Below are 72,089 nucleotides of genomic sequence, written 5' to 3' on the forward strand. Positions count from 1 at the left end.
CACCATCTGACCAAGATGTTAAATTACAGAGCTCTTTAGTCTTGATTTTGTTTTCTAGATAGAAATCAGGATGCTGTACAAACTTTTCTAATGGAATAGTCAAAATATTTAAGGAAGAAATCTCTACAGTTTAACAAATCTGTACATTTGGCAGGGCGTAGTGGGCCTGTAATCTCAGCACTTTGCGAGGTCGAGGTGGTCGGATCACTTGAGACTAGGAGTCCGAGACCAGCCTGGCCAACACGCGAAACCCCGTCTCTACTAAAAAGTTTAAAAAATTAGCCGGGGGTTGGTCGCTTGCGCCTGTAATCCCAGCTACACTGGAACCTAGGCTGGAGAACCACTTGAGTCTGGGAAACGGAAGTTGCAGCGAGTTGAGATTGTGCTACTGCACTCCAGCCTGGATGGTAGAGTGAGACCCTGTCTCAAAACAAACGAACAAAAAATTGCTAAGGTCTGTGAGGTTCTTATTATGAGCCATGAATTGCTTGAAGTCCTTCACATATGTAAACTCATGCAACCCTGGCATACACACAAAAAAGCAGATATGGCAGGTACTATCATTATCTCCATTTTTAGACGAGGAAACCGAAGGCCAGAAAACTTGAAGTAGCTTTCCCCAAGTTGTAGCCTGTAACTCCTAGAGCCGAGCTCTTGTTTATATATAAAAGGTTTCAGGAAACAAATGCACTCGGAACCACTTCGTGTTTCGGTCCTCTCATCGAGAAAGGGCTACCCGAAGGTCCAGGTTCGCAGTTTGTGAGACGGAGCTGCCAGCTTTCGTTCTAGGGTGAGCCACCTGGAGGTCTGGCCACTCCCTCGTCCATCGCTCTGCCCCAGACACCCACGCTCGCTTCCCTCTTCTCCCTCCACCTCGGCCTACTTCCCTTCTTCCTATCTTCGCTCCTTTCGCATCGCCACCGTGCACCGTCGCTCGGTGCCCACCGCCCCGCTTTACTTCCCTTGGCTCTGCCTAGCCACGCTAAATACGCGACCCCAGCGCTGTCCGCCGTCGCGCCTCCATGACGTCACGCGCGCCGCCAACTTCGGGCTAGGGGGGCGGGGCCGCGGGGGCTGGCCAGCGGGGGCGGGGCCGGGCCGGGGCAGGGGGCGGGGCCGGGCCAGGGCCGAGCTCGCGGCCTCTGCGGCCATAGCTGCCTGCGCCGTCCCTTCCCCTCACCCGCTCCCCGCCCTCCTGGGCCGAGTGGAGTTGGGTGGCGTCGGCGGCGTCTCCCTGAGGGGCACCGCGGCTTCAGGAGCTGGGCGTCCAGTGCGGCGCGATGTCAGGTGCAGTGACGGCTGTGTGAGTCCGAGGCCGCGGCCGTGGCGCTGGTCGGCTACGGGGCCTGGCCCGGGTCCGCTCATGGTGCCGCCACGACGCCATCGCAGGGCAGGAAGGCCAGGTAGGCAGGCAGGGAAGGGCCCCGACATCACTGGAGCCCAAACCGGGTCGGAGTGCCTACCAGCAGCACCGCCTCCAGCCCTGGGTGGCAGCCGGAACGTCTTGACCGGAACCTTGAAGGTCTCCAGGGGCGGAGGGAGCGGGAGCTGACAGGGGAGCTGCGGTCCTGCGCCCACCCTGGCAAGCCGGGAAGCCGAGCTTGCGCCCTGGCCTCGGCTTCCCTGGGAGGCGTCGCTGCCTTAAGTTTCTTCCCCCGTCCAAAAAAGGAGGCGGCTTCCTTTTTCCAGCTGTTTCTTCTAAAATGATTGGATGTATTGACCGGAGTGGGTGGGGGAGCTTGGTGAATCCTTTTCTGTTAGTTACCACGTGAGGAGATTGGAAAGGTGCCTTCAAGACTCTCAAGAAATCACTTACTCTCCGATAACGAAATTCCACTCCAGGAGGTCAGGGCAGAAAAGACACTTTTAGAAACAGTGTCTAGACGCCGTCCCTAGGGGTGGACTCCTCTGGAGGGAGAGGTGAATGCAGTTCTGTAGTTATGAAACTCGGAGAAGCTATTTTCCATTAGTTAACTATTCTTAAATCTGCCATATGTTGAATATTGTTTTTTCCCCCTTATCGTGTCTTTCTCTAAGTAAAATCTGAAGCGTACAGTGGATACCATGAAAGTATAGAGAAAGGTGGCAAGTATGTTTAACACATTTTGGTCCTTCATTTGCTTTCAGTTTGAAGGTGAAGAGTGAAAAACGATGTGATGAATCTTACCTTGAAGTTGTTGACATTTTCATAGCATCATTTTCGTGGTTGTTTTTAGGGGCGCTGAGTTCTTCACCTCCTTTTAGACTGAGATTTGCCAAGTTTTGTGGCATTGCTCTTGAAGATCTCAGAAAGGCTCTTAAGACAAGGTAAATTCCACATGTTTATCCACTATGTAACTTTCACACTGAACTTTAGCTAACAAATGTCAGATGTTTTTGTTATACTAATTTTCTCATTTTTAATGGATATTTTTCTAAAATCGTCTCTAATGTGATTTGTATTTTTTTAAAAAACAGACTGCAAATGGTGTGTGTGTTTATCATGAACCGAATGAATTCCCAGAACAGTGGCTTCACTCAGCGCAGGCGAATGGCTCTTGGGATTGTTATTCTCCTGCTTGTTGATGTCATATGGGTGGCTTCCTCTGAACTTACTTCGGTATGTATCTTTGGTCCAGGAATGTTACATTACCGCCACAGTGTTACTGTTAACTTGTAGTAACTGTAGCCATTACAATCCCCTGCTTTCTAAAAGCAGTATCTTAAATGCTATTGAATTTTTTTTAATAGTGAATTATTACCACTTCAAGTTAAAACTGAAAGGATGATCTTTTTTTATTGTTTCATATAATTTTCTTGTGTCTTTAAGGAGGGTTACTTAGAGAGATTGTATGCATATTTTCTAATATTTGAAAGTGTTTCTCTTGGCTTTTTTTCTCAACTTAAATTCTTTCTGTAAATACTTTCTAGTGAAATAATTATCAGGATGCAAAACAATGTCAACATTTAGTAGAATGGTAGTCAAGTGGTAGTTAGGTGTAAAGTCTTGATTTAGGTTTAGTTTTTAGGAAAGAATACTTTGGGGTACTGAGTACTTCTTATTCCAGCCTGATATACATAATGACTTCAAGTCTCATTTTAGGCGATGCCAGTTTAAGTACTGTAAAGTTCCTCATCAACTTTTAGGTAATAATTGAGTATCCACATGTTTAAGTTGTCCAGATAGAGTATTACATTAGGATTTGCAAAATGGAGATTTTTTTGAGTTCTTTTGTATTTATTTTTACATTTATTAGCTGGAATTCTTTTAAGTCTTTTTAATATGACCATATTAATCTTTTTTTTTTTTTGAGATGGAGTTTCACTCTTGTTACCCAGGCTGGAGTGCAATGGCGAGATTTCGGCTTACTGCAACCTCGATCTCCTGGGTTCAATCAATTCTCCTGCCTCAGCCTCCTCAGCAGCTGGGATTATATGTGCCTGCTACCACACCCAGCTAATTTTTGTATTTTTAGTAGAGACTGGGTTTCACCACGTTGGTCAGGTTGGTCTCAGACTTGACCTCTAGTGATCCACCCACCTTGGCTTTCCAAAGTGCTGGGATTACAGGCATGAGCCACTGTGCCCGGCATCTTATTAATCTTTAACACTTTCTTTCCACCACAAGATGCCCTGGGCTCATCTTGTACATTTTCTGCTCCTTACATGGATTTGGCCATTTTTTTGTAGGAGCCATTGTTTATTTTTTGGTTCTTTTTTGGAGAGGCAGGGGACAGAGTCTCACTCTGTTGCCCAGGCTGGAATGGTGCAGTGGTGCCCTCTTGGCTCACTGTAACCTCTGCCTCCTGGGTTCCAACAATTCTCCTGCTGCAGCCTCCTGAGTACCTGGGATGAAAGGCGCATGCCCTTATGTGCCGCAAAGTTTTGTATTTTTTGTAGAGACAGGGTTTCGCCATGTTGGCCAGGCTGGTCTTGAATTCCTGACCTCAAGTGATCTACCCACTTTGGCCTCCCAAAGTGCTGGGATTACAGTTGTGAGCCACTGCACCTGGCCTGGAGCCTTCGTTTCTTTTAGTGTTAAAATGGTGCTGACCACCATACATCCTAGAGGTGCATGTTCCTCCTGGGTTGTCATATTTTTTCTACACCTTTTTAGTGCATGTAACTAGGAATTTTCTTTTCTTAGGGTATAAAAAATTGTGAGTTTATATTCACGATATACTAAAAACAAACAAAAAAATAGTCTACCTGAAGAAACTTCCATTACCTTGAAATTTGTCAGTTTTCTTTTGGTGGTCTTATGGCATCCTGAACCCTGCTCTTGGTACCTGGCACATTATGCTGTATTCTCTTCATATACATGTCTCCTCTATTAGATGTTAAGTTCTCCAAGGGCAGGGTAACTTTCCTTATTTCTCTTTTCTTTTTTTCTTTATGAGGTAGGGTCTTGCTCTGTCGTCCTGGCTGGAGTGCAGTGACTTGATCATGGCTCACTGCAGCCTCAACTTTTGTGGGTTCAAGGGATCCTCCTGCTTCAGCCTCCCAAGTAGCTGGGACTATGGGGTGCATGCCACTACACCTGGCTAATTTTTCTATTTTTCCGTAGAGACAGAGTTTTACCATGTTGCCCAGGCTGGTGTTGAAATTCTGTGCTCAAGCAATCCACCCACCTTGGCCTCCCCAAGTGCTGGGATTATTGGTGTGAGCTACCATGCCTGGCCCTGTCTTGTTTTTCTTTAGCTCCTGACATATTTACTGTTTCATAGTAGGTTTCAATGAATGTTGAAACAAACTTATTTTTGGAGGGTGTTGCTGCTTTGTTTGGTGATATCCTTTTGTATGCAAGATAAATATAGTATTCAGAAATGAATCTAAAATATTTGTGTTATCCCTTTGACTTTTCCTTTCCAAGGGAACTTCTAAAGAGTTAAAATCATGTAGTGACTTTATCTTGGAGACGAGTAATAAGGTTTAAGGTCATCTCATAGTTGTCTGTGTAACTTTTTCTTCTGCAGTATGTTTTTACCCAGTACAACAAACCATTCTTCAGCACCTTTGCAAAAACTTCTATGTTTGTTTTGTACCTTTTGGGCTTTATTATTTGGAAGCCATGGAGACAACAGTGTACAAGAGGACTTCGAGGGAAGCATGCTGCTTTTGTAAGTTTTTAATTTTAAGTGTCTGTTGGGAAGGGGAGTTTAAAGATGTATTCGTTTCTTTAAGGACAGTCAGATTTTAAGTTGTTAAGTGAGTGAAGATACAAGAAAACCTACTTTTGCTCCAAATTTTAAATTTGTTCTTCTGATCAACTTAGTGTCAATATTTTGTGAGAACTCTTACCCCAGGACATTTTCTGAGTTGTTTAACATTGTTGAATTAGCCCAAATCAATTAATGCGGAGATGAGGAGGAAAGTAAGGAATAAGACAAATGTCAAGAGTCTATCATTTGCAGATTGGATAAGAACCCTCTAATTGTTAGGTGGATTCTGGAAATAAATTCAAAGTTTTATATATTAAAATGAAAATATATTTCTGGGCGTACTTTAGATGTTTGGCTAATCAAATTATATTCTTTGATGTAATATAACATGCTCATTCACAGTGTTGAAAGAAATGTGAGTTTATATAATGATAAGTCTTCCTCAGAAGTAGAAATTTTGAATTATTGAGAATGAAGGATTATAAAACTTTTTTATATTAATCCTTTTAAAAATTCTTATTTAAATATATATTTAATGTGAAACATACCATTTTAACTATTTTTAAATGTTTACTAGTAGTATTAAGTACATTTTGCTGTACAACCATCAGCTCCAGAATTTTTCATCATCCTACATAGTCTGTACATAGACTTAAAAATAATCCCTATTTGGTCTTTACTCCAAACCCTAGTAACCACTGTATTATTTTCTGCTTCTATTAATCTTTTTCTTTTGTGTGTATTTTTTTTTTTTTTTTTTTTGCGTGTGGGTTAAAATAGTATTGTTTCTTGTCTTATCTAATAAGTACATTCTTTTTAAAATTATTTATTTATTTTTAGAGACAGGGTCTCACTTTGTTGCCCAGGCTGGAGTGTAGTGGTTTAATCATAGTTTGCTATAATCTTGAACTCCTGGGCTCAAGCAATCCGCCTGCCTCAGTCTCTTAAGTAGCTGAGCACATAGCCACATACTACCATGCCCACTAATTTTTGTATTTTTTGTAGAGACAGTGTCTCACTATATTGCTCAGCCTGGTCTCAAAGTCTGGCCTCAGGCAGTCCTCCCATCTTGGCCTCCAAAAGTGCTGGGGTTACAGGCATGAGTCACTGCACCCAACAATCAGGGGCTTTTCAATAATTGCTTTCTGAAGTTGGACTTGGTGGCTCTAGCCTTTAATCCCAGCACATTGGGAGGCCAGGGTGGGCAGATTTCTTCAGCTTCATGAGTTCAAGACTTGCCTGGGCAACATAGTGAAACCCTGTCTCTTAAAAGAAAAATAAATAGGTCGGGCATGGTGGCTCACACCTGTAATCCCAGCACTTTGGGAGGCCAAGGCAGGCAGATCATGGGTCAGGAGATTGAGACCATCCTGGCCAACATAGTGAAACCCCATCTCTACTACAAATACAAAAATTACCTGAGTGTGGTGGTACAAACCTGTAGTCCCAGCTACTTGGGAGGCTGAGGCAGGAGAACTGCTTGAACCCAAGAGGTGGAGGTTACAGTAAGCCAAGATTGTGCCACTATACTCCAGCCTGGTGATAGAGCGAGATGCCATCTCAAAAAAAAAAGAAAGAAAGAAAGAAAGAAAAATAAATAAAAAACAAAAATATTTTTTATTAGTTGAAGCCTGAAATGTGTACTCATGTACACACACAAATTTAACTTACCAAAATATGAGTATATGTTTTTTACTTTGCGCAAGTAATACATATACATTGTAGAAATTACATATACATCGTATCACATGTGGGAATAAATTGTATGTGTATTAGCATAGGTATATTGTTGAAAATTTAGAAAATACAGAAGAACAAAAAGGAAAATAAATTGTACCATTCAAGGAAGAACCACTGATGATATTTTGACGTATATCCTGCCATTCTTTTCATGTGTGTATTTTTTATTTTTTACAAAAATGTAATTGGGCCTGGTGGAGTGGCTCATGCCTATTATTTCAGCACTTTAGGAAGCTGAGGTGACTGGATCACTTGAGGCCAGGAGTTCTGGACCAGCCTGGCTAACATGGTAAAACCCCGTCTCTACTAAAAATAAAATATTAGCCAGTCATGGTGGTGCACTACTGTAATCTCAGCTACTTGGGAGGCTGAGGCATGAGAATTTCTTGAACCTGAGAGGCGAAGGTTGCAGACAGCTGAGATTGAGCCATTGCACTCCAGTCTGGGTGACAGAGTTAGACTGTCTCAAAAAAATAAAATAAAAACAAAAATGGAATTGTTTGTTTTTAGGGTTTATCCATGTAGTAGTAGATCTGTACTTCATTCATTTTGTTGTTGTTGTTGAGACAGAGTCTCACTCTCTTGCTCAGGTTGGAGTGCAGTGGTGCAATCTTAGCTCACTGCAGCCTCTGCCTCTCGGATTCAAGTGAATCTGCCTCAGCCTCCTGAGTAGCTTGGATTACAGGCATCCACCACCATGCCTGAGTCATTTTTGTATTTTTAGTAGATACAGGGTTTCACCATGTTGGTCAGGCTGGTTTTGAACTCCTGACCTCAAGCAATCCACCTGCTTTGGCCTCCCAAAGTACTGGGATTAAAGGCATGAGCCACCGCACACAGCCAAGTAATGTCTTTTTTAGAGCTTTTAATTCTTATTGCTAAATTACAGTCTGTAATGGTTGCATTAATTCTCATCTTTGTTAGCAGTGTATAATTAAACATGTATTAAACACTCATTAAGTCTCATGATTGAACCTTTACCAAAATCCCAACATTTGCCAACTTGACAGGTAAACGGTGGTATCTTGTTTAATGTACCTGTTTGTGTTTACTTTTGTATATTTTTTTTTTTTGGAAAGTAGAGCTCCTGTGTGTTGTCTATGTCTTATTTTTCTATATTGACTGCCTTTTTGTTATTGATTTGTTGGGGTTCTTTTATAGCATGGGCTCTAGTGTTTGAATCTTGTTCTATCGCTTGCCAAGTTTTGACCTTGGGCAAGTTATTTAACCTCTTCAGACTTTCAGCAGAGATAATGATAGACTAGCTGTGGATATGAAATGAAATCCTGCTTATCTAGCATTAGTGCAGTGATTCTCAAAGTATGGTCCAGGCCTTGAAATCATTCAGGCTTTTTTTTTTTTTTTTTTTTTTTGAGATGGAATCTCGCTCTGTGGCCCAGGCTGGAGTACAGTGGCATGATCTGTGCTCACTGCAACCTCTGCCTCCTGGTTCAAGTGATTCTCCTGCCTCAGCTTACCAAGTAGCTGAGATTTCAGGTGCATGCCACCATGCCTAGCTGATTTTTGTGTGTTTTAGTAGAGATGGGGTTTCACCATGTTGGCCAGGCTGCTCTCAAACTCCTGACCTCAAGTGATCTGGCTACGTCAGCCTCCCAAAGTGCTGGGATTACAGGCATGAGCCACTGTGCTCGGTCTCATTCAGGGGTTTTTGAGATCAAAACTAATTTCATAATAATACTAAGATGTTACTTCACCCCACCCCACCCCACCCCTTTTTTTTTTTTTTTTTTTTTGAGGTGGAGTCTAACTCTGTCGCTCAGGCTGGAGTACAGTGGCACGATCTTGGCTCCCTGCAATCTCCACCTTTAGAGTTCAAGTGATTCTCCTGTTTCAGCCTCCCAAGTAGCTGAGATTACAGGTGCTTGCCAACATGCTCAGCTAATTTTTTTGTATTTTTAGTAGAGACAGAGTTTCAGCATGTTGGTCAGGCTAGTCTTGAACTCCTGATCTCAAATGATCAACCAGCTTTCGCCTGTTACGTTACTTTTTAACTAACCCATCCCTCCTTTCCCTACTTATCTGAAATGTTATAATCATGTTGTGAAAAGTGCATGCTTTGATGTTAGACTAACTTTTTAATCCTATCAGGATTAAAAATCTCTCACCCTCAAATTCTTAATAAAATGAGAATAATACCTTCGTAGCAATGGTGAATATGTGGCATTAGCTGCTATTATTAATAGTAACAGTTATCCTCTTATAGGCTGATTCTGGATTTTTGCTTCTATTTCTTTGAGTCATGTCTGACTAGTTGTACAATATAATGTAAGTTTAACTGAATTTTATATCTTGTTGTCTGTGTTTAGTTTGCAGATGCTGAAGGTTACTTTGCTGCTTGCACGACAGATACAACTATGAATAGTTCTTTGGTACGTGTTTCTTTTCTTATCAGGAATGGAGAGGTGGAGTTGAGCAATGGTAGGAAGAACTGAAACAGTTCTGGTGGCAGCAAAGCTATATTACAACATAGATATAGCTCAGTATTGAGTGCCTGTCATGTGGACTGTAATTTGGTACTTTTTTTCTCCTTAGGGATATCTGGGGCCTAGAGGTAAACAATTTAGCTACCTCTGAAGAGAGAGGGGAAGGGGAAACTGGTTAAGGAGTGAAAACAGTAAAAGACAATCCTTTGTTACTAATCAGCTTTTTCACTTCATGCATGATTATTATAATTTAGAAACAAATATTTTTGACACTGAGAGTATATAGGCAAATTATTCATTTGTTTATGCCACAAAATTTTTATAGTGACAAATATGTGTTAAATAGTTGTTCTAGGCTCTGAAAATACAGCTTTGTTCTAGTCTGTGAGTGTGTGCATATTTGCAAGGGGACAGGTAATAAATCAAATAATGACATAATCACTTATTTTAAGTGTTTATCATCTAGTTGGAGAGGTAGTATATAAAAATCTGGTTTTTTAAGATGATAACTCAGGCATCTCTTATTTTATTTTTTATTTTTAGATTTCTTTTTAGAGACAGGATATTGCTCTATTGTCTGGAGTTGAGTACAGTGGCACAGTTATGGCTCATTGTAACTATAATTTACTGAGCTTAAGTGATCCTCTTGCCTCAGCGTCCTGAATACAAGCATACTCCACCACTAATTTTTTATTATTTTTTTAGATACATAGTCTTGCTATGTGCTCAGGCTAGCATCTCTTTAAAATATGTTTTTAATGATACTTGCTTTCTTTCCAAACATGGCATTTTATCTAAGGAAAGTTTTAGTGACTCTAAAATTAATACCAATTTGTGAAGCACTGGCTTCGTGACCTTATTCACAGTAGAGTTTTTTTGTTTGTCTCGCTGTTTTTTAGAACTGCAATGACATGCAGAGTAGGTTACTAGGTACTATGAAGAATTTTTTTCCCCCAGTATCTTAAGCATCAGTAAAATAATACTTGTCTCTATCATTACAGAAGGCACAGTTGAGATGGCAGCATGTTCTTCTGACTACTCTTATACTAATTCTTGCTATTATCTGTAAGATGGATATGTCAAATTGCTCTAGGCCAGATGCTATAATGAAAAGTTCAGTATAACAAAGAGATTATGTCTCTTTCCAGACCTACTGTCCCTTCATTTACTGAATATATATATATATATTTTTATTGACAGAGTTCTATACCACAAGTTAAAAGATAAAGACATTAAAAAAGTTCTGTTAATTTTGAAGAATTAGCCTACTTGGAGATTTGTACCTTAAATACAGATCATCTGAAGGACATTTGCAAAAACAGTTGAGGAATTTATAACTACTTGGAGTAGCCTAGACAAACCTGGCTTTAATTCTTTTGTCTATACTTCGTTACTTTATTTCTCAGCTTGATTCTATAAAATTATTATTTTGAGATGGAGTCTTGCTCTGTCGCCCAGGCTAGAGTGCAGTGGCACAATCTCAGCTCACTGCAATCTCTGTCTTCTAGATTCAAGCAATTTTCCTGCCTCAGCCTTCTGAGTAGCTGGGATTACAGGCACCCACCACTACACTCAGCTAATTTTTGTATTTTAGTAGAGATGGGGTTTCACCATGTTGGCCAGGCTGGTCTTGAACTCCTGACCTCAAGTGATGTGCCCATCTCAGCCTTCCAGAGTGCTGGGATGACAGGCATGAACCACTGTATTGGCCCTATTCTATAAAATTTTTGTGAGGGCTAATGAGAAATATATGTTTAACTGCTCTAGACTTGGTACTCAATACATAGTAAGAATTGATAAGTAGTAGCTATTTTGTGTAAAGGTCTTCAAGAATTTTAGTTTTTTATTGAATTTTATATAATAAGAGGAGATAATTTGGTAAATATAAATACATATATGTACCCGATTATCAGTTTGTTGTCTGTCTTCCCCATTAGACTGCATGATCACTGAGGAAGAAACTGCTTTTATTCACTCTTACATTCCAAGGACTTAGAACAGTTTCTGATATAGTAGGAGCTCAGTGTTTGTTAAATGAATGAAAAGGAATGAGTGATAATCTGTTAGCTGAGATAGTATCTGTTAGCTAAGAGAGAGAGAATGTTTTAATGACATTTAAATATGAAATGTCATAATATACCAATACTGTTATATTACATTTCCAAACTGTAAACTGATTCTTTTCTGTCATTGTACCTGTTTAGATCTGTTGAGTTTCCTTTCTTAAGTCTTGAAAATGAATTTTGGAAAAGTTATGCTCTCTAAGCATAGTGGTGAACAACCACGTTTTAGATGGTATTTGTGTCTATATATCATCCGTTTAAATTTTAACCAGTCTTTTAGCTTTTATATTTGTTGCTTACATTTTTTCTATTACATTCCAGAGTGAACCTCTGTATGTTCCTGTGAAATTTCATGATCTTCCAAGTGAAAAACCTGAGAGCACAAACATTGATACTGAAAAAAGTAAGCAAACCTTAGAATTCCATAACTTGGAAATGGGTAGAAAGTTTAGCTTTATTCAAGCCACCTCAAAACTTAGTGATGATATGGGTTAAACGAAGTCATCCTGTAGTTCTTCTGCTCCATATGGTGTTGGCTCAGCCTGCAAGTCTTCTGAAAGTTTGACTGGATTGTGAATCTAATATAATACAATCATTTTTGTATTAGTTCAACTGGAAATTTTGTATTATTTCAACCGGTATACCTTTGATTTACTTTGTCTTACTCTGATCATAGGTGAACTTATACATTTATCAGTAAATTAAAACTTGTGACTTTTGTTGGAGAGGAATCATTTAATTATTTTGTTTTATGCCTTTTCTTTTAAATATGAGAACTCTGGTTTGATTATATATATGTACACGTGTGTATATATATATGCATGTGTGTGTGTGTGTGTGTGTGTGTGTGTGTGTGTGTACTTTTTTAAAAAAACAAATAATAGCCTCTTATTTATGCCCTCAGTGATCCTAGTAGCAAATTATAAGAGTTTTGCTGGTTCTGTGAATTTAGTAAAGAATGCCACCTTTAACATAATGTGCAGTATTTATCCATAATTTCCCTTGCAAGGAATGGACCTATAGAGAATTGTTCTGCATGTTTGCTCAGGAAACTAATTCTCATAAATTAGATATGCATGAGGAAAAATCCAAATAAAATTTTACTAGAAATACTAAAATAATAATCATACTAAAATCCTGAAATAGGCAGTTGTGTATATACAGTACATAATTGCAGAAACCTTGTTTAAATAGCAGTCTCATTTTAAACTTCTTACAACATTTTTGTAGATGAAAACGTTTTTTCTGTTAACTCTCTTAAGTGAAAAAGCTGCCTCAGGTAATGATATACCTCTGGTTTACTTTGACTGATCTTACTCTGATCATAGATGAACTTATGCATTTATCAGTAAATTAAAACTTGGAACTTTTGTTGGAGAGGAGTCAATTAATTATTTTGTATTACGCTTTTCCTTTTAAGCTCCCAAAAAGTCTCGTGTGAGGTTCAGTAATATCATGGAGATTCGACAGCTTCCATCAAGCCATGCATTGGAAGCAAAGTTGTCTCGCATGTCATATCCTGTGAAAGAACAAGAATCCATACTGAAAACTGTGGGGAAACTTACTGCAACTCAAGTAGCGAAAATTAGCTTTTTTTTTTGCTTTGTGGTAGGTCTTTTTATGATATGTTTGCATATGATGTTTGAAACTTGAATTTTAAGAAGGTATACATATCAACAATATAGGATTGAAATGTGAGACAATTAGATTGTTTAATCATAACTTTTAACTCTGCTACTCAATACCAGTAGGAAGTTAGGGTATCAAATTAGTAAATGCTTGATACAACTCAAGAGTTAGAATTCAGTAAGTCCTATAACACTTCAGCTATTTTTATATATATACACAAAATTATGAACATACACAATTTGGTAAGTTCTTCAGAATTTAGCATTGCCTTATGGTCAAGATTATGAATTGAGTTATTTTACACTGATATACATATATATATATATATATATATGCATATATATATATATATATATATACACACACACACACACACACATACACACACACACAAAGGCTAGTAAATATCCAAATAATAGTTTACTGTGCATTGATTTTTTTTTCAAATAAGTGTTTTGCAGTTTTATATTCATATAAATGAAGTTAAGTATTGTATTATCAAGTACTCAGTATATTTCTATAGAATTTCTGGTTCTATTATTTATATAGAAACTGAAAAACATGCTTAAGATTTCACACAGAATAATGATAAAGTATTGTTATTTTGGGCTAAGTTAAGATTAGAGACTTATCAGAGTTAGTGAGAACTCTAACATGCAGAATTTAAAAAATGAACTTCCGTGCTATTTTATGTATACATCAGGTGTCCCCAAACTACGGCCCGCGGGCCACATGCGGCCCCCTGAGGCCATTTATCCGGCCCCCTGCTGCGCTTCAGGAAGGGGTACCTCTTTCATTGATGGTCAGTGAGAGGAGCACAGTATGTGGCGGCCCTCCAGCGGTCTGAGGGACAGTGAACTGGCCCCCCGTGTAAAAAGTTTGGGGACACCTGGTATACATCATTTGAAGTAGCCTAATGCAACGTTTTTAAATATGAGCCTTTAAGATTCAAATGTATATTGGGCATCTTATAACACTAAATAGTGCAATACTAATGTCAATGTTGTTAGCCTGATTATAAAATTTTTTTGACTTTTATGATTTTGCCTTTCATACTCATTGAATAGCTCGTTTTTCTCCATTCCCTGGCTCTACTAATAACACTATTCTTTATAGCAGATTTAAAGATATGTGCAGATAATAGCCTTTTTAAGAATTCTTTTTTGAAACTATAATAAAATGTATGTAAAATATACCATTTTGACCTTTTTTTTTTTTCCAAGACAGAGTTTTGCTCTTGTTGCCCAGGCTGGAATGCAATGGCATGATCTTGGCTTACCACAACCTCCACCTCCCAGCAGGCAATTCTCCTGCCTCAACCTCCTGAGTAGCTGGGATTACAGGGATGCACCATCACACCCGGCTTATTTTGTATTTTTAGTAGAGACAAGGTTTCTTCATGTTGGTCGGGCTGGTATTGAACTCACAACCTCAGATGATCCCCCTGCCTCAGCCTTCTAAAGTGTTGGAATTACAGGCATAAGTCACTACACCTGGCCTTGATCATTTTTAAGTGTACAGTTAGTGGCATAAAGTACATTCACATTGTTGCACAACCATCACCCCATCCATCCACAGAATTTTTTCATCTTGTAAAACTGAAACTATTCATTACACTGTAACTCCTCATTCCCGCCTCCCCCAACCCCTGGCACCACTATTCTATTTCTGTTAAGATGGATTTGAGTACTCATAAGTACCTCATGTCGAATGGAATCATACAGCATTTGTCATTTTGAGACTGATTTATTTCACTTAGCATAATGTCCTCTGGGTTCATCTGGGTTGTAACATGTGTAAGAATTTCCTTTCTTTTGAAAGCAGAATGATATTTCATTGTACAAGTAGACCATCTTTTGTTTATTCATTCTGGTGTCAATAGACACTTGGGTCACTTTGACCATAAATTGTCTTTAAAAAATAGCAACTTAAAATACATTGTGAAAGCAGAGAGCTAACAGATAGTTTCAGTTTTATAAGATGAAAAAATACTGTGGATGGATGGGGTGATGGTTGTACAACAATGTGAATGTACCTTATGCCACTAACTGTACACTTAAAAATGATGAAAATGGCATATTTTATGTATGTTTTATTATAATTTCAAAAAATAATTCTTAAAAAGGCTATTATCTGCATCTATTTTTAAATCTGCTAGAAAGACTAGTGTTATTATAAAACAGTTTACATAATGTATTTCTCTCAGAGTTTTAAGTTAGGAAAAAGTTTGCTTTTTCCAAGAAAGGGGGATAATTCCTTTTAATAGACAATAAGCTGTGTTAACTTAGGTTTTCCTTATTGCCTTCCTGCCTTTTTGCCTACAGATGAGCTGTGTGCTCACCCAAAGTAGCTTTCTTCCTTTAAACTGAAGTTTCTGATAAAATCATCATGTTCCATAGCCAGCTCCAACTCCATTACCTATTTAATCTGGCCCTTTTTTTTCTTTTTCCTTTTTTTGAGACGGAGTCTCACCCTATCGCCCAGGCTGGAGTGCGATGGAGCAATCTCACCTCAATGCATCCTCTGCCTTCCGGGTTCAAGCGATTATCTTGCCTCAGCCTCCCAAGGAGCTGGGATTACAAGCGCGTGCCACCACGCCTGGCTAATGTTTTATATCTTTAGTAGAGACGGGGTTTTACCATGTTGGCCAGGCTGGTCTCAAACTCCTGCCCTCATTATCTGCCCACCTGAGCCTCCTAAAGTGCTGGGATTACAGATGTGAGCCACTGCGCCCAGCCTAATCTGGCTCTTATCTTTTTACTCTTGTTTTAATATTTACTATATATAGTTGGTCCTTGAACAACATGTGTCCATATTGTGCAGGAATGCTCGCACACAGATTTTCATCTATCTCTGCCACCCCTGAAACAGCAAGACCAATCCTTTCTCTTCCTCAGCCTACTTACTCAACATGAAGTTGACGAGGATGAAGACCTTTATATGATGATTCATTTCCACATAGTGAATATATTCTTTCTTATGATTTCCTTAATAGCATTTCTTTTCTCTAGCTTACTTTGTTATAAGCGTACAGTATAATATACATATAACATACAAAATATATGTTAATCATTACTTATGTTATTGATAGAGTTTCCAGTCAACATTAGGCTATTTGTAGTTATATTTTGAGGGAGTCAAAGTTAGAGCAGATTTTTTACTGCATGAAGGTTGGTCCTCTAATCCTATGTTGTTCAAGTGTCAACTGTGGATGCTTTTATTACACATTTCCTTTGTGTAAACTGGGTAGCATATAATTAATACATTTTAGTCCTGCCTTACACTCATTTAAAACAAGCAAACAGAGATCCCACGTAATAAAATAACATGAAGGGGGGCCGGGCGTGGTGGCTCATGCCTGTAATACCAGCACTTTGGGAGGCTAAGGTGGGTGGATCACAAGGTCAAGAGATCGAGACCATCCTGGTCAACATGGTGAAACCCTGTCTCTACTAAAAATACAAAAAATTAGCTGGGCATGGTGGCGCGTGCCTGTAATCCTAGCTACTCAGGAGGCTGAGGCAGGAGAATTGCCTGAACCCAGGAGGTGGAGGTTGCGGTGAGCCGAGATCGCGCCATTGCACTCCAGCCTGGGTAACAAGAGCGAAACTTCGTCTCAAAAAATAAATAAATAAATAAAATAACATGAATATTTGAGACTTTAAACTATTTTTATCACATATATAATTATCATATTACAAATCCTAAAGATTTTCTTGCTGTTTACCTAGCAGAATATATTAATCAAGTCATCATTAAAGTAAAGGCATTCCTTTGGGAAGTCAGAGGAATATGGTCCAGATATACAGTTGGCCCTCCAAATCCTTGAGTTCTGCCTCCTTGGATCCAAAGAACTGCAGATCAAAAATAATGAAGGTGAAAAAATAGAACAGCAATACAATGATAAAAATAATAGAGATTAAAAAACAATAGCATAACAACTATTTACGTTGTCTTAGGTTCAAGTAATCTAGAGGTGTTTAAAGTATACGAAAGGATGTGTATAGGTTGTATGCAAATGCTATGCCATTTTATATAAGGGACTTAAGCATCTTTGGAGTTTGATACCTTTGGGGTTGGGGTCCTGGTCCCAATTCCCTGCAGATACTGAGAGAAAATTAGGTTTTTGGAAACGTAGCTTAATAGAATGATAAGCTTTAGATAAGGTTAAGAGCAGTGCTGTTCAGTAGACACATAACATAAGCCTCAAATGCAGGCCGCAAACATAGTTTTAAATTATCTAGGAGAAGCATTTAAAAAAGGAAGAAGAAACAGATGATATGAATTTCAATATTATAGTTGTATTTAACCCACTATATGTAAAAATATTTCAACATGTTGATATAAAAATTATTGATGAATAATTCTTATTCATCAATAAATTTTGTAATAATGTGAATGTACTTTATGCCACTAACTGTACACTTGATCAAAATGGTATACTTTATGTATGTTTTATTATAATTTCAAAAAATCTTGAGAAGGCTATTTATATGTATCTTTAAATCTGCTATAAAGACTGGTATTATTATATAACAATTTACATAATACATTTCTCCTTTAAATTTTTTTTTGTACTGAAATCTTCTAAATCCAGTATGTGTTATACTTAAAAGACATTTCAATTCAGACCAGCCAATTTCAATTGCTCAGTAGACATGTGTGGCTAGTGTCTAATATATCGGACACTGTAGATCAAAAGGAGTTAATAATTACTGTATTTGCCAGTCTTCTCTGAATATCTTAAGTCTTATTAGGTTTATTTTTTTTCTGTAAAATATAATTTAGGTGATACTGGCTTTCTCAAGAATATCTCCTGCTATATATCCAAAGTAAATGAAATCAGTATCTCAAAGAGATGTCTGGACCTCCATGTTTATTTTATAGTATTCACAATAGACAAGATATGGGGACAACATGAGTGTTTATCAATGGATGAATATATAGAGTACATTTTCATGGTGGAATATAATGTAATATTCAGCTGTAAAAAGAAGGAAATCCTGCCATTTGCAACAACATGAATAAACCTGGAAGACATTATGCTAAATGAAATAAAGCAGGCATAGAAAGACAAATACTTAGAAATATGATCTCACTTATATATGTAGAATCTAAAATAGGAGTAAAGAGTAGAATGGTGGTTGCCAGAGGGTAAAATGCTAGGGAAATGGGGAAGTGTTAGTCTAAGAGTACGTAGTTCAAATTATGAGATGAATAAGTTCTGGGGACTAATACATATGGAGATTTCACATAACAGTACTATATTCTTTACATTTAATAAGAGCAGATTTTTAAATGTGTTCATCACATACACACAAAAAATGGTAACTGGGTGATGATGGATGTGCTAATTAATTTGACTATGGTAATCAACAGACAATGTTATATGTATATTAAATCATGTTATATACCTTGAACATAGATAATTTTTGTCAAATATTAACCTTTTATGACAACTTAAAATGTATTACTATTGAAATTATATAATATGTTAATTATTTGCTATAATTATTCATAAATGGTTGTCTTCAACTCTGAAATAATGAAGGGAGATGTATGGATAATTTTTATTGGAGGATGGTTGAGATGGGTCCTCTTTTGTGATGAGGGTGCTATGGAAACAAGAGCCAGAGAATGGTGTTCAGGGAGAGGTAAAGAATGGGAAGGTCATTCTCAAAAGAGTTCACAGCTAATGAAGAATTCTTATGATCTTTGCTTCTTATCCAAGTGATCTGTTTTTATTTCTTTACCTTGTATTAGTATGTACCCATGAGGTTGTTTGGAAAATGAGCACAATATTTAAGTTTTAAAATAGTAAGAGAAGTGGGTCAAGAAAGCTAATCACTCTGTGAGCATTATCTGTTCATGGAGCAAATCTCTGACAGATAAGATTAAGGGCAGAATTTGCTTCTTTTCTAGCACTTCATCTGCAGGCAGATTGTGGTTCTCTTGCCATATATGTTTGATATTGCCCATCTCACCAGTTGTTACTTCATTTTATCTAGATAGGCAAATGTAATTATCTAGGAAATCAAAGGATTGCAGATGGAATCAGAACCATGTTGCTACAGTTTCATTCTGGCATTAGACTTGAGTACAGTATGCACTGAATGAAGACTACTAGGCTGTTCACCACTTGCTGCCTTCTGTTAGTGCTCTACAATCATGTCTCTACTGCTTCTTTGCAATGTAAATACTAGTGTAACATCATTTAGCCACAAGCTCTGAGAGAGACCAAGAGATGCCCCTCTCCAATAGAGATAAGTCATTCAATGGGATAACGCTTCAAGTCAACCAGTGTTAAGTAACAGAGACACCAAAAACAATTAGACTAATAGTTTACTTTGCTTGACCCAGCAATCCACCCCTTGAGTACATGCTTTAGTGACACTCATGTACTTATACACCAGGTGGCAGGCATGTACTAGAATTAGAATATTCATAGTAGTGTTGTTTCAGATAGTTAAAAGGTGTTACCTACAAAAAATGGATGAATTATCAGTGAAAATTAATTTACTTTGGACATACACATCCTGCCAGACTTTATCAAATTAAGTCTTATTTCGTATTCTCCGTCCTAACCTAGATAAGTGGAAGAGAAGAATTACTTTTTAAAGAGTCCTGATAGCTGGAAAACTTCCTTCACTGTATCCAAACTTATGAGAACTCTTTGGGTTGTGTTTCTAAACTGAGATTCAGAAAAGCAATCACAATTAACCAGTAAATTAACAATTTTTTGGGCATTGACAATTTTTTAGGACCTTAATAAAATTTTAGGACATTTCTAAATTTCCAAAGTGAATATAGTCTTTTATTTTTCAATCTAGCTAGCCAGCTAGGTTCATCCATATCCACGCACATCATTTGGTTTAATAGATTTCTCATTATGCTGTATTTATCTGTACATATTCTAATGTTGGAGAGTTTTCCCAAATTTAAATATGATTTAGATAACAGAATATCAGCAGTACTTAGATAAAGCAATTTTAAAATTTAATTTAATTGAATTTTATTTTATTTTTTTTGAGACATGGTCTCTCTGTCACCCAGGCTGAAGTGCAGTGAGGCAGTCATGGAGCCTCAACCTCCCAGGCTTAAGTAATTCTCACACCTCAGCCTCCCAAGTAGCTGAGAGTACAGGTGTGCACTACCACACCTGCCTATTTTTTGTATTTTTTTTTTTGGTAGGAATGGGATTTCACTATGTTGCCCAGGCTGGTCTTTCTGTGCTCAAGCAATCCACCCACCTCAGCCTCCCAAAGTGCTGGGATTATAGGCATAAGCCACTATGCCTAGCCTAGGTAAAGCAAATTTTAAAATTGATTTGATACTTGATTTTACCCTCATTAAAAAAAAAAAAAAAAAAAAAAAAAAAACCTGAATGCTAATTGTTAACCAACTATTGTTAATTTTTAAGGGAAATTGGGTAGCAGGATCTCAGGTCTGATGATTAAAAACTTTTATCTTTTTTGGGAGCCTGTGATTTTTTTCAATACAAAGCAGCTTTTAAAACATGAGAACAGTATTTCGGAGGAGAACAAAAAAGGGAACTCTGAATTGTAATGATGGATGTAAACATGTCTTTCATTAGGGTTCACTGTGGTTTTCTTTTTCTTTAGTGGTTTTTGGCAAATTTGTCGTATCAAGAAGCACTTTCAGACACACAAGTTGCTATAGTTAATATTTTATCTTCAACTTCTGGTAAGAAATTTGTCTTTAAAAATCTGTTATTTTTATTTATTTTATTCATTATAAATGTATATATTTCTAGTATATATGTGTGTACATATACAACATTTTTATCTTGTTATAGCTTCTTAAATTAGTTCTAATATATAGTTGTCTATTATAATTGCCTTTGAATCTGTATACAGTCAGGTGCTGCATATGATGTTTCAGTCAACAACAGACTACATATATGATGGTGGTCCCATAAGATTATAGTACTGTATTTTTACTGCACCTTTTCTATGTTTAAATATGTTTGGATACACAAATACTTACCATTGTGTTACAGTTGCCTAGAGTATTCAATACAGTAACAGGCTATACAAGTTGGTAGCCTGCGAGCAATAGGCTATAGCATACAGCTTAGCTGCGTAGTAGGCTATACCATTTAGGTTTGTGTAAGTATGCTCTATGATGGTCGCACAAGGATGACACTGCCTAACAAGACACATTTGCACTGTATTTATCCCTGTCGTTAAGCATGACTGTAATTTCATGCCTTAGCCTGTGCTATTTATGTTCCTTCAAATACTTTACAGTATTTTTAATATAACAATCCATTACAGTTTTATAGGCTGGCTCTTTGTACTTGCCTTTTTCTTCACACATCCTTTCCAGAGATCTTTTTCTAGACCCTTTGGCTAAAATGTAATCGCTTATTTCAGAACTGTAATTTGTCCTATGATAGGTGTTTTATTTTTAAGTTTGAATCACCTTTCAAATCTGGAAGACAAAAGTATTTTTGAAGCTATTAAAATAACTTTAGAACATAGTTTGATTATGATGAGGTCAGAATGTTACTCTGAATAAGATTTAAGTTTCCTATTAGTTTAAAATAAATAGGACTGTACTTGATCTGTACTGTTGAAATAAACATGGTTTAGTTTGGAGGCTATTTTATGCATGAATGTTGAATATTACATTCCGGTCATTATTTAACTGTAGTCATTTTCTTAGTTAAGAGTGACAAAAAATAATTTAAAAGTTAGGCATATACTTTACTTATTTAAACATGAAGTTGGTAGTAAAAATGTTGACAGTATTTAAACTCATGTACTATTTTTAAATTCTTTTCTCCTCATAGGACTTTTTACCTTAATCCTTGCTGCAGTATTTCCAAGTAACAGTGGAGATAGATTTACCCTTTCGAAACTATTAGCTGTAATTTTAAGGTAAGAATATAGTGTGATAGTTAGTTTACTCTGCTTAAAAAACAATGTTATGATTTCTGATAGTAGTACCAGGATAGCTTATAAGAGCAAAGAAAGATGTGGATAAAAGAAGGTTTTAAATGGACATGATGCTATCAGCCCTGTCACTTCCTGCACTAGGTTTCTAAACCTTCCTGAGTAGGGAAACCAGAGGGAAAACCCAAGGCTGCTTTGGTTCCCATTTATATGTCTGTAGACTCACCAAGTATTGTACTGACATTCACACATAATGTGGCAGCTTAACTCTCATAATCATCCAAGTTTCTGTTTCTTTTTCTTAAGGCAAGTTCTCCTTTTTGTTTTGATTTTTATTTTTCCTTTTTCTACTTTTCTTAGAAAGCTAACATTCAGTTTTCTCTGATTGTCTGAGCCTCAGATGAGGTTTCAGTTGTTTTCTATATAATTCATTTCGCAGTTTTACACTACTGCATGTCAGTGTTGCTGTTAACTATACTTAAATATTTTATTTTATTTTTTTAACTTTGTGTATGTTTGTGTTGTCTTCTCTACTGGATTGTAAACCCTTGAAGGTCAAAGCCTTGATTTATATTTGTCTCATCAAAGACCTAGCATGGGGCTTTGCCCATAGACAGTACTCAAAAAAGATGTGTTGGTTTAATAAAACTGTTATTTTTATGAAAGAAAATCAGAGAAGGTAGCAGAATGATTTAATGGAGAGTAGTGTTCCTTGGTTACCAAAGCTGAGATCAAATCAGAGCTCTGGTTTTTGTCCTTGGGTAGTTTTCTTAAACTCTGAGAGGTTTCCTAGTTGAGAAAATAATATTGTCTATTATTCCTTGGAGTCTTGTTTTAAAGTTTAGAGGTAATAGCTACGAAGTATCTATCAGAGACTGGTACTGGGCAGTCATGTAAGACTTGTGGCTCTTATCCTTATATGTTACTCTTTTTTAGATATAAGGGTAAATTAACCATGGTTGCTCCAATGAGCAGCTGGTCGATCCAACTAATTTATCCTTTTCACTTTATGGCCACTAAGGATTTATTCTTTTACATGGTTGGCTAATGTTTTAAGTCAAGCAAATTTTTGCATTAGGGAAATATATTTGCATTGGAGAAGTAAATAAGGTTTTTTTTTTTAACTTTATTTAAAATATGTGCTAATTTATAACTTTTCTTCATGGTGTTTTAATAAAGACTTTATAAAGAAGGAAATGGATATAAAATATTAAACTTGCAAGTATTTTGACAGAGTACATTACTCCGTCTCATTAAAGTAGGTCTAGAACAGAGTTTGGCAAACTGTTGGGTCAGCTGCTGGTTTTTGTAAATAAAATTTTATTGCAACACAGCCACTCTCATTTATTTGCAAATTGTCTATGACCATTTTAGCACTACAGAGACAGAGTTGAATTGCAACAATGTGGCCCACAAACCCAAATATTTACTACCTTAACTTTTTTTTTAAAGAAAGTGTTACTTAGACATTTTTTGTGTAAGTATATGTTAAGACTTATGTATTAAACATTGTTTAATACTTTGTTTTGAATTGGCATTTTACTAAGAGATTCAATTTTTGAGGATATTAAAAGAATTTTACATAGCAACAATCTTGAAGGAAACCTAAGCGAAGAAATCTCATTTCATCAGTTGAGAGACAAGACAAGAGTGTGGCCTCAAGCCAAACAACTTGGAATCCAATTCCATCTCTATCATTACTAGTTTTGAGATCGTGGGCAAGTTCCTTACGCTTCTGTGCCAATTTTCTCGTCTGTATATTGCAGATAATAATAGGATTTCTCTCATAGGATTATTATGAGGATTAAATGAGTAGAACTTCTAAAGTGCTTGGAAAAATGTCTGATGTAAAACAGGAGGTGCTCACTATATTTAGCCGTTATCATAATTCATCATCAAAATGGAAACAAAATTCCTGATTTCTAATATATTGTGGATACTCAGTAAATAATAGCAGAATCTGAATTTGAACAACGATTATTACAGAAAATTGTGATGCTTTAATTGAAGGGTACGAATATTTAATGTAAGGACTACATTTAAGTTGTGATGACATCTTTTCATAAGGGAAAAAATATTTTCTTTCATATTCCTCTCCCACTGCCACCCTGGTCTTTCTGATCAGGGTGAGAGAATTAGGCTAATGTTTTTTTTTAATTAGCAATATTTCATCTACTTGAAAACTTGTTACAATATATAAGATTCATAGAATTATAAAGACAATGTAAGGTCCCTGAGGGCAGGAACCACATCTATCTTGATCACTTCTGTAACCCCGTGCTTTGCTCCTGTTAGATGCCCAGCAAATAACAATTGAGTTTATGAATGACCTCTGGTATCTTTACATCCTTAATTTAGTCTTATTTTCATCCACTAAAATCATGAGATTAGTGAAGTTGTTTAAGCACATAAGGATAGTTTTACTGTTAATTTAGATTTTACCAATAAGCAAGAGTAGTACCATTGCTGGATTTATATGGGTTTGATATATTTGTATAATCCAAAAGAAAGATTGGAAAGGGATGACAAGTTAGTTAATTCATTCCTAACTGAAAGACAGTGGATAGCATAACACATAAGAACACTAGACCAGAGTAAAACTGACTGTATTTCAGTCTCAGCTATGTGATCTTGATCAAGTTACCTTACCTCTTTGTGTATTAGGTTTCACATGTAAAATGGGAATGGCAGTAGGATTACTTCCTTGTAAGGTATAATATTGTACATTTTGTGAGGATTAAATGAGTTAATACAAATATCACACTAGATTATATTGATAATATTATTAGATATTATTAATGAAATTGCTAAATTATTTGACAGTTTTAACCAAAGTTGAGATTAGTCTTGATCACTTATAAATAATTTTTATCTTCATGATTAGCCTTTTCAGAATTCATTATTTTTGCTCTTCATTAATGACTGTTATTCTCATAGCATTGGAGGTGTTGTTCTGGTAAACCTGTCAGGGTCTGAAAAATCTGCTGGAAGAGATACAATAGGTAAGTACATGACTCTGCATTCTCTCTGCTAGAATATACAAGAAAGGTTTTTGTTAGAGTATACAAGAAAGGTAAACGTGCATGCTCATCTGCACAGATACACGTACAAAGGGTTGGCATTAGCAGGGTGTTTTTTTAAACTTTTCCTTCAGAAATAATGTAAAAAATTTTTCATAAATAGTTTAGTGAATTCTCATAACCTTCACTCAGATTTTTCAAATGTTATCAACTTACGTAACCTATTGTACAGTTATTAAAAAGCCATTTCTAATTTTGCCATTTTTTTCCACTAAAGTTCTTTTTTCTGATTTAGGATCATTTATTGCATTTAATAGTCATGTTTCCTTTAAATGCAGAACTGTTCCTAAGTCTTCTTGTCTTTTATGATCTTGACACTTTTGTAGGGTACCATGTAGTTGGTTTGTAGAATGTTCCTCAGTTTGCATTTGTCCAATATTTTCTTTGGTTAAAGTTGTGCATTTTGGATATGAATATAATGAAGGTGATATTGATTAAAATTAACTACCTTACTCCAGTGTGAAGTTACTAATTTTTCCTATTTTAAGTAATAAACATCTTATGGGGGTTACTTTGAGACTATACAAATTTCTTGTTGCGGGTATATCTTTACCCATGACTATTGGCATTCATTCTTGATTCTTGATTCTTGTCTGAAACAGTTATTGCTATGGTGAACACTTAGATTTGATCCATTGCTTAGACTTAACAAAAACAAAATTAATTAGAACTTAGCTGGGCTGAGCATGTTGACTCATGACTGTTATCCCAGTGCTTTGGGAGGCCAAGGTGGGAGTAACACTTGAGGCCAGGAGTTCGAGACCAGCCTAGGCAGCATAGTGAGACCCCATCTCTATAAAAAATATAAATAAATAAAAAATATACCTAGATTAATGATTTCTCTTTGGATACTTCTTTAGATATTTGAGGTTTATTGAGTAGAACAATGCTTTCTAAACTATTCCTAGCTACTGCCCAGTAAGCTGTGCTTTAAACCTCCTCACCTCTTTCTTACCCAGAGCAGCTTTGTGTATATAAAACAATATATGTATTTGGTATGGGCATGTGTATGCAAGATTTTGTTGACAGGCTTTTCTTTTCTTTTTTTTTTTTTTTTTTGAGACGGAGTTTCGCTCTTGTTACCCAGGCTGGAGTGCAATGGCGCGATCTTGGCTCACCGCTACCTCCACCTCCTGGGTTCAGGCAATTCTCCTGCCTCAGCCTCCTGAGTAGCTGGGATTACAGGCACGTGCCACCATGCCCAGCTAATTTTTTGTATTTTTAGTAGAGACGGGGTTTCACCAGGTTGACCGGGATGGTCTCGATTTCTCGACCTCGTGATCCACCCGCCTCGGCCTCCCAAAGTGCTGGGATTACAGGCTTGAGCCACTGCGCCCGGCCTGACAGCCTTTTCTTTAGCTTTTAAAAAAGTTTGAAAATAAAAAAGATTTAATAAAACATTCATCTTTTGAATAATTGAATAAATATTGAGTATGGTCACTTGGCAGAACACTATTTAGCTGTTTTGAAAGGTTTAAATGTTTTTGAGAGAGTTAATAAAGAGAATCAGTATTTTTTATTCATGTACTGTGAGATCTGTATTATGTTAGCTATTTTGGAACATTAAAAATATAAACTATGTGTTTGCAGTTTTCAGGGAGTTGTTGATTTGGAACAATATGAGATTTATAAAATGAAGCTACTAGGAATTAGACTAATATCATACTTGACAATAGTAAGTATTGTCTAAAACAGAAGACAGGATGGAAATACAGCAGAGTAGGAAGAGGATGCTTTGTGGAAGAAATGAAACTTTAACAGAGCCTTGAAGATGGGAATGGTAGTGGAATATATACTAAAATGATATATGGAGGTAAGGAAGACAATACAAGCAACAGCTTAGTGATGGAAAGAAGCATTTGTTTAGTTGGACAATGCCAGGTTTCAAGATTGTTTGAATAAGGTAAAATAAAAACATGCACTTGAATTAAAAACAAAGTGTTACTTTTGAGTTGTATTGTTATGTATATGTTTTGGTCAGATCATTGAGGTGGATGCTTTTGCATTTATTTGTTAACATATTAAACTCCTTCCTGTACTCCTAGAAGACATGGATGGGATGGGCTATACTTTTTCATTATATATTTTTATATCAACTTAAAGGTGATTTATATAATTATATATCTTTTCACTTTTGTATATTCTTGCAATATTATCTGACACATTATTGGATTTTAAGTGTATATTGAATGAGTTAATGAGCGGTTGCTTTAAATCTTGTTAATTTTTACAGGTTCCATTTGGTCTCTTGTTGGAGCCATGCTCTATGCTGTCTATATTGTTATGATTAAGAGAAAAGTAGACAGAGAAGACAAGTTGGATATTCCAATGTTCTTTGGTAAGAATATGTTTAACTTGTGAGGCTATTTACTCCAAATGACTAATACAGGGTTTTGCTTTTGTTTTTTGAAGGGATAGGGAAACCTTTTTTCCCCTTCCATATGATTCTTTAAAGCTGTTTAAAGACTGTGAAGGCAGCCAATCCCAATGTTTTCCTTACTTTGTCCTGCATGGTTGTGCACCTATGAGGGAATGCTCCTCTCAGTGTGAGACAGAAAGAAAATCCTAACAGTTTTTTCAAATTGAGGTCTTCAGCCTGCAAACCAGATATTTATCTGATTGCTGTGACAAAGTTCTGCTATAAGCATGTGAGAGTTTATGTGCTGTATCTTACATACTGCCATTTTTGAATAGTTAGCAAAGGATTGGGGAGACTGCCCCCAAATGATACATTTAATGCTGTCACAGTCTGTGTACTTATTTACATTAAAAATTGTGGGCCATGTAAAGGCTTTTCATTTGCATTTTTTCTTTAAGACACAAACTCTTTTATAACATAGATTCATTCTCAAATTACCCTATTATAGTTTCTGGATATGGTTTATAAATTTTCCTTTGCCTAACATCAGTTCAGGAAAGAACTTGTGATATCTGTAGGACTGCAGAAGAAGAACACATTGACAAGATAACTTTCATAACATATCTGAATACAAATAGATAAAGAAGCTCAGTGGTAAGAGTTCAAAGTGCAGCTTACAAGGAGTCAGGAGACTTGGAATTCAGCTGTTGTAACTTTATCTCATAGTCATCTGAACTATGAGGAAATTGGACTAGATAAATGGCCTCCAAACTGTCATTTAGGAAATAGGTGGGCTCCTTGGATGGTTGGAAGGAAGTAGAGTTTCATGTAGGGGTCTAGTTCTTGGACTCCTTTGCTGTTTCACCTGTGGAACAGAGCTACTTTGGTTTGTTTGTTTGAGACAGAGTTTCACTCTCGTTGCCCAGGCTGGAGTGCAGTGAGGTAATCTCAGCTCAATGCAACCTCCACCTCCTGGGTTCAAGTGATTCTCCTGCTTCAGCTTCCTGACTAGCTGGGATGACAGGCTTGTGCCACCATGCCTGGCTAATTTTGTATTTTTAGTAGAGACGGGGTTTCTTCATGTTGATCAGGCTGGTCTGGAACTCCTGATCTTAGGTGATCCACCCATCTTGGCCTCTCAGAGTGCCCAGCTGAACAGCTCCACTTTGTTGAGGATTTTGCATTAGAATTTAATTTGTAGTAAAGATTTTTCTTATGGCTGGGCATGGTGGCTCACACCTGTGATCCAAGCACTTTGGGAAGCTGAGACAGGAGGATTGCTTAAAGCCAGGGATTCAAGATCAGCCTGGGCAACATAGGGAGACTGCATTTCTATTTAATTTTTTTTTTTAAAGACTATTTGAAAGCTATTTTAAAATTAAAAATAGTTTAAATGCCTATACCTAAAGACTAACAAAAATTAAATGTTTGAAAAGCCATGAGGCTGAGTGATTGCTTAAATTCCTTTTAAATATAGAATTCAAGAACTGTAGCTTAATAGCCAGGTTTGGTTGCATGTGTCTGTAGTCCCAGCTACTAGAGAGGCTGTGGGGGAAGAGTCACTTGAGTCCAGGAGTTCAAGTCTGCAGTGAGCTATGATTGTGTCACTGCACACAATCATAGTGACAGAGTGAGACCATCTCTTAAGAAAAAAAGAAGATAATTTCAATAATATTTTATTTGAGAATCATAGAAAATTTTTTGGAATGGAATGAAATGCTAGTAGTTTTTGAGTGTTACAGGTAGGTGGTTGGGTCAGTGGGACTTTAAAAAAATTTAAACATTGACAACTTGCAAGAAAAATTGCTTAATTTACTCATATTAGGGAGAGTGCATATAAACATATAGCTTGTGTTGTTCCTGTTCAAATGTGATGTGATATACAAAGCAATATTGATCTACCCTGGGCTTTAGAATAGACAGGATTCAGAGAAGTTAGGATCGATATGCTGGGGCTCTCAGGCAAAGAATTGTGAGCAGAGGTTTAACAAAGAGCAGTGAGTAGTTCTGAATGATTATGTTGGAACTTCACTTTGTGGAATAACAGAAAGGCGTGTGGTGCCAGATTCTGGGTAGTCTAGGGAATAGGTGGAGTCATTGGGACTTTTGTCTCTAGGTCAAAAGTTGTTAATTTATGTGGGATTTCATAGACTCAGCACTTCAGGGAAATAGATTTAGTTCTTAGTAATGCCAAATTTTGATGTTTCATTAGATAAGCTTTGTAATGTAATTTAGGCATTTTAGGTCAGGTGTCCTTTCTGTGTCTGTGTGTGTTTTGTTTTGTTTTTTTTAAATCACTCGATGTCTTAAGTTGTTGTATTAGTCTGTTTTTACACTGCTGTAAAGAGCTATCTGAGACTGGGTAATATGTAAACAAAAGAGGTTTAATTGACCCACAGTTCTGCATGTCTGGGGAAGCCTTAGGAAACTTACAATCATAGTGTAAGGTGAAGGGGAAGCAAGGCATGTGTTACACACTGGCAAGAGAGAGAGTATGAAGGGGGAACTGCCAAACACTTTAAAACACTTTAGAACTCACTATCATGGGAACAGCATGGGGGAAACTACCCCCATGATGGGGTCACCTCCCACCGGGTCCCTCCCTAACGTGTGGAGATTACAATTCGTGATGAGATTTGGGTGGGGACACAGAGCCAAACCATATCAGTTAGGCTCCCTAAAACAGGATATGATATGGGAATTTTGTGTAGGTGATTTATTTCAGGGAGGTTGATGAAGGAAAAACTTGGAGTGAAGGAAGCAAGATAGAGAAGGGGAGAGAACTATGTGGCACACAGGTATAACTGAGGTTTGGCCCAATTCATTGCAGGTGCTGGGGCGGGGAGCAGAGTGAGAGCAGGTAATATGTCTGGGCCTTGAGCCATGAGACCTGGCCTTGCAAATCCTCCATCAATTAGTCATGAGCTTCAGAAGTTGGGGGTGGGGTGGAGGGTGGGAACTTTCTGGGAAAAGCAGACTTATTTGCCTCTCTTCACAGAAGTGGGGTAGTTGTGAGTGTTTAGCATCAGATAGAAAGTGGGTGCTCCTGCCCTGTTAAAATATAACTAGGCATCCTAATTACTGGCTCATTATTTAGGTGACATAACAAGTATCAGTTGTGTATCTACTGTAATTTTCTTGTATAGTTACCGCATAGATCATATAGCAAATTTGTAACATAAACTGTATAGAAAGTACAACAAAAATTATTATACAATTATAATCTTTTTTGTTTATAGTCGTTACATTCAGATGTATATGGTCATATATAAACTTAATTTCTGTAATAATATTAGCTAACTTTTGAGTGCTTGCTGTGTACCAGATACTATGCTATATTTTATGTGTTTTGTCTACTCTTCCTAGCAACCTAATTAAATATTATTAAATATTATTTTATGTTCATAGATAGGAAAACTGAGGCATAAAAGAGGTATAAGGTTTGCACTACTATTGAATGATAGATAGAGCTGGGATTGGACCCAGGCCATCAGACTGCCGAGCACACACTTAACCACTACATGGGATGACTTTCCATAATAACTAGTTAGTCTGCATTTCATTCATATGTTGAATAGCTCTTTGTGTGTACATACTTTCTCACTAACTAGCTAGCCATCTGGGAAGGCAGGAACCAACAGTTTTATCTCCTTTGGACCCTTCTTTTATTGCTGCTCACATAGCACAAGTGTTTTGGACATAAATAGTTGAATCAGAGAGCAAACCATCTAATTCCTCAAAATTAATTTAGGCTGAGTACAGAAACACATACATACCAGTTATTTCTTTGAAGTTCTAGGGCACTACATTATCAGTAGCTAAGGTTAACAACCCTTCTTTTTGACTTGTCCTATGAGGTTTATTCCACACTAGTTGCTCCAATACAGTGTGGATGGTTGAGTTGAGTGATCATACAATTTTTTTAATGGTGCTGAGCTAGTCACATGACTGACTTAAAAAGAAACCAACAGAAGTTTTAGTTAAGGAAACCTCCCAGAGCCCTTTTGTGCAAAATCTGATTTTGATTTTAGAGTTAATAAGCTTGGAAAATAGAAATCAATCACAGTGTTAACTTTTGTCTCTTTCATACATATTCAGGTTTTGTAGGTTTGTTTAATCTGCTGCTCTTATGGCCAGGTTTCTTTTTACTACATTATACTGGATTTGAGGACTTCGAGTTTCCCAATAAAGTGGTATTAATGTGCATTATCATTAATGGCCTTATTGGAACAGTACTCTCAGAGTTCCTGTGGTTGTGGTATGTACTGTTTATTCTCCAATTATTATCAGTTGATTAATTTTTGGATACTTTAAGCATTTATATTTTGTCTGTTTGCTGATGGCCCTTCCTGTGTACCCCACCCTGCAGCACACATACAACTGAATACTTTAACTCCATTAGAGCAGGGACTTTGTTTTTTAACTTCTATGTGCCCATTCCATAGAGGAGTGCCTTGTCCACACAAAGAGCTCAATAAATACTTGTCGAATGAAGTAATGAATATGAATGGTCTAAATCTGTAAAAGTGTTTTAGAAAGTAGAGTATTAGGCAAATGAAAGTAGTCCTTACCTAATGGATATCCAAATGTATAAGGTTTCTATGTCAAGTATGAATGCATGAGTTCTAATTGAGAATCCAGGAGATGGTGCTTATTTAAGAGGTTTTGGAATATCTGTTTGGTTGTTCATAGGTGTTTTTGTTTTATTTATTTTCAGGACCTTTGATATGGGTGAGCCAGAAACATAAACCTTAAACTCTGATTTGAGACGTTAACATACTTTAATATGCTAACTATCCAATATGTTGATATGCAATAATAAGCTTAAAATAATATGAAGACAATATTATGTATGGAGTTTGGGAGACCTTTCAAATAATAGAGCTTTATACTTAGTCCTATTTCTATTTAATAGAAACTTAAAAAGAAATGAATAAAACATAAACGAATAAAATGAATTTTATTACATACCCATTGAAACTGTTAACTAGTTTTCCCTTGCAAAAGACTGCAACAGAAATAGACTTTTTTGGGGAATCTTCCTTAAAGCTCTGATTACAGTGCTGTGCCTCCCTGCCCAGTTAAGGAATATTCATTTTCTTGGTATATCCTGTATTCACTCTCTTTCGTGAACAGTAAATAATACCTAAAGATTTACTTTGTATTGTAATAATTTATGTTCTTAAACTCCTTTGCTGATCTAAAATTCTTTAAACTCATAATCCATTTACTCATTAATTTTTTCATCTTTGTGTACATTTTAGATACTCAGTTTTTTTTAACCTGAAGTATTAACAGATGACAAAAGGCTTTTGCCATCAGCTAAATTGGATCCAGCCTTAAAAGCTGGATTAAGTCAAACAGGCTTTAAAAGTCTACCTCCCAGGTTTTTTGTTATAGTACTTTGCATGATAAATATCCAAGAACATATGTGCTATATTTGACCCTGAATGCTCTTTTCACAGAGCAGCTAAGTATTGGGAACCACAAGTGCTTAAGTTCCCTTTATCTCATCAATAAGGACTCACTGTTCAGCCTCTGTTCAGTACTTCTAGTGACACATTATTGAGAGATAGCCCTTTTATTTCAGGACAGCATCATTAATTCTAACATATACCAAGCTAGATTTTACTTGCCTATAATTTCCATTATGGTTTTATCTTGGCTTATAATTCATTTTCTTCTTATATACCCAAATTATCAGTCTTTATAAATGGCTCATCTGTCTCCATTGGGTGTATTTTCCTTCAATTCAACAAAATTATATGTAGATTGCTATTTCAATATTTCATACCCACATTGATAATTCAAGAGCTTAGTTTTTGGTTGGGACAATTGTTAAAAAATGGAAAACAACAAGAAGATATTTTTTAAGAATATTCAGTTCTTTTGTTTCTATGCTAAGCCAAATCAAAAGAATAACACACTGTTGGGCCCGGTGTGGTGGCTTCTACCTGTAATCCTAGCACTTTTGGAAGCTGAGGCGGGTAGACAGACACAGGGCAGGAGTTTGAGACCAGCCTGGCCAACATTGTGAAACCCCATCGCTACTAAAAATACAACAAATTAGCCAGGTGTGGTGGCAAGTGCCTGTAATCCCAGCTACTCGGGAGGCTGCGGTAGGAGAATCACTTGAACCCGAAAGGCGGAGGTTGTAGTAAACTGAGGTTGTACCATTGCACTCCAGCCCTGGCAACAGTGTGAGACTTTGACTCAAAAAAAGAAAAAAAATAGAATAACACACGATTTTAGTGTTCATGAAGGTGAGATTTGTCCTGCAATTTTAATAATACTGTTTTCTTTGTTATCTACGTATCATCACAAAACTGTAATAACTGTTCAACAGTTTTTTTTAAAAAAAATTAGTGAAATGTAAGCTATACATCCAAAGGTAAATAATACCTGCAAACAGATCTTGAAAATAGCATAAAATATTTTGAACTTTTTATACTTGTATATTTGTATTTTTAATATTTGAAGAAAAATTTTGAGAATCATCTTAATAACTTTATTATTATTATTATTTTTTTTTTTTTTTTTTTTGAGATGGAGTTTCACTCTTGTTACCCAGGCTGGAGTGCAATGGTGCGATCTTGGCTCACCGCAACCTCTGCCTCCTGGGTTCAGGCAATTCTCCTGCCTCAGCCTCCTGAGTATCTGGGATTACAGGCATGCGCCACCATGCCCAGCTAATTTTTTATATTTTTAGTAGAGTCAGTGTTTCACCATGTTGACCAGGATGGTCTCGATCTCTTGACCTCGTGATCCACCCGCCTCGGCCTCCCAAAGTGCTGGGATTACAGAACTTTATCATTTTTTGTCTCAGTCTATCCTAACCTCTTATTTTTGCTCCTGATCTCATAAGCTTTTAAGTTAGAAAGTCTTTGTTCAGTGTTTTTCTTTGTTTATGTAATTTTTTAAATATAGAAATGTATATTTTCTTTTTTTTTTAGGGGATGCTTTCTTACCTCATCATTGATAGGCACACTTGCACTAAGCCTTACAATACCTCTGTCCATAATAGCTGACATGTGTATGCAAAAGGTAAGGAAACTATTTAATATTAATAGATATTTTACGTATATTATGAAAACAAACCTGACAAGAGTTGAGATGTGATTTAATTATAAGGATACAAACATAAATAATACTTGATGCCTTCTCTCCCATGGTGCTTCATTACATAGAAATATAAAAAATACCAAAGAAATAGATAATTTCCATTTTTAGCTTTTCCATTTTTTTTCCCCTTAATTTCCAAGTGAAGGGCATCATCTTCATATGTAGTTCTCCAGTTTTTGAGCTGATTATATTCCGGATGTTTTTTGGTAAGTCAGATTTCATCATAAAAGTATTTTAGTTTCTGCGATAAACTCCTATCACAGGTTCCTTAACACTGTGCTGATACTACTGAAGATATGAGCAGCACATGAATAATGTTGTTTGCAGTGAATTTTAGCCATCTCTTTCTGGACTCGGCAGAGTGGGTGTCTCATCCCTCTCCTCTGAAGGCCTAGAATGGATGTGGGGTTTCTCATGATAAATATTGGCAATGCTAACACCACAGAAAAGAGAATCTGGGATGTTTTTGCCAGCAGCCTAGAAGGGAAGAGTTACTTCAGTGCTCCTGGGTGTAGCAGGAATAACAGAGGTATGCTGTTGCTCAACACTGAAAGAGGGATCATAGCCCTTTATCACACAGTTCAGTATTTGTAAGCATTTAACTTCAACTACTAAGTTACAGAAGTATATGTATGTGTTTTAGTCTAATATAATTTGAAGAGGGAAATACTTCAAGGCCCAAAGTTTTATAATGTTTACAAGCAATAATCAAATTTTTAAAGCTAGTTTTCTTTAGATCTTTGTGCAGTTTTTAAGATAAAAGCAGCCTGGTGTGGTGGCTCACACCTGTAATCCCAGCACTCTGGGAGGCCGAGGCAGGTGGATCACTTGAGGTCAGGAGTTCTAGACCAGCCTGGCCAACATGGTGAAACACCCATCTGTACTAAAAATACAAAAATTAGCCGGGTGTGGTGGCACACACCTGTATTCCCAGCTACTCAGGAGGCTGAAGCAGGAGAATCAATTGAACCTGGGAGGCAGAGGTTGCAGTGAGCTGAGATCATGCCACTGCACTCCAGCCTGGGTAAGAGAATGAGACTCCATCTCAATAAATAAATAAATAAATAAATAAATAAATAAATACAGAAAGATATTCTCAGTGCTATATATCCTCTTTACTTATAAATTCTGTACCGATGTTTAACTTTGTTTTATGGTTCAGTAAATTCTTACTTATTTGTCATGGTTAAATAACTGCAATTCTCTCCTTGCTTCAGAATTATCTTACATAACTTGCATTTTCAAAGAAAGTGAATATTCTGTATAACACTAACATTACACATTATTACATATCATTCTTTTATAGATTTAAATAATAACCAGGTCCTTCTATATCTTCAGGCCACAATCTTGAATGTGAACCAAAATGGTTGTGAAACTGAGAGAGTGCTACTTATTAGAGGATTTTGGTAGACTACTGTGTAAATCATCCTTATTGTACTAATATTTTAAAAACATAAGCTTTCGTAGATTGGAAAAAAATTGCAGGTTTAATATTCAGGAATTTTTAAGAGAATCGTCAGAGGGACCTAATTTTATTAAATGATTGATCATTTAATAATTATCATTACAAATAATAATGGTTATAATTTGTTTAATAAAGTATTTTAAGATAAAGGCAAAATGAGGAAATGTATGTACATGCAATTAATTATAAAAACATAACGAAACTTTACTGATTGCCCAGTTCTAGATATGAAGACAATTAAGAAAAGATTTGGTTTTCTTGATTGTCTTCGTATCTAGAAATGGGCAGTCAGTTAAATGAGTAGGCCGTACCTTTGGTGTCAGGATTGAGGTTAGGGAGATTCCATCTGGAAAAAGCAGCAGATATGCCCAGAACTGTAACAGAAAAATGATAAGAGAAATCTACTTTTATAGGGTTTTTAGGTTCTATTAGCTAACTGTATTTATGTTATAGCTTCTGAAATGTTAGCATTTATTAGCATTATCGTTCTTGAAACAAATTGGTTATTTAAATTTATAATTATTTCATATAATAGGAAGCATCCCTGATCTTATTCCATTTTATATTCAGATATGTCTAGGAATTGGAAATTTGTTTTTGTTTACATAGGTAATTTTCTTTGTTGTAATAAATGGCTTCATTTCTTTTGTCTTAGCTTGTTGAAAATCTAATTAGACGTTTTTAATTATGAGACAACACATAAACAACATTGTTGAAAGTGAACTTGCCCTCTAAAGTCTTCTAGGGCTTTATCTACCTTTATTAAGTTTGCTTTAATTCAGTTATAAAATAAGGTTTTTAGTTAAATATTCATGAAATCATTCTATCAACTATATCGACATTTTTAATTGCATTATTTATAACTTCTTAATATCTTTTCTTATCTTCAGTAATTTAAATGCAACATGGTTTTTCCTGATTATTAGACATTCTGGCAAATATTCCAGGAATATGTTAAAATATATTGGTAATTTCATAACTAAATGAAGGCTTTTTAGTTTAATGACTGTTCTTTCCAGGGTGTTCTTAGGCTGACTCAGTCACTGTGTGTGAATGCCATACAAATAGGGCACGCATGTTAAAAATTTTCAGTTATTATTCTTGTATTATGCATTGTGAGTTCCCTCATAAAAGACATTATTCTTGCAAAACCCCTTTACTCTGACTAATGGTGCTCTGAAATGGAATAGTATATGTTTTCCACCAGAGGGAGTCTTGCCTATGATTCCAGACCTCTTTTTTTTTACTTCTCAAAGATGGCAAACACAGTTTTCCTTACCTATTTTACAGGTAGATGTTACTATTGTCATCATTATTTTTAAAGCAAACCTCCTGTGTGTTGCACTTAAGTCTTAGTAGTTGATCATTATGGGCTTCTCTGACAATTGTTTCTGATCCTTAGTTGAGTTTAGATGGTAAAAGTGAACTAGTGAAAGGGAAGAATGAGTTTTGTTTTGGTAACTTTATGGCATCTCATTATTTTTTATTTTCTTTTTATTTATTTATTTGTTTTCCCTATTTATTTTTTTCTTTTTTATTTTAATACCTCCACCCTACTTACTGATATTTTTATTTTCTTGACAACCCTGATAAATGATGGATTGGAGGATCAGACTTGTTGACATCAGAGGGCTCTTCACTGATGAGGCTTGTGTTGTTGCTTGTCTTCTCTAGCTAACATTCCTTGGTAAAAATGATCCTGTGTTTTTTCTTCATTTTACTTGGTAATTATTTTATTTTGAGCTTTTTTCATTTATTACTAGATAATCAAGCTAGTTTTGAGTGTTATCAATTTGCACTTAAGTGTCATAAATTTGTACTTCATTTGTTTTTGGTACTGACATAAGTACTGTAGCATACACAATATAGCACAACTATAACTTTTTACAAAAATGTACATTTTTTGAAGATGACCTCAGAAACTGAGGCAGAGGGAACCACTTGAGACTAGGCAGCAAACAATGAAGAAGAAATGATCCGCATGGTGTGCAAGACCAAAGCTTCATGCTGTCTATCTCCACTCTCAGTGTACTAAGCCTAATAAATGGAAAGCATGCTTTCTTGGCTTTGCTTTAGCCTATTTTCCAAGCAAGAACTATTGTTAGTAATTTAGACAAGTGGAATTTTAAGTTGAAGTCTTGAATTCTTATTTCATAATAATACCCTTAATAATAACAAATTGTCAATGATTAATTTTGTCTGTTGGTGTTCTTATTCCTGCTGGTTTTTACAAATAGAAAACTTACATTGAAGGGGGAATTTGTCTTAATGATAATTGTGAGTTTGTTTTTTCCTCTTTTATTTTTAGGTGCAGTTTTCTTGGTTATTTTTTGCAGGAGCTATCCCTGTATTTTTTTCATTTTTTATTGTAACTCTCCTATGCCATTATAATAATTGGGATCCTGTGATGGTGGGAATCAGAAGAATATTTGCTTTTATATGCAGAAAACATCGGATTCAGAGGTAGGTTTAGTCCCAATACAGATTTTTTAAAATAGCATTTGCTAAATAAACTGAGAATCACATCATGCTGGCCTAGCTTTTAGAGATTTTGTGAGGAATTATTGAAAGATTATAACTTATGCAGATAAAAATAAAATAATTTGTTTAGATCTTTTGGGTAATAAGATAGTTTCTTTCTTTTTTCTTTCTGAGATGGAGTCTTGCTCTGTAACCCAACCTACAGTGCAATGGCATGATCTCGGCTCACTGCAACCTCTACCTGCCTCCTGGGTTCAAGTGATTCTCCTGCCTCAGACTCCTGGCTAGCTGGGATTACAGGCATGTACCACTATGCCTAGCTAATTTTTATATTTTCAGTAGAGACAGGGTTTCACCATATTGGCTAGGCTGGTCTTGACCTCCTGACCCCAAATGATCTGCCCACCTAGTAACTGCATTTTCAAAAGAAATGTTTGATTCACAGGTAATAACAAAAAGTTTACTGTTTTGCCATAACAAACTTAAATATGGAAAACTTGTGTTAGTTTGAACATAATTCACAATAGAATATGATAGCATTGCCTCAATTTTTCTTTCAAATTTCTTTCTTTTTAAGAAAGAAAGCTTTTTAACATTTTGCCATGAAAAGAACTTCATCCCAGTGACTATGCAGGCCGAGGTGGGAGGATTGCTTGGGGTAGGAGCTTGAGACCAACCTGGGCAACATATCAAGACCCTGTCTCTAGGAAATAAAAAAAAAAAAAAACCAGGCATGACGGCATATACCTGTAGTCCCAAGCTACTTGGGAGGCTGAGGTAGGAGGATCACTTCAGCCCAGGAATTCGAAGCTACACCGAACTATGAGAGCACCATTACGCTTTAGCCTGGGTGGCAGAGTGAGACCCTATCTCTTATTTGAGAAAAAAAAATGAAAACAAAAACGAAAAATACTAACTTGGGACAAGTTTTTGGGAAATTGTATCCTAATCTTGGTTCTGCCACTGGCTTGCATCCTGCCCATATAGCTTCAGCCAGTGGAATAAATAAGGTTTAAGGTTTCTTTTCAGCTCTAAAGCTTTCCTTAATTATTGCTTTTTTTTTCCCCTTAAGAGTTCCAGAAGACAGCGAACAGTGTGAGAGTCTCATTTCTATGCACAGTGTTTCTCAGGAGGATGGAACTAGTTAGCTGTTGTCTGTAGCCCAGGTTTGTATGTGAGCTGGCTTCGGTATTAAGGTTCTTATTTCTGTAATATTCAAACACAGGATTGATTTTCTATAATTAGTTTTTTGAGAGGCAATACAGTCTTAAAGGCTAAGTGGGCTAAAGTCTGGGCTCCAATTCCATCTTCTCCACATACTAGCTGTATGGCCCTGTGCAAGGTTCTTAATCTCTTGATGCTTCGGTTTTCTTATTTGTGAAAAGGGATTACAATAGAACCTCCCTCATAATGGTGTTAAAAGAGTAAATACTGGTTAATTTAAAGTATGTACAGTAGTGCCTGACTCAAATGATCAGAAAGTTTTAACTCTTATTTTTATTAATGCTAAGGGTTATTTTGTTTAATGATATGTTTTAGAAAAATATTTTTTCTCTGATGAAAGAAGAAAATGTAGTATTCTGGTGTACAACTGGTTGGAAAATACTAGTCTTTATATGTGTGTTTTATATCACTGGCACAATATATATTCTCATTCTCTGACGGTGCTTTGTCACTTAACAATGCTTCTGGAATATTTTTCCTTCTTTTACATTTTAAGAAATAGTGTCTTTTATATGTCTTAGATGATAGAGTAAATGACATTTAATATTTTGCTTGAATTAAATCCAACATATAGATTTTGCAGGTACAAAAGTGATTATTTGTTTAGAATGAAAGATCACAATAAACTACTAGAATTCTGAAGATCCAGGTCCCTTTTTCTGAGACATCTTTAGGCAATTTATATTGAAATGTTTTTTAATTGCTACTGAGTTTTTCCTCCCTACCTTGAACATTGTACAACTCTTGTCAATTGTTAACACTTATACTGGCCTTGAAGATTAAGTTTCATTATCCTTGTGGTAAACTTGCCTCTTACCGATGGCTAATTGTCCTGTTTTTCTGTTTTTCTTTAGTGGGCTGTTTTTAAACCTACTTTGTACTGTTATGACGTTTATACCTGCACATGGTTTTACCTCCTGTCAAGGCAGCTACCCCTGCCCTTCACTGCCCTGCCCATCCTGCTTTCATTCTCTTTCCACTCTAAGGAAATTAAACTCTTAGCTGATTCTTTCGGTGTTTTCCTCCTTATCTCCCTAAGCATCATCCTTGTGACTTCAGTTTCATGCGTTTTCAGTTTTAGGCATCTTCGGCTGGCTTTTCCACTAAGATCAATGAGGACAGATTTTTTTTTTCAAGTTTACTCCTCCTCTGCTCCCACCTCACATGCCTTGCATCTCCCTATCAGTTCTGCCTCCTCCTCATCAATTTTGGATAGATCTGTAGTCAGTGATTACATTGTTGTCATTAAATAATTATTACTTATAACTCAGTCATGTAGGATTCTGCTTGGTATTTCCCCTATCCAGAGATTCTCTGTTACTACTCTTTTTGGAGAATAAACCTTAAGTCTTCTCCTGGGATAGAGAAAACACACTTGGCCAACTGTGAAAAGTAAGAGAGAGCATCTGAAACTGTCTGCTTTTTCTATAGACATTGTACCAGTCTTCTTGTTTTTAGTTGTTCCTTCACCCCTCTTTACAGAGATATCTGGTCCTATTTTTCCATTGCTAAGAGTTGGCTGTTATTTTCTCATCTCTCTACTTTTCTTTTTATCCATGTGGTTTATTCCTTTTAAGAAAATAATTCCAGGCTGGGCACAGTGGCTCATGCCTGTTATCCTAGTATTTTGGGAGTCTGAGGAGGGAGGATCACTTGAGCTCAAGAGTTTGAGACTAGCCTGGGCAACATAATGAGACCTTATGTATATTAAAAATTTTTTTTAATCCTTTATTGTCTTTTTTTAGTGAGGTTTGAGAGTGCAAGTAGAACTAAATATGTGTTTATGTGCCATCTTTAAATTTTAAAAAACTGTAAACACCATTTAATTCCTCACTTAACATCATCATTTGGTTCTTGTAAACTGTGACTTTAAGCAAAATGACAGCAAAACCATTTTTTTTTTGCATCAACATTATAATGAAACATCATTGAACAAAACAATGTTATTTGGGAAACTAAAGTCAGTTTCCTAGAACCTATTGATGACATTAAGTGAGGACTTTGTATTCTTTGAAAGCTTTTTAATGCTGTAATTTATGTATTATTTTTCTTCGATATGCTTTTCATTGTTCTCATATTCACACTTAAACCCAGCCATACCCACCAGCAAGTTTTTCAGTATTTTTAGATGTGAGAGCTGGATAAAGAAGAAAGAGTGAAGACTAAAGAAGATGCATTGCAATAGAGTAGAATAGACTGGGCAAGTGTCTTTGTCTCTGCAGGAGTAATGGTGTAATATACCAGGAGTAAAACTAACTGCTAATACACAATCTCTAGTATTGATGTCAGCTTTTGGCATTGCTGTAGAAGTCACATTCATAAGTTCTTAATATTGCAAATTTCAGTATCCAGGTATTAAGAATGTATACAGTGAAAATAGATATTTCAATTTTAAGATATAAACTATAGCAAACTAAAGCTATGAAGATTATAATCTAATCACACTTCTGTGGTTTTTGTTTTTAGCTTGAAATTGGAACATTATACAGCGAAGAGACAATCTCTGGCAAGTTTTTGTAGAAAAATGTTTCAGTGCCTAGTCTGGAAAATAACAGTTTCAGTTCTTTGAAACTCTAAAATATATTTTTCTCATATATGTTTTCTTCATTTTCATAATGAAGCACTTTGCTATGTAGCTGTGTACATATCACTACAATTATAGGAAGTTCCAGTCTACAGTCCATCCAAAGGACCAACCTGCCTTACACATCTCAAGGAATTCAGCTGTTGAAATCATTTGAACTAATCAAGGAATAAATCCTAATGTTCTGGGACTTTATTTTCACATATTTGTTAAATGCTGGACTATATTATGAAAATGTTTTCAAGAAATCATTTAAGTGTTCATAGATCAGTGTTTCTGACAGGTAAAAGGCTAAATTAAGCTACCTGTAATAAGTATAGATTATATTTTTGGGTTTTGTAGAGTATTGCAAATGAACCACACAAAAAAAATGTTTAATTTATGCAACAAGCATGCTTGTGCAAATTTCATGGGACTTTACAAAGAATAAATATTTGAGAAAGTATCTGGTTCACTTACACTACATTTACTGTATTATTCTTTTATAGCATTAGGTGCCTTGTATTTTAAATCTGTGACAAACCATGGCAAATTTTTAAAGGGGAAGTATTATTATAAAATGAAGAATTATGTATTTCTAAAGGCTATATTGCTGTAAACTTAATTGATAAAGCTCTGTTTAATTTAGAGTTTTGAAGAAATATTCCCTAAGAAATTTTCATAATGGAATGATTTAAATTGTAGTGACGAAGAGTTATTAAAATACAATGTTTTTATGTGTATTTGTGTATTATAGATGTATCAAGTGATTTCTAATTTTTTCAAATATAAATGTGCCAGATTACTCTAGAACTAGATGCCTCTTCTTTAAATAATTTTAGTTTTCCTGAATAGATTTGTAATGGTTGAAGTACCACGGAAGAAAGGTGAGAAAGGATTCTGTTTTTAAAATCATATCTGACCTTTTCCTCTACTAAGATTAAATTAAATGTAAAATACTCCTAATTGCAGTTCTTAAACTTAGACCTTACACGTACTTGCTGTGTAGCTGCTCCTGGACTCTATTCACCATAGACATCAGTAAAGGTATGTCCCAGTATTCACAGGCTTTTGATTAATCAATATTCTTTTCAAGTTTTGTGTGAATAGTTTAGTTCTCTTCCAAATTTCTTAACTAATCTGATTTTTAAGAATTCCCTGTGCAGTATTTAGCTTCCTATTCACATTCCTCAAATTGCTTTGGTGTTACCATGAGTCTAAAATGAAGTTTAGCCTTCCTTCTGCTTCATTCCGAGAACTTCTGTATTATATTACCCTTAAAAATTGCTTATGATATTAAATTTGAAATATGAACAACTCTCTCTCTCTTTTTAATCATCCAGCCCAAAATGGCAAAAACAGCTCTTTTCTCATTTGGCACCACCAGTAACACAAGTTAAAAATAATGTTGATTTTATTATACTTTTGACCTGTTTAGCTCAACAGGGTGACGACATGTAAAGAATGTAGACTTCTAAGGAATTTTCTTTTAAAAAGAGCTTAATGAAATAATGTTTTAATTACTCAAGGACTACTTTTGGTTGAAGTTTATTATCTAGATACCTTTACTTTTTGTTTTTGCTATTTGACAGTTCACAAAGACCTTCATCAATTTACAGGGTAAAATAGTTGAAGTAGTGGAGGTGAAACTGAAATTTAAAATTATTCTGTAAATATGATAGGGAAAGAGGCTGAGCTTAGAATCTTTTGGTTGTTCATGTGCTCTGTACTCATATCATCAAACAGGTCATGTGTGGTCACTCAGGATTCTGGAAGTACTAAGGTGTAGTTAACATGCTGGAGAGATCTTCAGCCAGTCTTTTTCCAGTACACTGCTGCTTTTCTGTTTCTTAAATTAAAGAACTACTTCTTTAGAAAGAAGTACTACCATTCAGTTTGTTAACTGAAAGTATGAATCACTGCTGCTTTACTTGTCCACCTCTTATCTTTTTCTCACAGGTTTTATTTTTCTGAATGTTGTATTTGAATACTGTAGCCATGGTGAGTGAGCAGTTGAAAACTTCCTTTCTGCACCTTCATAGTTAAGGGTTCATCTTCTCAAGAAGTAAGGTTGTGCCAGGTTGCTTCAATTCTGTGTATTACATAACTTGGTAACAAGGCCCTTAGATTACAATGACCACATTTCGGGTCTTTGGAAATGCTGAGAAGGGGTTACATTCAGGTAACCGCTGACGTCCTTCTTCTCTATCAGAACCATGTTGGCCTGTAATTATATTTTTCTAAATCTAAAAACAAGTAGAAATTTCTGGTATCTTTTCAGTCTCCTACTTTTCTTTCCATTCATAACTTAAAATCTCATTATTGTATAATGTTTCAAATTATGACCTTGATTGAAGGAAGTCTGTTTTGTCAGACTTTCTGTCAGGTGAACACCAGAATCTCAACTACAACGAAGCTGAAAAATGAGGCAGCCTTAAAAGTGAATGCTTTTGAAATGAATGCTTTTTGGAGCTTAGAAAAGCTATTAGGTTTATGTAATGCACCCATACTATTCCTTTAAATAAATTTTAATTTTAAAAAATTGAGATATTGGCTTCTGTCAGCCTGATTTAATTAATCTTTACATTAAGCTGATTTTCCCCCTGGCAGCTGACAAATAAGTTCATTGTTCTTGTAGAAGTGAGCTCGCAAGGTTAAATGTGAATGTTCTCAAAGGTACACAGCCTTGTTTCAGAAGAATTCTAATGCCCACTTTAAAATCAATCATGTGGAGCCAATTTGGGATTGCGAGGTATGACTGCTTTGGAAGCCAAATTTTTTCATAAGGTACTGGTAATATCCGTAGCACTAATCCTCAGTGTGCTGGTTGAAGAAATAAAATGTCTTTAAGGAAGGATAAAGGAGGAATTAATTAGAAAGCATTTTTTTTTCACATATTAGCAAATAAATGAAATGTTATTTTCATATTAAGTAATTATAGTTATGATCTTGCTTCATTTCTCCCTACTATCCTTTTGAAATATTCTTTATTACTGAATATTTTAGAAGGAATTAACAGAAATAATTACTTGTAAAATCTGCAGATAAACTTACATAGCTAACATTGTGTGCTTTTTTAAATCGTGAAGTGGCATTAATGAGATGTTCAGTTTACAGAATTTGAAGTTTGAGTTCTATTTTAATAGTCTGTCCTGTCCCCAAAATCCCATTTAGATAAATTGAGGTTCGTTTTTCATGTAGATTTGCAATTTCTAGTCAACCACACTTTTTTTTACAGTAACAGCCTCATTTGCCTGTGTAATAATTAATATTACAGTATTTCATAGGTACATTGTATGTGCATGGGAAATTTTTCTTTAAATCTTAAGATTCTTTAATAAACTGGGGACATTTTAATATTTTAATGTTACTACATTTAAAAAATAGTGTTTTCCTACAAAATTTTCTGTACTCAGTATATGTTAACTATGAGAATGTCAGACAATGAAATCATTGAAATATCTTTAAAGAAAAATTACCAACCAAAACTAATGAGTACCTTCTATATGCATATTTACTAGAATGTTCATGTGAAATGGCCACATCTGCAATAAGAGCATTTTTGAGTTTGTGCTGACACAAACATGATTTTTGTTTTTGACCTGGGGGTTTTGCTGGAGAAGCACCTAGATGAAGACACCATTTCATTCATGATATTTTAAAACTGGGAAAGTAAAGCTTCTAAATTGAAACTCTTAACAGGTCTTCATGAAATTCTTAGTTTTTAATTTTGCATGAGATGTCTTTCTTAAGAGCTACTTTTATTCACTTTCACTTAGATCCTTATAAGCTAGGCAGTCAGTATTTCTCTGCTTGATTTTCTTATACCTAGTTTTGATTACAGCAAGTATTTAGTATTAAAGTCAGTCCTGTGAGAGTATCCATTAATTTCAGTGGGTTTTTGCAAGGCAAACAGAAGATTTCTTTCAAAGAGTCTTATTTTTGACACCAGGTAAATTATTTTTGAGATGGAGTCTCATTCTGTCACCCAGGCTGGAGTGCAGTGGTAGGATCTTGACTCACTGCAACCTCCCAAGCTCAAGCCATTCTCCCACCTCAGTCTCCTGAGTAGCTGGGACTACTGGCATGCGCCACCATGCCTGACTAATTTTTTGGATTTTTGGTAGCAATGGGGTCTTGCTATATTGCCTAATTTTTGTATTTTTAGTGAAGACAAGGTTTCACCACGTTGGCCACTTGAACTCCTGAGCTCAAGTGATCTACCCGCCATGGCCTCCCAAGTGCTAGTATTATAGGTATGAGCCACCGTGCCTGACCAAAACCAATTCTTCAGATTGTTTTTGCCAGCATTTGCTTACTTGGAATAGCTTTCACATTTATTTTTCTTATAAATCCCTTGTTGGTCAGACCACGTAACATCCAAAGCAAAATTTCATTGAAGTATCCATTAAAATAAAGTATCCATTAAAGTACAATGCACTAAATTATTTCGACCTTTGTATTAGTGTAGTGTTAAGTTATATATATTTTAATACGTATACTACCAAGTAAAGTTTTGGAGACAACATGTTGTAGAGCAGTGGCTCTCAAACAGCATCAGCATCACCTGAAGGCCTTGTTGAATACACATTGTTGGCAGAGAGGGAAAAACACAGTGGATCATGCCTGTAATTTCAGTACTTTGGGAGACCGAGGCAGGAGGATCACTTGAACCCAGGAGTTCAAGACCAGGTTGGGCAACACAGCAAGACCCCTGTCTATTAGAAACAAAACAAAACCTTGATTGCTGAGCACCACCCTAGAGTTTCTGATTCAGTAGGCCTGAGGGTGGGGGTGGTGGGCCTGGGAATTTGCCTTTCTAACAAGTGACCAGGTAATGCCCCGGCTGCTGGTCCCAGGACCATACTTTGCAAATTATTACCCTGAGAAGAACACTAACTTTGACGCTGGATTCCTTCTGTTCCTCATCAGTGCATTTATTTGGGGGAAACTATTCAATATGATAGATCCGCATTTACTTAGCTATGAAGTGGAGGTTAATGCAACCTGCCTGGGACTGTGAGAAAAGAGAAACTATAGTTGAAACACACAACCCAGCATGCCTGGGTGCTTGAAAAATGCTGACTCCCATGGTCAGTCCTCCCCTCACTCTTCTCAACTATAAAGTGAGGAGTGAAATTCAGTATCCTTTAAGATTCCTCTCAGGTGTAAAATGCTGTGATTCTAAAAGTTTTGTAGTTGAAGAGACAATGCCTGGTCTTGAATTCCTGACCTCAAACACCTATGTGTACTTAGTGCTTTATAAAGAGTGGTAAAAACAGTGATGCCACATAGAACATAGTTTTGTTTTTGCTTTTGTTAGGGATTAGCATCTTGACTCCTTAAAAGTTTTCAGATATATAAAGCAGCATTTAAGAAGTTGTATTGCATTTGAGTTCAATTTGAATCCATGGCAGTTTTATGGAGGCCAAATATATCAAATGAATAGGCTAATTTCCCTGAGTTGCTGGCCTTATTAATTTCCACTAAGTTGCTCCCTGGTTACCCAGTGCATGTTCAAAATATGTAGTTTTCATCACCTCCTTGATTTTCAGACAGCATCAAATTAGCTGCAGAATAAATCCAAGCTAAAATTGTGAGCATATGATTAATTTAATATAGCATGTAATTACTCAGTATTTTCTTTTTTCTTTTCTTTTCTTTTCTTTTTTTTTTTTTTTTAAGACAGAGTCTCGCGCCATCTCCCAGGAGTCCAGTGGTCTGATCTCAGCTCGCTGCAACCTCCGCCTCCCAGGTTCAAGTGATTCTCCTGCCTCAACCTCCTGAGTAGCTGGGATTACAGGCATGCACAACCACACACCCAGCTAATTTTTTGTATTTATAGTAGAGATGGGGTTTCATCATGTTGGCCCAGCTGGTCTTGAACTAAACCACTTCAGCCTCCCAAAATGCTGGGATTACAGGTGTGAGCCACTGTGCCTGGCTGTCCAGTATTTTATTTAAAAGTTGTCACTAGGGTGTTCACTATTTATAATATTAAAAGTTGGGGATGCTAAAAGCACCAGGCTAAAATATTACTAGGTTTTCTCATCTTTTAATTCCATTTTGTTAGAAAAAATAATCACAACCAGGGTTCTTTTGCCTTTCCCCATCATCTAGACTGCTCTACTGCAATGTTGGAAAGATTGTATACGATAAAAAGAGTAGCTAGTTGATTGGGATTTGGAAAAATTGAATCAAGCATTTGCATTTATCCAGAATGGTCTTAAACTGTTGACTGTGGGGTGCCCACAGGATGAACACTGGTGGTGTGGGTGGAAGGACTTTCCTTGAGTACTACAATTGCATTTGAAAGATATATTTTCCAAAACCTGAGCAGAGAGAGGCTAGGAGGAATGCAGACAGAACATTGAAAATGCTAATTCCCTTTACTAGTAGAACATGGAATCTCTGATGATGATTTTAAAAAAATAAAAGCTAGGATACATTGTAGTATAAAGGTTCAACTAATATAATTTAAAATGAGTCTTTGTAATCAGGCCAGGCATGGTGACTCACACCTGTAATCCCAGCAGTTTGGGAGTCCAAGGCGGGTGGATCACCTGAGATCAGGAGTTCAAAACTAGTCTGACCAACATGGCGAAACCCCATTTCTACTAAAAATACAAAAAAATTAGCCAGGCGTGGTGGTGCACACCTGTAGTTGCAGCTACTTGGGAGGTTGAGGCAGGAGAATCGCTTGAACCCAGGAGGCAGACACTGCAGTGAATTGAGATCGCACCACTGCACTCTATCATGGGCAACAGAGTGAGTGAGACCCTGTCTCAAAAAAATTAACAAAAAAGTGAGTCTTCATATTCAAATTAGCATATGAGGTTCTTGTGTGGGACCAGGTATATTTAATTTGCCTTTCTTTGTAGTCAGTGTAGTAAATCCTTATAAAGGTTTGTTTTATATACAATTTTACAGTATATTCTAAATCTCCTTTGGCAACTAAAGCTGAAATTATATAGTGCCAGCATACTGTGATTTGTATATTTATATAAGACAAGATTGCATCATTCTGATCCAGTTGCAGCATTTTAATTTTATCTGATAGGTCTGTATTAAGTAATCAGTAGCTATGTGCAAATATTAAGTCAACTTAATTACCAGACCCAAAAGGCCAGAGGTAATCAAAGAGTACTTTAGGAAGATGAAATATTTATAATGAGTTATGGAAACAATGTTTTATCTTGGTGTAATTTAATGCAGAATTTTTTACCTCAATTTTGTTACAAAACTTGATAATTTTATCCCTCTATCTATTTAATATTTAATATTTTCAGGTTCTAGAGTATTTAAAATTTAAACATGATTATAAAATTAATTATAATTTCTACTTATGTTAATAGTTATGATTTAGGACCAAAACTATCCTTGTTTTGTCTGCAACTTGAAACATTGTATATTTTAAACTATATAATTTGGGAACATTATTTTATAGACTGTGAATAACCAAATATAAAATTTGTGAATTTTTTAATGCTTTATTTGTGTAAAATCATTTGTGTATTCTATTTATAGCATGCATTTTCTAGTTCATTGAAAGTACATAAAAAAGTCAAATCTATCCTTATACAAATACTTGATTTCTAGTTTCCTTTTATTAAAACATTTTCACTCATTCATAATTTCACACCTCAATCTCTAAGACATATCTTGGGTATTTGACAAGGTAGGTCTTCTGATGGAGCACATTCATTGAGCTTTGGAGACCAAATATTAAATGCACTGAGTTGCATCTTATGCATGTTAAGGTCTAAAGCCAACACAAAAGGTGAAATTTTTGAATAATCAAATTGTCCTTGGGAAGGTCTTGTGTAAGCGATCTACATTCCATCTCATGATAAGTCCCTTCCATTGATCTTTTCCTCCAGAACTGGCATAGAAATTAGCAACAGCGGAAAGCCAATGCTATCCCTAGGACGGTGGGGTGGAGGGAGGAAGCCGTCACAAAGCACAAGGCCAGGGTCACTCAGAGGATGCAGAACCCCCACTGCAGAGCACGGGTTCCTTCAGGGTGCTGCAGCTGGAGGCAAAGAAGGTAGGAAAGAAATACTCATTTTTCTTTTCTTTTTGCCACTGACTCCCATTGACAAGACCTGACTGGAAGCCAGCTGGCATAGGAGCTTGGGAGATGTATCTGTCTGGCATCAATGCCCCTGACTTAGAGCAGAGCAGCAGATCTCAGGTCAAGCAGGCTCGAATGGGCACAGGCGCTAAGTAGCTGCCTTGCACTGGGGACCATATTATATGGACAACACTTAACTTTCAACAGTAGAATCACAGCCTGTGAAGATGTCATCGTACAAGAAATATTCTGGAGCCAAGATCACCTTTATCCATCTGAGGTCCACTCCAGAAAGCGGAATTAGGGGAAAGTGCCTGCCCTGGACTTGTATTTCTAATTCCATCCCTCCTCTTCCTCAACTTATTCCCCTTTCCCTTTTTCTTATCCCAAACTGGGCTAAAGGGAAATGTGAAGAACATTATTTTAAAACCATACACATATAAAACATGAAAAATATTTTTCAGTGACAAAAGATAAGAATGGAAGCATTCAGCATAGTGTATTCATAGAAGTGTTGGAAAAGAGAAAGTAAATAATTTCTTAAATTTTTTTCTTGCAAGATTGAAAATAGAATCTTAAGGAGATGGTGTTCTTAAAGCCTTGCTCTGACTGCTTATAACTTTTCTTCATCCACTAATTACTTTGAAAAGTCACTTAGTCATTTGTCAGTCCTAACCTTTAGAGATAAACATTTAAAATCAGTTCCCTAATCACAGCATCTTTTTTCTTTTTTAAGACGAAGTCTTGCCCTGTCTCCAGGCTGGAGGGTAGTGGCGCGATCTCGGCTCACTGCAATCTTCACCTATGTTCAAGTGATTCTCCTGCCTCAGCCTCCTGAGTAGCTGGAACTACAGGCACGCGCCACCACACACAGCTAACTCTTGTATTTTTAGTAGAGACAGGGTTTCACCATGTTGGCCAGGATGGTCTCTATCTCTTGACCTCATGATCTACCCACCTTGGCCTCCCAAAGTGTTGGGATTACAGGCATGAGCCACCATGTCTGGCTCAGCATCATTTTTCAAGGGTCTCTAGGGTGACCACATGTCCCAGTTTGCCAAGGACAGTCCCAGTTTCCACCTGCTGTCCTGGTACAATCATGAATATTGTCCCTTTCAGTTTCAAAAGTGTCATGGTGTATACAGTAAATTACTGACCACCCTGATATGCCCCATGTTTCTTGACTCTAGGCTGCTGATAAAATTCACATTTTCTGTCTCTCAGTCTAGTGTTCTTTATACTAGACTCATAAGCATCCACAAAGGAAGCAATATTGGCCAACAATTAATCTTGGGTCTTTGGATTAGGATGTTAGAGTCCTACCTTCAAAGCGTTTTCCTTCTGGAGTGGACTTCACACAAATGGTAGGGTGATTTGTGGAGTCAGTGAAGAACCAGGCTAACCCAGCTTGTTTTACTGGCCCAAATTTTTCTTCCCAGGGCCATAAACCAGTTATTACCAGGAAACAAAGGCGAACAAGCAAGTATTCAGTTTTAAATTGTTATTAAGGAGAAACATCTAGAATCAAATCGTACCACGTAAACTCAAATCACCCCCAAAGCTAAGGGGATCTAAAATATACAATGGGTGCTGTTTTTATAAAGATTATGGGAAAGCCTTAACAGGTAAGTTGCTGTACCTTCACACAAAGAAAATAGCAGGTCATTATGCTTTTGTTAAAACAAGTGACCAACTACTACATCATCTCTAAATCATTCCAGAATTAATATAAGCCCTAAAACAAAAATGTGACCTGATGAGTGCATTTTAGATACGCTTGAGTGAGGGAACAGTTATTACTTGGCTGCTAAAATGCTCTGGAAACATTTGGTGCATACTCCAAAAGAATGCAAATAGTTAGGCCTAAGGAGGGAATGATGCGTTATATGAACACTGGCAAAGAGCCTTACAAGAATGTATGCTGTGGAGAATGTGACCAGTGCTTTACAAACCATCAGTTCATAAAGTTCGCTGCATGTGATGGAAAGAAAAAGACTTGCCTTGACCAACAGCATAAGTCCAGCTGCGCTAAACTTGATGTAAAAAAAAATCCAGAAGTTTTAAGAGTGCATTGAAGCCCTTCAGCAATCAAAATGAGAGAATATTAATGAGACCCTTTTTTTCTGTCCAGTACATTTAATTCAGGAGACCTATTAACCATATGTTCTTGAATAGTGTTTGTGAATCAGCCACTGAGTCTTAAGTGTACTTGTATGTCCTATAACCTGAATTTTTAAGTCAGATACTTTTAACATTCATTTTGGATGGATGATACAAACATACTTACAGGAAACTATATCTCAATTCAAGTTCTGCTCAGTATTAGTGGCCCAGAAGATAAACTTAACGGGTGTTCCAAAATGAAACATAAAAGTAAAAGCTAATTTTAGGATGGAACGACTTGGGAAACATGTTCATATGCTTCATGTAGCAGTAAAACAGGACTCTTCACTGCAGCATTGTGTGAAGCATGTAATATATATATGTATAAATAAAGGGGATTTTAAAGAGGATGAGAGGGTTTAAGAGAGGATGTGTCCTAATTTTCAGGTTTCTTCATGCTCGTTTGATCACTGATTCCTCACACTCCCCCACCACATAAGTCCTGGCTTTTTTGCTAACCATCTATTCTTATATGCAGAGACACGTCCATTCCGTAGAATACAGTTTAATACAGAAAATGCTGGCCAAAAGGACTCACAAAAGGTTGGGAATCTTTATGTGTTTTTGTGTCATTTTGAGTTTTCGGTAAAAGAAATGTTTTCCTTCCTGAGATAATGAAGAGGCTGAATAGATAATATGTTTTCCTAGGCACAGATGGCAGATTTGAAGTGCTCTGGCAAGCAACTTTGTGTCTCTAATATGTACATAGTACTTTTACCTTCAGCCTGTGGTAAAACGTCACTCAGCAGAAGATTGATAAGCAGTTCAAAAATAATGTCTTCTATCCTTTTAAATTAGATTCCCAAACCGGAAGAAGCTTTGCAATTACTGCCAAAATGTCTCAGAGGGCATTAGGTTAATCGAAACTGGAGAGGACTGGAAAAAGAGGCAGCTGCTAGACACTGAGAAGCACTCCATTTGCTACGAGGTTTGTAGGGGCAGCACTTTGCTGCTGGGGCTTGGTAAAGGGATTTGTTTTAAAATTGGAATTATATTTTACTGGCTTTTAATGATAAATAGGGAGATCCATTTTTCCTACACCTATGAATATACATAAGCCAATTTGGTCCATAATTAGAAAAATCATTGCGTTTAGCATACGGACTGTAACAATAGGAGTCATAATTCATGCATCATATGACGCACTGTTTCCCTCTGGTGAAGTTTTACTTTAAGATCTGTTGGGCATATCTGGGGAGAGAAAGAGATGAAGGTCAAGACATGCTTATTTTTACAGATGAGAGAGAGGCAAAGAGATTCATTAAACTTTGAGTTATACTTTATTTTTATTTATTTTTTTAGATAAGTTCTTGCTCTGTCACCCAGGTTGGAGTGCAGTGGCACGATGTTGGCTCACTGCAGCCTCCACCACCAGGGCTCAAGCGATTCTCCCACCTCAGCCTCCCAAGTTGCCGGGACTACAGGTGCACACCACCGCATCTGGCTAATTTCTTTAATTTTTAGTAGAGAGGAAGTCTCGCTATGTTGCCCAGGCTGGTCTTGAACTCCTGGCCTCAAGCAATCTGCCTGCCTTGGCTTCCCAAAGCACTAGGATTACAGGTGTGAGCCACTGTGCCTGGCCTATATTTTATTCAGTAGGAATCTTTGCTATTTGCTATTATTTTTAATTCTTCTTGCATCTTAATTTTGCTTCCTCAATGAGTGTGTTAAATGTTCTTTAAAATCTTCCTTTAAAAAATATAAATATATTAAACAGCAGTGCTCTAATTGAATGTGCTAATTTGACAAATATTTGAGTGCTATTTGCACTACTATTTGCAAAGCTTCAGGGAATACATTGATGAGTAAGACAGTCTTTTTGTTTGTTTGTTTGAGGCAGAGTCTTGCTCTGTCTTCCAGGGCAGCCGTGCAATCTTATCTCACTGCAACCTGGGCCTACTGGGTTTCAAGTGATTCTCCTGCCTCAGCATTCCAAATAACTTAGATTGAAGCACATTACCACACCTGGATAATTTTTGTATTTTTAGTAGAGACAGGGTTTCACCATGTTGGCCAGGCTGGTCTTGAACTCCTGAGCTCGGGTGACCCACCCGTCTTGGCCTCCCAACATGTAGGTATTACAGGTGTGAGCCACTGTGCCTGGCCAATAAAATAGTGTTTAATCTTAAGGAGTTTATGATTTTTTTCTTCAGAGAGGTGATAAGAAAATATGTAAAAACAATAAACACAGGTTAAACAGTTGCCATTATAGAGTGTGGGTCGGGGTATTCCTAGGTCATCAAAGTAATGGGGAAGGCTTTTTACCAAGCTTTTCTAGCCTGTGGACCACGGGCTGCATGTGGCCCAACATAAACTCTTGTAAAACATTATGAGAATTTTTTAATGTTTTTTTTTTGTTGTTGTTGTCTTGCTCACCAGCTGTCATTAGTGTTAGTGTATCTTATGTGTGACCCAAGACAGGTCTTCTTCTAGTGTGGCCCAGGGAAGCCGAAAGATCAAATACCCCTGCACAGAGAAAGTAGCACTTGAGATGGACTTGAAGGTTGCAATTAAACTTTGAGAGGTGTTGTTGACAGGCAAGAGATAGGAAGCAAATAACTGCATAGAGTTGGAGAAGTTTGTTGGTGTTTGGGGGAAAGCAGGTAGTTCAGTTTGGCAGGAGTTGAATAAGTGTTAGGGAATAATGGGAAACAGAGTTAGAAAAGCAAATTGTGAAATACTGTATCAGTCAGCGTAGGCAGTTAAACTGCAGTAACAAAGGACTCCAAATCACAGCAATACTACAAGCGTATTTCTCCCTTACATTACATTTCCCTTGTGGGTATCTGTAGCTCTGTTTCATGGCTTCCTTGTTCTGAGCTCAGGCTAAAGAGGCAGTTTTGATCTGGGTTATCAGTTCTGGCCAAGGGAAAGAAAATATGGCAGAACTGTTCAATGGCTCTCATAGTGCCTGCTTGACTGTGGCATATGTTACTGCTGCTCACATTTCGTTGGCCAAAGCAAGTCACTTGACCATGCGTGCCATCCCTGGGAAAGGGGAAATATAATCCTCTTACAGGAAAGGACAACAAATAGGTAAAACAATTTACCAAAAGCCTTGAAAGCCAGTGTAAGACTTTTGCATTTACATCTTTGGATGGTCTGGAGCCATGGCAAGTTTCTGGACAAGATCATATGGTTTAGTAAAACAAACAAAAACATCAGGGTTGTTTTTATATTGTGTGTGTGTTTGTGTGTATGTGTATGCATGTACATAAGAATTCTTTAGGGTATTTGCTATAAAGGCAGGTTCCAGGGTTCCAGAAGGTCTGATTCAGGGAGCCCAGTAATCTGCACTGTAGCAAGCAGCCAAGTGGAGTGCATGTAGACTGTCCACAGACATCATTTGAAAAACCCCTGGAACAAGGAATGAATGGAGAGCACTCAGGCAAGTGCAGGTGAGACTGGGCAGTAGTGAGGGAATGGCAGGTAGGTCGTGAGTGCAGAAGCCCAGGTGCAATGTGGGCACATGGTAAATGGCCAGTACGGAGGCCGATAGATGGCAGAGAGAACAGATAGAACTAGAATTACTCGAGGGAGGCTATGGTGCCAACAGCCGGGAAATAGGATAGCGGAAGGGGCAAATCTTAGGAGCTGAGATTAGGAATATGAGGGGAATCTTGATCGTCCCTGAGAAGGAGAAGGTAAGCCTAGCTGATGTCAGAAAAAGCTGAAAACTTGAGGAGAGCAGAGGCAGTAAACAGGAAGTCGCAGGAAGCAGCTATTGAAAACAGTGTTGACTAAAAGCGACCACATAAATTTGATTTTGCATTGGGCCAGCAGAGGGCGCTACAGTAGCACATATGCTGATGTCTGGGCTCGGCCGCCCAAACTGAGTAATGGCTGCTCCTGTCCAATACGATTATTAACCCGACCTACAGTGCAGAATTTTGGGCACTTCATTTATTCCTTTTGTAGCGTGAACATTTTTAGAAGGAACTTTTCAGGTTTCTATTTAATTATTAAGGAGTCAAGGGGGGTTTTTTGAACTGCCAATTCCTACAGTCAAAAAGAAATTAATTCCACGGAGTTTAAGGGAATTATTATCCATTTATTGACTTCACTTGAGGCATGGAGTGGAGATTAGGACAGAGAGGAGAAAAGACCCAGACGAGAGAACAGTGCATTTGTAGCATGACTTCTGGAAGTGTAATTGCTGAGCCCCAGGGGTTGGAATCTTAACTTTTTTTTTTTTTTTTTTTAAAGGCAGAGTCTCACTCTGTCACCCAGGCTGGAGTGCAGTGATGTGATCTCAGCTCACTGCAACCTCTGCCTCTCGGGTTCAAGCAGTTCTTCTGCCTCAGCCTCCTGAGTAGCAGGGATTACAGGTCGGTACTCAGGAGGTAGCATGGTATCACCATACTATGCTAATTTTTGTATTTTTAGTAGAGACAGGGTTTCACCATGTTGGCCAGGCTGGCCTCAAACTCCTGACATCAAACGATCCGCTGTCCTTGACCTCCCAAAGTGCTGGGATTACAGGCATGAGCCACTGGCCCAGCCAATTTTTGTGACCAGATAATATTCCATTGTGTAGACAAACAACATTTTTTAAATCTCTTCACTAAGTTGTTGGTTGTTTGGGTTGTTTCTATATTTTGGCTATTATGAATAGTGCTGCTGTGAATGTTTGTGTTCAAGTTTTTGTGTTTTTATTTTTCTTGGATATATACCTGGGAGTAGAATTGCTGGGTCGAATGGTAACTCAATATTTAATGTTTTGCGGAACTGCCCAACTGTTTTCTACAGTGGCTGTGCCATTTTTCCTTTCCACCAGCAATGTATGAGTGTTTCAGTTTCTCCACATCCTCACCGACATTTGTTATATTCTGTTTTTTAGGGGCTTTCTTGTTTTCATACGGCCTTACTAATAAGTGGAAGTGATATATCCCTGTGGTTTTTTTTGGTTTTGTTTTTATGGTCGATGCTTAAGATGGTTACTCGTGTATCAACTTGACTGGGTGATGGGATACCCAGCTGGTTGGTTAAACCTTATTTCTGGGTGTGTTTTTGAGGGTATTCCTAGCAAAGATTAGCATTTGAATGGTTGGACTGAGTAAAGAAGATGGCCAGTGTGGGCGGGCATTATCAGATCTACCAAGGGCCTGAATAAAACAAGAAAGCAGAGGAAGATTGAATTAACTGCTTGACTACTGAGGTAGGGCAGCAATCTTCTCCAGCCCTCACCACTCCTGGTTCTCAGGCCTTAAGACCTGGACTAGAATCTATACCATTGATTCTCCACCTCTCAGACTTTCGGACTACACCACAGGCTTTCCTAGGTTTCCAGTTCACGGGTGGTTCACATCGTGACTTAGCCTCCATAATCATGTGAGCCAATCAATATCTTTATTATTTTATTTTAAGTTCTGGGATACATATGCAGAACATGCAGGTTTGCTACATAGGTATACATGTGCCATGGTGGTTTGCTGCACCTATCAACTGTCATCTAGGTTTTAAGCCCCACATGCATTAGGTATTTGCCCTAATGCTCTCTCTCTCTTTGTCCCCACCCCTTGACAGGCCCCAGTGTGTGATGTTCCCTTCCCTGTGTCGATGTGTTCTCACTGTTCAACTCCCACCTCATGAGTAAGCACATGTGATGTTTGGTTTTCTGTTCCTGTGTTAGTTTGCTGAGAATGATGGCTTCTAGCTTCATCCATGTCCCTGGAAAGGACATGAACTAATTCCTTTTTATGGCCATATAGTATTCAATGGTGTATATATGCCACATTTTCTTTATCCAGTCTATCATTGATGGGCATTTGGGTTGGTTCCAAGTCTTTGCTATTGTAAAGAGTGCTGCAGTAAACATACATGTCCATATGTCTTTATAGTAGAATACTTTATATTCCTTTGGGTATATACACAGTAATGGAATTTCTGGGTCAAATGGTATTTCTGGTTCTAGATGAGCCAATCGATATCTTATAAATAAACTAGCAAACAAACACATCCTACTGGTTCTGTTTCACTGGAGAACCCTGACTAATCCAATGCTTTATTTTATTTATTTATTTACTGTGGTAAAATATACAGCACATAAAAGTTATAATTTTAGCCTTTTGTTGTTGCTCTTGTGAGACAACACTCTTGCCCAGGCTGGAGGTCAGTGGTGCAGTCACAGCTCACTGCAGCCTCAACCTCCCAAGCTCAATCGATCCTCCCACCTCAGCCTTTTGAGTAGCTGGGACTACTGGCACGTACCACTACACCCAGCTAATTTTTTATTTTTTGTAGAGCTGTGTTCTCCCTATGTTGCCCGGGCTGGTCTTGAACTCCTGGGCTCAAGGGATCCTTTTACTTTGGCCTCCAAAAGGGCTAGAATTACTGGTGTAAGCCACTGCACCTGGCCTGTTTTAAGCATTTGTAATTGTACAGCTCAGTGACCTTCATTACATTCACATTGTTTACATCATGGTGGTTTTGGTTTGCATTTCCCTGAGGATTAATGATGTTGGGCATCTTTTTCCTGGGCTTGCTGGCCATTTGTATATCTTCCTTGGAGAAATGTCTGTTCAAGATCTTTGCTCATGTTTGATTTGGGTTGTGTTTTTATTGTTGAGTTGTAACTATTCTTTATATATTATAGATACTTGCCTCAATTGTAACTGCGGGATTTTAGTTTATGAAGGTGACTGAATGATGATGCAGAGAGGTCAACACTAGTGAAAGAAGAGTTTTCTTACTTACATTTCCTGAGAGGAGGGGACATGCCACAACACACAGGGCCACAGCGGAACCACCAGGATAGTCAAGAGGTAAAAGATGAGTGAGAAGACAGGGTCCAGAGCCCTTATTGGGGTTTCTGCAGGAAAGACAAGGCAGGACAGGGCCATCAGTTTAGGACTGGCTGCTCTGAATAACATTGGTGAGCTTGGGCTAGAGAGGTGGTCTCTAGTTGCCTGGAACCTGGCCTTGGGATGATTTAGGATAAGGGAAATATTGGTTTGGTGTGTGAGAGAGTTATATAGAAGGCAGGTGGAGGCATAGACTTGTCTGTGCATGAAAGGAGAATTCCAGGCAAGTTGAATTCCAATTATGTATATATTTGTCCAGTTGTTCGGTAATACATTTCTAAGCTTTTAGAAACAGTGAATCACATGTGGACGGGAACAACTCTCCCTCACTTGCCTCCTGCACCCAGGCTTGCCTCACTGTGGGAAGTCACCATCCTTGTGGGGGAATGCCCCTCCTTGAAGGAGAGAGGTAAACATTTGTCTGCTGCCCTGTAGTTACTAGATGCCAAACAGACATAAAGAATCTAAGGCCAGGCATGGTGGCTCATACCTGTAATCCCAGCACTTTGGGAGGCCAAGGCAGGTGGATCACTTGAGGTCAGGAGTTCAAGACCAGTCCAGCCAAAATGGAGAAACCCTGTCTTTACTAAAAATGCAGACACTAGCCGGGCATGGTGGCGTGCACCTGTAATCCCAGCTACGTGGGAGGCTGAGGCAGGAGAATCACTTGAACCTGGGAGGCCGAGGTTGTGGTGAGCCGAGATCACACCACTGCACTCCAGCCTGGGTAACAGAATGAGATTCCATCTAAAAAAAAAAAATCTAAGAAACCACAGGACAATAATAGACAGGCCCTGAATAGATATATATAATTGGCAAACATATTCTCCCATTCTATGGGTTACTGTTTCACTTTTTTGATAGAGTTTTTCAATGTTTACGTTTTAAATTTTGATGAAATTTATTTCATCTATGTTTTCTCTTGTTGCTTGGGCTTCTGACACACACTGTGAGGGAGTCGGCATTCTCAGAACAAGAAACCCTTTGCCAAGTCTAAGATCATAAGAATTTATCCCTGTGTATTCTCCTGAGAGTTTCATAGTTTGGCTCTTACATTTAGGTCTTTGTTTCATTTTGAGTTAATTTTTTATATGGCATGAGGTAAGGATATATCTTTAAATTTTTTTTTTATGTTATAAACTGATAAGTCAAAGACTACAAAAGACAATTTGGTGATATTTATTACAAATGTATATCCCTCCCAATTCTATTTCTAGGAATGTATTCTGTAGACACAGGCAAAAGATATATGTATAAGGTAATTCACTGCAACATTCTTTTTTTTTTTTAAATAATAGTAAAGCGTTGTAAATAGTCTACATGTCCCTCAATAGAGGCTTTGAAATAAATTGTGCACCAGATAAAATACTATAGGGCTACAAAGAAAATGAATTTCTATATGTGCTGCTTTGGAAAGCTCTCCAAAAAATATTGTTCAATGAAATGAAAAACAAGGTTTAGATCAGATTGTGTGTGTGTGTGTGTGTGTGTGTGTGTAACATTTGGGACAATAAAAATTTATATGCACACTTATTTTTGAAGTTTTTAATTTTTTTTTTTTTTTTGAGAGAGTCTTTGCTCTGTTGCCCAAGCTAGAGTACAGTAGTACGATCTCAGCTCACTGGACCTCTGCCTCCCAGGTTCAAGTGATTCTCTGGCCTCAGCCTCCTGAGTAGCTGGGATTACAGGAGCACGCCACCACATCCAGCTAATTTTTGTATTTTTAGTAGAGACGAGGTTTCACTATGTTGGTCAGGCTGGTCTTGAACTCCTGACCTCAAATGATCCGCCCAGCTCAGCCTCCCAAAGTGCTGCGATTATAGGCATGAGCCACCACACCTGGCCTAAGTTTTTAAAAAAATTTAATTAAAAAATAATTGCATGTATTTATGGTATACAACATGATGTTTTGATACACATGTACACTGGGGAATGATATAATCAGGCTAATTAGCATGTCCATCCCCTCAAATAATTACCATTCCTTTGTGGTGAGAACATTTAAAATCCTCTCCTTCAGGTCTTTTGAAATACACAATCCATTCGTATTAACTATAGTCACCATGCGGTGCAGTAGAACACCAGACTTAATCCTTCTGTCTGATGATAAGTTTGTACCCAATGACCAACCTCTCCCTTTTCCCTGCCCAATCCCCCTCCAGCTTCTGGTCACCATCATTCTACTCTCTACTTCTGTGAGCTTGACCTTTTTAGATTCCACATGTAAGTGAGGTCATGTGGAATCTGTCTCTCTGTATATGCACATGTCTTATGTACAAGTAAAGAAGCTGTGCAAGGATTTGTAAGACACCAAGGACGGGGCATTCCCACAGCGAGGCAGCTGCTGAGTGCAGGAGGTAAGTGAGATAGAGTTGTTCCAGTCCACACTTGATACACTGTTTCCAAAAACATGGAAATACATTATCAAACAATTGGACAAATATACGTTAAAATTTAAAAAGAACCTTCTGCAGAAGAGAAAGGAGCAATGGGGATAAGACAGCCACATTGTTATGGGTGTTGCACATATAATATTTTGTTCTTGTTGAAACTCCATGTTTTCTTAGCCGGTTTTCTCATGACTACTGATGTACTAAGTACAATCACAGCAGAACTGGCTGAGGCTAGACTGTGGGCTGTGGCCCTGGAGCAGAGCGGCAAGCTGGTCCCACGATGCCAAAAATAACAGCCCTGGCCTGGTCCACACAGTAAAGAGCAGACCTCACATGGGAAGGTTTACCATCAAGGAGTCCAGACAGAAAGGCTGTTCTAGAACCCCTCTTACTTAAACAAAGAACACAAGCCCAAATGAATACATGGTTTTATTGTTTTACCAATAAGGTTCTTGGCAACAGATAACTTACCTATCCCAAGGCAGCAGAAAGTAAGTGTCCTTGAGAAGAATATCCCTTCACATGAAATTCACATCTGTCCTTGAGCCCGGAGAGATTGGACAGAGACCCACTCCACTTGCTGTTTTGGAGAGGTTGCTCTTTATGAAGTTCTGAAGTTGTTTCTAGACATTCTCCTCCCGTCAAATCCTTATAAAAACTGTTGTGGCTAAAGCCTGTTTTTACTGAAACAACACTGTCTTCCTTAATAGAAAATTGTCTATTGAAAATGTATTTTTCCTTTCTGGCTTCTGTGGTTAGCAGTGCAACACTAGCAAAACTGGTCCTAGGCCTGTGAGCCTGAGACAGGAAATCTGCAAACCCACAGTGGCCACCATGTGTACTTTTCACTCTTTCTGTGTGTGCTAGACCAGAAGACCCACGCTGGCACGCCGTTCTGACACAGGCTGTGAGAGAGTCGACGTTCTCAGAGCAAACGCCACACGTGGAAGATGGAGGAGTGTCATGTGAAGGAAGTAGGCCAAATTCCTTCTGTTTTTATCCTCCTTCCAGTATGAACCCTAAATATCTACTCCACAAGTGGGAAACTATGATGGACCAGAGTCCTTAGAGAAGTGGTTGGGGAGCTGTGGGAGGAGGAGAAGAGAATATTGGTATAATAAAATCAAATTTGAGGCCAGGCATGGTAGCTCACACCTGTAATCCCAGCATTTTGGGAGGCCAAGGTGGGTCAATCACTTGAGGTCAGGAGTTTGAGACCAGTCTGGCCAACATGGTGAAACTCTGTCTCTACAAAAAAATTAAAAAATCAGCCAGGTGTGGTGGTGCCTACCTTTAGTCCCAGCTACCATGGAGGCTAAGGTGGGACAATGGATTGAACCCAGGAGGCAGAGGTTGTAGTGAGCTAAGGTTGCATCACTGCACTCCAGCCTAGGTGACAGAGTGAGACCCTGTCTCAAAAAACAAAACAAAAAAAGAAAAAAGAAAAAAAATAACTTGAAAAAGAACTCCAATAAAAAGAAAAGAAACCCAATTTTATAACTGTAATAAAAATACACTATAAATATAATAAAATGTCATGGAGTCTTTGTCTAACTCTGGAGAAAAAAAAAATTGTCATCTAAAAGACAAATTCCAGAACCAAACACCAGAAAAGTTATCAACAAATGAATGGCTTCTCTAGAAGACAAAGAATGAGTGAGTCCAGTTGTAAAAGTGGACTAGAAGTGAAAGGAAAGTCGTCTATAGCATGGTCTTTTTGTGGCATGCAACAGTGAGGGCAAATTGGGAACTTTGAAGTCTTGGTTTGCTGCTGCAAAAATGGAAATGAGCTTTGGAGGAAAGTGAGGCATACAACCCCACTCTGTGGCTCCTGTCTTGTGGTTGGCGTGAGGCACCACATGCATTCTTTCCACTTCGACTAAATTCAGATTGTTTGCTTTATTGTTTGAAAAATGCCCAGTTGTTAAACTTTTCTGTTGGATCAGTTTTACCAACTGTATTCCATCCTTTGGGTTTGAAAACTTGGAGACAATTTGACTACATTTCTTCATTCCATGTCTCCAGAAGTCACCAAAATACAGCTACATCTTTCTTGGTAGAGTTAAGTTTTTTTCTTTTATTTTTGCAGAAGTCTTCAAAGAGAGATGAAAGGAACTCTACTTCTACCTTCCATTCATTGCTAGGGTCCTCTTATCTTTGACAAGAAACTACATCACCTTTTGATTAAAATATCCAGAGATGCGAACTCACCTCCACCAAAGAGAAGTCCCATAGGTGAATAGCTTTCTGGTTTAACACATTTCCCTGCGTTTCACTATTTGTCTTTCCTAAGAGCTTGGTGTTGCCCCACTGAGCAAGGCTGACTCTTTCTTGTGAAGGCCCTTCAAATATGGGGGCATTAGTTCTACTATCTATCCTGTGAGATATTTCCAAGGTGAATCACACCTTTCCCTGGGTTTGTGGCCCCGTCTGCGATTTGGATCTTCAGACTGCCAGTGTCCCCTGCAACCAGGCTTGCATATTGATGGTAGATTTACTGAAAAACAGCTTTACCTTTGCCAATCATTTGTTGAAAAATTAACAAGGTGTTCCTGTTACAGAAAAACATATTTCCTGGTAAGGCATTTTTTTTCCACTCCAACAGCTCTTTGGTTGGTTTATAACCTGGGTCTCTATTTCCCAATAAAGCCATCTCCTCTGATTAGGCAACCTTCACAGTGGTACCTCTACTTACTTCGCTCATCTCAGCTTCTCACCATATGCATCCTGGGGTTCCTCATCTGGCAAGCTTTACGTTGCTTTCTCCAAAATCATAATTTTTTGGTAAGCTTAAATATCACCTTTTTCATAAAGCCTATCCTGAACAACATTAACCTTAATTATAGGACATGTATTTTGAATGTGTCTCATAAGTGAATGTCTTAGGTCAGGTTCCCCAGGAAACAAACTATGAAATAGAAATTTGCATGCAGGATGGTTATGGGGAGTAGTCTCAAATACAAACCTGAGAGGAAGTAAAGGAAGAAGGATTGGATACAGGGTAAATTTGAATTGTGATGTTGTTACAACAGAAGCTTCAGCAAAGTCATGGAGTACCCCGGAGCTGGGATTGCCTGTTCAGGCGGGGAGGCCAGACTTCCTATTGCTGTATGGACCCATCGCTGGATGTGGGCTGCCTTGGGTGAGAAGCAAAATCTTGAGCCAGAAGCTTTCTTTTGCAGAGAACAATTTCTGGGAAGGAACTGGTTGTGAGTTCTCAGCAAGCAATATACCCAGCAGCTGGGAAGATGAAGATGAGTGTCTCAGCTTTGAGGTGGAGTCTGGGTGGCAATCCTTAACATGAACAACATGCGGTTAAGAACAACCCAGCTTGTGCATATCTGGATGTACAAGAGCTTCAGGTGATTCTGTCGTGCCTCCTGGTAAGAATCACTGTTCTAGCCCTTTGGGTGACTCTATGGACCCATAGATGTTTGTGGATGTTCCTTACTATCTAACAAAGGACAGCATATTGAGAGGAGTCAGGTATAGATAGGTCAAAATAGTTGAAGAGGGTTAAAAATTAAAATGCCATGAATATTGTATGCAGTTTGGATATATTTTTTTTGCCCTACAATTTAGGAAATTTCTACAATTTGATTGTGAGAAATATATTTAAATGTAACCCTCTAGATTCCAGGTTTTAATAGTATTCATACATGTGATATATTTAACAGCATATTACACACAGAAAAACTACACAGATCCTGAGTGTACAACTTGATAAATTTTCACTTGGTGAATAAATCCATGTATCCAGCCTGCAGATCAAGAATGAGAAGTGTCATCTGAACACCTTATCCGAGAAGTGTTCATGTACCCACTTGCAGGTTCCCTAATGGCAGTGAAGAATAGCATCTCTCTTGACTTCCTTCACCCTAGGTTAGTTTGCTCGCTCTTGATGTTCATGTGAATGAAATTATACAGTGTGTAACTTTCACAAACTTGTGCCAACATTATGAATGTGAGTCATTCATGTTATGCACAGTCGTAATCCTTTCGTCCTCCACCATGTATTTATCTATTCTACTATAGGTGGACATTTGGTTGTTTCAAGTTTGGGGATATTATGGTTAGTGAGACTATGGACATTCTTGTACCTGTCATTTAGTGAATATGTATATGCACTTCTGTTGGTTATATATCTAGGAAATTGTTGAACTGTACATACAGAAATGTTCCTTGACTTACAATGGAATTATGTCCCAATAAACCCATCGTAAGTTGAAAACATTATTAAATTGAAAATACATTTAATATACCTAACCTACAGAACACCAAAGCCTAGCCTAGCCTATCTTAAATTGTGCTCAGAAAGCCTTACGTCAACCTACAGCATGGCAAAATCATTGGCAATGCACTCTGCCACATAGTATCAGTTGGTTATCCTCATGATTGTGTGACTGACTGGGAGCTGTTGCTCACTGCACTGCCCAGCATCATGAGAGAGCACTGTCATGTATATCGCTAGCCCAGGAAAATATCAAAATTCAAAGTATGGCTCTGGTTGGGTGCAGATCACACCTAGAATCCCAGCAGTTTTGGAGGCCAGGTGGGCAGATCACCTGAGGTCCTGAGGTCAGAAGTTCAAGGTCAGAAGCTGGCCAACCTGGAGAAACCCCATCTCTACTAAAAATCTGAAAATTAGCCCAGCATGGTAGCAGGTGCCTATAATCCCAGCTACTTGGGAGGCTGAGGCAGGAGGATCACTTGAACCTAGTAGATGGAGGTTGCAGTGAGCTGAGATCATGCCATTGCACTCCAGCCTGGGTGACAGAGTGAGACTCCACCTTAAAACAAAACAAAATATGCCTTCTACCGTGTGTGTATAACTTTTGCACTATCGTAAAGTTTAAAAATCATAAGTTGAATCATCATAAGGATTATCTGCACATATGTTTAGCTTTACTAGATACTGTCAAACAGCTTTCCAAAGTGGTGGTACCAATTTACCTGCCCACCAGAAGAGTATGAGAGTTCCAATTGCTTCACAGCCTTGCCAACGTGTGCTTTCATCAGTCTCTTTCATTTCACCTATTTAGTAGTATTACATTGTGGTTTTAATTTGAATTTCTCTCATGACTAATGAAGCTGAACTTTCTTTTAATGTGTATTGAGCATTTCCTCCAAAAGACAGTTTAACTCTTTTTTTTTTTTGAGACAGGGTCTAGCCCTGTTGCCCAGGCTGGAGTGCAGTGGTGCAATCATGGCTCACTGCAGCTTCAACCTCCTGGGCTCGTGTGATCCTCCAACCTCAGCCTCCTGGGTAGCTGGGACTACTGGCATGCACCACCACACCTGGATAATTTTTGTATTTTTTGTAGACACAGGGTTTTTCCATGTTACCCAGACTGGTCTTGAACTCCTGGGCTCAAGCAACCCACCCAGCTCAGCTTCCCAAAATGCTGATATTACAGGAGTGGGCCAACAGAACTGTCCTGCTTAAGTCTTTTGTCCATTTTTCTACTGGGCTGTCTGAGCTGAGCAAAGGCTTTTTTGTGATGTCATTGATTTAGTAACATGTGAAGATGCTCATGATACAGGAAGAGAAAGTAAGAATTATAATGGTTATAGCATAACTTGCTTAATATAATCATATTGTCTTAGTCCATTTTCTATTGCTATAACAAAATACCTCAGACCGGGTAACTTATAAAGAAAAGTAAGTTATTCATCTCATGGTTCTGGAGGCTGGGAAATCTAAGAGCATGATGTTGGCATCTGGTGAGGCCTCCTTGCTGTGTCATAACGTGGCAGAGGGCATCATATGACATGAAAAAAATGTGCATATCAGCTCAACTCTCCCTTTTAATAAAGCCACCAGTCCCATCATGGGGGCTTCACCTGATAACCTTATCTAATCCTAATTACCTCCCAAGGGCCCCACCTCCAATCAACATATACATTTGGGAATTAAATTTCCAATACATGAAATTTGGGGGACACATTCAAATCTTACATATTTTTATTTATAATTATATAAACTTGAGGGATAATATACTGAAATATGATCCATAACTCTCTCTGGTTGGGAAGATCATGAATAGTTTTAACTTTCTACTTTCTAGCTACCCTTATTTGTTTTTGTCTTCATTTGTTTTAATAACAAGCATGGATTACTTTTACAATCTGGAAAAACAATAAAGCTGGTTTTATTTTGAAACAAACAATCAAAACTCAAAATGAAACAAAACCTTCTCAGCATGTGCTGGTTTGGCTAAGCTATCATCCTTGTCCCATCTGGAACACCAAGAGACACTGAGGAAAAGTGTCCTCTCTGGGCATGTTTTGAAAGTTTAAGTTAGGAGAAGAGAGTGTAAAAATGAAGAATTGCTTTTATTGCACTACAGCCATGTGCTCCCTCCCACCCTGCTGAGCCTGGAAGATGATCAGGGCCATAAAGACTGGCTAATTACTTAAATTGCCTCTTCTTTGTAGGAGCAAACTTTCCCAGTGCCATTGACGGGGCTTATTTGGTCTGATGACTGGAGTCCTGCTGTTAGCTAGGATGAGGAAAGCACATTATTACGGTGTGTAAGTATAATGATTTTGTTTACATTTCACAAGGCAAACAGGGTAACTTGCAGTCTTATGTAACCTGGATTTCTACCAGAATCAGGGTTAGAAAACACATGATACCTCCCTCCGTTTCCCATTTTGTTCTATTTGATCCTACTAACCCATAAACCAAAAACAAATATGAAACCACCCTACCCATTAATATACAGCGTCTAAAAATTTTTGAAACATTTTAAAATTTATATAAAAGTTGCAAGTATAGTACAAAGAACATTTACCCCCTGGACCACTTGAGATGAAATTGTCCACATGATTCTCCATCAGTCCAAATACTTTAATATTTTCTGCATAGAGGGGCATTCTCTTACATTTTGAGGATACAACCACTAAAATTGGGAAATTGACACTAAACATTGATACCATCCAAATTCAAATTTCTTCAGCTCTCCCATATAATGTCTCATAGCAAAAAAATCTGGTTCAGAAGTATGCATTGCATTAAATAACTGAGTTTTTGATGACTGTGTTGAAAACGTTCATCTCTTTAAAATCTGAGCAGTCCTTGGCCAGGCCTTGTCTCCGTCCCAGGAAGACTTCCTCCCTCTCCTCTACCACCCACAGGAAGGTGCTATGGATGCTTGGTCTTGAGGGGGCACAGATATAGGAAGAGTGTTAATGTTGCGAAAAAGAAGGGCAGGCTTGGCGTGGGGCATAGAGTGAAGACAGGAATGTGAGCCAGAGAATCCTCCCGGTGGGATAGCACCCAGGAAATGTCAACTAAGCCCGGTATAAAATTCTCCATCTCTGCCTTTTAATTTTTTCTCTGTGTCTCTTTTTGTCTTTTTCCTTTTCCTTCTACTTGCTTCTTCATGCCCTTCTCTTCATTTTCAAACTCTTACATCATTCTCCTATACTCTTCTGGGTTTTCTTATAAATTTATTTTATTTTTATTTTTATTTTTATCTTTTTGGAGTTTTGCTCTTGTTGCCCAGGCTGTAATGCAGTGGCACGATCTCACCTCACTGCAACCTCCACTTCCTGGGTTCCAGTGATTCTCTTGCCTTAGCCTCCTGAATAGCTGGGATTACAGGCACCCACCACCATGCCCAGCGAACTTTTTGTATTTTTATTAAAGATGGGATTTCATCATTTTGGCCAAGCTGATTTCAAACTCCTGACCTCAGGTGATCCACCTGCCTTGGCCTCCCAAAGTTCAGGGCTTATAGGTGTGAGCCACCACACCTAGCCTCCATTTACCATAGCTACAAAAAATTTACCTAGGAATACATTGAACCAAGGAAATGGAAGTTCTGTACAAGGAGAACTACAAAACACGACTGAAATAAATCATAGGTGCCACAAACAAATGAAAAAGCATTCCAAGTTCATGGATTAGAATTAATGTCTTTTTTTTGGCAGGGGAGGGGACAAAGTCTCACTCTGTCACCCAAGCCTCTGCCTCCCAGGTTTAGGTGATTCTCATGTTTCTTGAGTTGCTGAGACTGCAGGTGTGCACTGCCACACCCAGATAATTTTTGTATTTTTAGTAGAGACGAGGTTTCACAATGTTGGCCAGCCTGATCTCAAACTCCTGAGCTCAAGTGATCTGCATGCCTTAGCCTCCCAAACTGCTGAGATTATAGGCATGCGCCACTCTGCCCAGCCGGTAAACTGATTTTTGATAAAGGTGCCGACAACACACAATGGGGAAAAGACAGTCTTTTTAATAAATGGTGTTGGGAAAACTAGATAGCCACTGGATAGCTTAAATGTAAGCCCCCAAAACTATGACATTGTTAGAAGAAAACATAGGGTGAAAGCTCTGTGACATTGATCTGGGCAATAATTTCCACAAAAGCACAGACAACAAAAACAAAAACTGGACAAACAGGATTATATCAAACTTAAGAGCTTTTGCACAGCAAAGGAAACAATGGAGTTAAGAGACAACTCACAGGAGTACATAGTTGCAAACTATATATTTCAGTTTTTTTTTTTTTGAGATGGAGTTTCATTCTTGCCCCCAGGCTGGAGTGCAGTGGCTTGATCTCAGCTCACTGCAACGTCCACCTCCCTGGTTCAAGTGATTCTTCTGCCTCAGCCTCTCCAGTAGCTGGGATTACAGGACTGTGCCACCATGCCCAGCTAATTTTTGGATTTTTAGTAGAGACAGGGTTTCACCATGTTGGCCAGGCTGGTCTCGAACTCCTTACTTCAGTTGATCCCCTTGCCTCGACCTCTCCAAGTGCTGGGATTACATGCATAAACCACTATGCCCAGCCAAACTATACATTTCATAAGAGATTAATGTCCAAAATACATAAGGCACTGAAGCAACTCAATAGCAAAAACAGATAACCTGATTTTTGAAATTGGCAAATGATCTGATAGACATTTTGCAAAAGAAGATATATGAATGGCCAACACATAGATGAAAAAAATGCTTGACATCACTAATCATCAGAGAGATCACTTCTTGGCCTTTTGGCTAAGATCAAGAATGCAAATCAAAACCACAATGAGCTATTATCTCCAGCTAGAAGGACTTTTATCAAAAAGACAAAAGATAACAAGCGATGAAAAGGATGTGGAAAAGGGATTCCTTACATAGTATGGGTGGGAATATAAATCAATATAGCCATTATGAAAAAATTTATGGAGGTTCCTAAAAAAGTAAAAACAGTACTATGTTTTAACATAGTTCCTAAAAAAGTAAAAACAGTACTATGTTTTAACATTGTGTAAGTATATATATATATATATATATACATACACAATAACATACTACTCAGCCATTAAAAAAACATTGAAATACCATAGTTTATGACAATTAAAAGGGAAATGAAACTTAAAAAAACAAAAAACAAAATGTGTGTCTCATGAAGGCATTGTAGACTTTATTTTTTGTAGTTCCACATTTATGTCTGTTCTAACTCTGCTCCTCAGGCTCTGTAGGTGTGTATTTCTTAGAAGATTCTGTCCTATCTTGCTTGCTTTTAACACTCACAGTCATAATGCTCTCCCTCACTCCCATAATTTCAACTCCGTGGATGATTCCCAAATGTATCTCCTTCAAACTGACATCTGTTTGAGCTCCAGGATTGAATTTCCAGGTGCCTGTCAGATACCTTAAACTCAACCAAACTTGTTAGTAATATTTTATACCCTCCTTAGAGCAGCTCAGTCTACTGACTTCTGATGTGAAAACTCATGATTTTTTTACTCCTTCCTCTCTTTTACCTTGCCCTTCCAAGCTTTAGCAAGTGTCAGGTATTTCTTTGAAATGTTATTTTTAATCTTTTTTTGTTCATTCCCACACATCATTTACTTCTGCAGTATTTAATAAATACATATTAATTTTTCTATTTCTCTTTTAGTACTTTTTCATTTTTAATTAATTTTAGTAGCTTTGTAGAGATACAGTTTACATGCACAGAATTCACCCAAGATAATGCAGTTTAATTATTTTTGTAAATGTAGAGAGTGATGCAACAACCATCAATACCATCTAGTTTTGTGACATTTTCTTCAACTCATAAAATGCTCTTGTATCCATTTGCAGTTCTTTCTTATGCTCACCTTCAGCCTCAAGTAACGACTGATCTGCTTTTTATTTCTATAGATTTGCTTTTTCCAGACATTTTAGATAAATGGAACTGTGTAAATATATAGCCTTCTGTGTCTGGCTTTTTTCATTTAGCATAATGTGTTTGATGCTTATTCATATGGAAATATCAGTAGTTTGTTTCTTTTGTATTGCTGAGCAGCATTCCATTGTACAGATCTACTACATTTACTTTATCCACCAGTTAATGGACATTTGAATTATTTTCAGTTTGTGCTTATTATGAATAATGTGGCTTCAAACACTCCCGTGTAAGTTTTTTGGTACACATAAACTTTAA

General features: G+C 37.5%; 1 protein-coding gene across 1 annotated transcript; it reads left to right on the forward strand.

Moving 5' to 3' along the window:
* The first annotated feature begins 1,120 nt into the window (after positions 1 to 1,120).
* On the forward strand, positions 1,121 to 43,549 carry SLC35F5 (solute carrier family 35 member F5). The gene is made up of 16 exons (XM_003931534.4): positions 1,121 to 1,403; positions 2,217 to 2,307; positions 2,458 to 2,599; positions 4,956 to 5,099; positions 9,209 to 9,271; positions 11,710 to 11,791; positions 12,809 to 12,996; positions 20,640 to 20,721; positions 21,833 to 21,920; positions 24,873 to 24,937; positions 27,249 to 27,353; positions 31,473 to 31,632; positions 34,328 to 34,418; positions 38,273 to 38,427; positions 39,518 to 39,611; positions 42,136 to 43,549. Exons 1-15 carry the CDS (start codon positions 1,364 to 1,366, stop codon positions 39,591 to 39,593), a joined length of 1,572 nt encoding a protein of 523 aa, XP_003931583.1. The 5' UTR covers positions 1,121 to 1,363; the 3' UTR covers positions 39,594 to 39,611; positions 42,136 to 43,549.
* Positions 43,550 to 72,089: the final 28,540 nt, after the last annotated feature.

This window comes from Saimiri boliviensis, chromosome 5 (genome assembly GCF_048565385.1).
Source record: "Saimiri boliviensis isolate mSaiBol1 chromosome 5, mSaiBol1.pri, whole genome shotgun sequence".
NCBI lineage: Eukaryota > Metazoa > Chordata > Mammalia > Primates > Cebidae > Saimiri > Saimiri boliviensis.

What these genes read in the sequence shown, in the direction of transcription:
- SLC35F5 (XM_003931534.4), top strand. Translation starts at nt 1,364, where the DNA reads ATGGTGCCGCCACGACGCCATCGCAGGGCAGGAAGGCCAG. An exon ending in CTTCCTCTGAACTTACTTCG is followed by an intron (nt 2,600 to 4,955) that starts GTATGTATCTTT and finishes TTTCTTCTGCAG; the next exon opens with TATGTTTTTACCCAGTACAA. An exon ending in AGAAAACATCGGATTCAGAG is followed by an intron (nt 38,428 to 39,517) that starts GTAGGTTTAGTC and finishes TTTCCCCTTAAG; the next exon opens with AGTTCCAGAAGACAGCGAAC.